The sequence below is a fragment of the Lycium ferocissimum genome, chromosome 11, assembly GCF_029784015.1.
Source record: "Lycium ferocissimum isolate CSIRO_LF1 chromosome 11, AGI_CSIRO_Lferr_CH_V1, whole genome shotgun sequence".
In the NCBI taxonomy this organism is placed as follows: domain Eukaryota; kingdom Viridiplantae; phylum Streptophyta; class Magnoliopsida; order Solanales; family Solanaceae; genus Lycium; species Lycium ferocissimum.
In genome coordinates this window covers 45371900-45443988 of record NC_081352.1, presented here as the reverse complement: position 1 = coordinate 45443988, position 72089 = coordinate 45371900, and the positions used below count along the sequence as shown (strand labels likewise).

At 34.7% G+C, this 72089-nt stretch overlaps 4 protein-coding genes and 1 pseudogene across 4 annotated transcripts in view; all 5 read left to right on the top strand.

Annotated features, from left to right (window-relative positions):
* LOC132036559 (aconitate hydratase, cytoplasmic) overlaps positions 1 to 2398 on the top strand; it is an 8876-nt gene extending 6478 nt beyond the window's left edge. Inside the window, exons 17-20 of the mRNA XM_059426916.1 lie at positions 80 to 559; positions 678 to 776; positions 872 to 1114; positions 2074 to 2398. Of these exons, the coding sequence (XP_059282899.1) occupies positions 80 to 559; positions 678 to 776; positions 872 to 1114; positions 2074 to 2142 (891 nt within the window). The 3' untranslated portion in view covers positions 2143 to 2398. The remainder of the gene's footprint in view (positions 1 to 79; positions 560 to 677; positions 777 to 871; positions 1115 to 2073) is intronic.
* Positions 2399 to 14085: 11687 nt separating this feature from the next.
* LOC132036616 (uncharacterized GPI-anchored protein At1g61900-like) lies at positions 14086 to 19106 on the top strand. The gene is made up of 8 exons (XM_059426987.1): positions 14086 to 14205; positions 15153 to 15344; positions 15614 to 16210; positions 16756 to 17001; positions 17141 to 17152; positions 17601 to 17744; positions 17910 to 17960; positions 18967 to 19106. Exons 1-8 carry the CDS (start codon positions 14151 to 14153, stop codon positions 19035 to 19037), a joined length of 1368 nt encoding a protein of 455 aa, XP_059282970.1. The 5' UTR covers positions 14086 to 14150; the 3' UTR covers positions 19038 to 19106.
* Positions 19107 to 22999: 3893 nt separating this feature from the next.
* On the top strand, positions 23000 to 24871 carry LOC132037203 (premnaspirodiene oxygenase-like). The gene is made up of 2 exons (XM_059427677.1): positions 23000 to 23887; positions 24248 to 24871. Exons 1-2 carry the CDS (start codon positions 23000 to 23002, stop codon positions 24869 to 24871), a joined length of 1512 nt encoding a protein of 503 aa, XP_059283660.1.
* Positions 24872 to 37919: 13048 nt separating this feature from the next.
* Positions 37920 to 43642, top strand: LOC132038398 (uncharacterized GPI-anchored protein At1g61900-like; annotated as a pseudogene).
* A 5378-nt stretch (positions 43643 to 49020) lies between these two features.
* LOC132037802 (premnaspirodiene oxygenase-like) lies at positions 49021 to 52490 on the top strand. The gene is made up of 3 exons (XM_059428425.1): positions 49021 to 49038; positions 50626 to 51498; positions 51853 to 52490. The coding sequence occupies exons 1-3, from the start codon at positions 49021 to 49023 to the stop codon at positions 52474 to 52476; spliced, it is 1515 nt and encodes a 504-aa protein (XP_059284408.1). The 3' UTR covers positions 52477 to 52490.
* Positions 52491 to 72089: the final 19599 nt, after the last annotated feature.

Below are 72089 nucleotides of genomic sequence, written 5' to 3'. Positions count from 1 at the left end.
TGTATCCGGTTATTATGTGCTTATGTACCCGTGATCAATAATGAAAAGAGAGAATTTACCATGAAACTTTCCTTTTTAGGCTGTTCAATCAAGTGTATTGCCAGACATGTTCAAGAGTACTTATGAAGCTATTACAAAGGGAAATACCATGTGGAATGAATTATCTGTGCCAGAAGGGAAGCTGTACTCATGGGACTCTAATTCTACATACATTCATGAGCCACCATATTTCAAGGGTATGACCATGGATCCTCCTGGGCCCCATGGCGTGAAGGATGCCTACTGCTTGCTGAACTTTGGTGACAGTATTACTACGGATCACATTTCACCTGCCGGAAGCATTCATAAAGATAGCCCTGCCGCTAGGTACCTTATGGAGCGAGGTGTTGATCGCAGGGACTTCAACTCATATGGTAGCCGTCGTGGTAATGATGAAATTATGGCTAGGGGTACTTTCGCCAATATCCGTATTGTAAACAAGCTGTTAAACGGGGAAGTTGGTCCAAAGACGGTCCACATTCCCTCGGGAGAAAAACTGTCTGTGTTTGATGCTGCAATGGTACTTTCCTCTTTTTGTTTCTTAATGGTTCAAATACTGATTTCATCAAAGATACAGTTTGCATTGTGCATCTTTTGCCATTTTATGTTGACACTTCTTAAACACATGATGCCTTTAGAAATACAAATCCGCTGGGGAAAACACTATTATCTTGGCTGGAGCTGAATATGGAAGTGGAAGCTCCCGAGATTGGGCTGCCAAGGGCCCAATGTTGTTGGTGGGTTTCTTGAGCTTTTCTTCTTGACTTGGTTGATCCTGTCTTTTTCTTTTTTTACCATAGGATTTCCTTACTTATAAAGATCAATTTAACAGGGAGTTAAAGCTGTAATTGCTAAGAGCTTTGAGAGGATTCACCGCAGCAACTTGGTAGGAATGGGTATTGTGCCTCTATGTTTTAAGGCTGGGGAGGATGCAGATACACTTGGATTGACTGGTCACGAGCGATATACTATTGATCTTCCAGAAAATATTAGTGATATCCGCCCAGGTCAAGACGTCACTGTACGTACAGATACTGGAAAATCCTTCACCTGTGTAGTGCGGTTCGACACTGAGGTACACCTAGCTCTCTTTTGTGTTCAGTTATTGATCTTATTTCCTGATGTTTCATTGTGTGAAAGATGTTGATATGACAATTGCTTTGCATGATAAAAATGCTGCCTCTTTGACAGTGTTGAGTTTCTTTACAAAGTCTTTGCCTATAGTGCTGAAGGAAAGGTGAAGAACAAAATTAAAAAAAAAAAGAAATTTATTCTTAAAGCCATGTTTGTGTCTTTAAGTTAGGGCCCTAAAGAATTTGGTACTTAAATCTTGCGGGTCTTTTTACAGAACTTGAGCAAGGATGTCAATATTTTTCGGTTTTAAGACATTATTTAGTAGTAAAATGCAATGTGCGCAATTGGATATATAGGTTTCATATAGCCACCCCTAACTAGTTTGGGATCGAAGCGTCGTCATAAGATAGGGTGTAAAGATCTAGAATACTTGGCTAAAATGAGATTGTTGGAAAATTTAGAATCCATATGGGCAGTAAATCATGGTTATTAGATTGTGACTTGTTAAACGGAGTGACATGGATAATGAGGATTCATATAGCTGACCCTGACCCCAACTAGTTTGGGATTGGGGCATAATAGTAGTGATTATTATTGTTTGAACAGTAACTCATGGTTCATCCTTTTGTAGTAATCAACATTTACATTTAAGATGATTGGGGCATAGGACTGTCTTTCATCACCCTCAGAAAAGGCGGAAAAATGCTTATCCACTTCTTAGACTAGCTTCACTGCTCAAATAAGAAATGAAAGATCTGTATCTGTCACTCTGTCGTATAACTTCTAAATCACATAAAGGCGATACACATAGAGATATGATCTCCATATAATCCTGCACGGGTTGTCCACCTATTCCTGTTGCAGACTGTCACAACAGCAAGAAATATCCCATATAAATTCTCCTTCATCCTTCATTTACTCTTGGTAAGATAGACATTTAAGAGCTTTTGTCTCATACAGGTGGAGTTGGCTTATTTCAACCATGGAGGTATTCTTCATTATGTCATTCGTCAGTTGAGTAAGCACTGAAGGATCACTTTGATTATTTGGCCACCACCTTTACAAGCTGCTTAATAGCGGGAAAACGACAGAGCAAGAAAGAGGGAGCTTCTCAATAGAGAATCTTGAGAAGGGAATAAAGAATTTTAAAACTTTTTGTGTCCCTTTTGTCGGACAAAGTGTTGTTTATTTTACTTCCGAAAGCACAGTCAAGCTAATCTTTTTCCAGCGGGGATAGTATTATACCATTTTTTGGTAATAAAGTTCACATTGTGATTCTTGTTCAGCAAGTTTTCACCGAGGCTGCTTCTACTCGGTGAAAGTCTAAAGTTCATTTGTTAGTTTTCTCTTCTCTTTTTTTTTTTGGGATTAGTTTTCGGTTTTTTTTTTTTTTTTTTTTTGTTGAAATGGTGCACATTTTGCTATACTTTACCCTTAAGTTGAACGGTGGATGTTTGATTTAGTGCTTAATTTCCTGTATAAGTTTGTTTAAAAGAGAATGGATCACGCCATTCCGCCTGCAAGCTATCTGGTGGTTATACATAGAAGCATATAACGCATTGTTATTTAGAGTTAAAAGTAAATTGGGAAATTTGTGTGAATTGAGTGATATAATCGAATGCCATTGTTCAGTTGAGGGATGATAGAAGTGTTCCAATTTCATTTAACTTTTTCCTGGTAGAGAACTAGTGATCGCTGATCAGCATAATGATATGACTTATGAGTTAAATCCGTCTGCTCTTAGGATTTCAAACATCTGGACAATCACTGGGGCCAAGAAAATTAACATGTGCGCAACAAAAAAAAACGCAGGAATTTTTATAAATTATTTACAGTTTTTTGCTGCTAAGAGGAAAAGATTAATGCAAGTTAATTTTGTCTTGCCAGACACTTTCAACAAGAGCTACTGCTTCGGAAGATTCAGCTCCCGAAAAGAACGTGCAAATATTTCGTCTTTGACTGACACATGGTATAATATTGTTTTAATCTATCCATTGTTTCGTCCAGAAAAATAGAAAATGCTACAATAAAATGGAGTAGTAAATAGAAATCTCATTATGTATTGCTTTTCTTTAAAGTAACATGGTTTATTTTGTAGTTTTGTTCTATTCTTTCTAATCTATCAGCTTCAATAATCACTCTCTACATGGTAGAGCTTCCACAAGCCACAAGGGAAGCTTTCCGATATACTATTACAATTTTCTTCTGTTTCAAAATATATAACATAAGGTCCATTGTATCATTGAATAAATAATATCCAGAAGCGAATTTGGTATTTATAATTAGTGGATTCAAAATAGAGTCTCATCAATATATATACATACGAGTATTTTTTAAATGCTTTTGCAAATGTACTTATGAATCAAAATAGAAAGTACTGAGTTAGTTGAATCTATTGAACCGGCTGTATATCTATATATAATATAAGAGACGGGGTAGAGTAGAAGGTACGAATTCGATAGAACTCAATAATTGTATCTAAATTCAATATTTATCTTAAAATATTTATTTAATATGTATAAATTATTAACTTAAAACATAACAGGGTTAAATTCCAGAATTCATAAACTCAAATTTTGGATCCACCTCCGCATATACAAACATATTAATGCAGCTTTAAGTAACACGATCTTCATCTACATATCCATAAACACATCACATACAACTTCTAAGTAGGCGTTTGGTGTGCTATTTGAAGCTCAAATTTGAAGTTTTGATTTGAAACTAGTGTTTGTCTATGACAATTGAACAAAATTTTTTAACTTCAATTTGAAATTTTGATTTCAAATCGCAATTCACCTAAAAGGTGGGATTTCAATTCCAAGTTTGTGATTTTAATTTTTTTAAAATTTAAAACTTGACCGATAAGTTTATATTTTGCAAAAAAGACCCATAATTTTAAATTTTACAAAAAAAGACCTGTATTCGACATGAAGAAGAGATTGTTCGTACTATTATTAAAGGATTGCTAGTTACTACTATTATTGATTTATGGGACTAATAAATCGTTGTAAAATTATGTGTATTTGAAAGTTTGTAATGTCATGTAATCACAAACATTTATCTATATGCAATTTGTTAATGTGGCACCTTAAGATATTCTATTAGAAACAACCTCTCTACCGGACAAAGGTAAGATAAGGTATGCGTACATCCTGACCCACTTGTGGGACTACACAGGTATGTTGTTATTGTTGTTGGCACCTTAAGATATTTTGATACTTTTGTTTTTACAAATTGTGGGATTTCATGTTTATGAGAAAAAAAATACAATTTTTGAGATCCAAATTACATATTCAAACAAAATTTTAACAACTTCAAATCAACCTGAATCATAGCCAAACAAAAACCCAAAAAAAAAAATAATCTAACCTTAGACTGCAGTACCCAAATTTTAACAACGTCTAAAACTGTTGCTGTAATAAGATCTCAAAAAAAGAGAAGAGTGAGTGAGTGAGAGAAAGAGTCAGCATATTCCTATGATACAAATTCAATGAACATTATTAATGGTCTTCAGGAATGCTCTCCAAAACAGGTCTCCAACTTGTGCTTCTCATTTTTTCAGAAAAACCATCTTGATATAATCTCTTTTTGCTGCTTCTTGTACTTCTACTTTTCGACTTTATTGCTCTTAAAAATTCATCTTTAGATGAATAATCCAGCTGTCCATTCAAGATTTGTTTCAATTCTTCTTGTGTCACCACTACCCTAATTCTCATAACACCTTTTTTCATTATTTCTTGACCCTCTTCTAACTTCTCATCAACACTATCATCATCATCATGATCTACTACTCTAAATCTAACACTCTTTCTTCTCTTCTTATTAATAATGCTTTGTTCTTTTGCCTTTTGTGCTTCCTCAATTTGGGCCTCAGCTTTCTCTTCATCATGAACTAGAATATGAGCTTTACTACTTTTCATGCAATTTCCCATTTGGGTTTCTTGGAGATTTTTAGAGAGAAAAAAATGATGACTAATATTATTGGAGTTTTGGTGAAGAAGGAGAAGGGGTAGTGGAGGTTAGAATCTTGAAATATAAAGAGAAGGAGCACATGGAGTTGCCGCATTTTTCGCCTGGTTTGTTAAAGAAAACAAATTAAACAAAACTAGGGCTTTATAAATCATTAAAAATTAGTCACATTCTATGTTTGTATTAAATTAGAGGCGAATTAGAATTTGAACCTTATGAGTTTTTATAATGATCTGCAGTTGATATATAATATTAATTGAGTTTATAGTTAAATATTTATTGAAATATTTTATTACATGGAGTATATTATTTGCACAAAAAGTTACTAAGTTTTCGTAAATCCACAAGTTACAGTACACAATTCTAATTTGCGGAATTAATCAAAAAATCATATATGTAGAATAAGAGATCTCTACACAGGTGGTGATTTTGATCAACTGCAACCTCCATAGGCCCTAGGCCCATATATAGGACTATTTTTATTTATTGATCTTGGTGGACCAACCTTTTAACATGTGTTTGCTATATGATGCCTAACAAATCAGCATTTGTTTCTCGAAATCATGTGAATATTCGCTCACTTTACATATATACAAGTAATTAATACTAAGAGTATTATTTGGTGGTTTCACGAATCACAAATTTATCTTCATTTGATATTTATACCTAATCAATGAATGCATAAGATGTACCTTTCATACAGTCTTTTATCACTTAACAATGTTTAACTATACATATTCTCACTATAATTTAATTTCGACAGCTAAAGTTAAAATGATGGATCTAGAGGGTAATGTGTGGATTTACGAAAACTCAGTAATTTTTTGTTCAAATAATATATACTATGCAATAAAATATTTCAATAAATATTTAACTATAAACTCAGTTTTATTATATACTTGATCTGATACAATATTTCAATAAATATTTAGTTATAAACTCAGTTATTATTAAATTATTTGATCTGATACAATGATGGATATAGAGTGTTAGTCCAAAAAACTTTATATATTTTAGGTTATGTACGTACTAAGACACAAGGTACGACATATTTTTCATCTTCCGGGATTAGTGTGGTAACAGACAAATTAATTTGGCTGCTTTAATTTGACGATCTTTAATTTTATGTATGGACATCAACAAGGTTTCGTTAGAAGTCAGCAACTGTTGTTTACAAAAGGAGTTGTTCTCCAAAACTTTCTAATAGAGTTGGCCACATTCTCCATTGAAATATTTGGCTTTAATTAGCTCCACATGACAACGTGATATTTTGTTTTCTTGTGCTTTAAATTATTTATTCTCCAAAGTAAAATGAAGTGTAAAAGGTTCCAAAAGTTCATAATGTTCAGATCAAACAAAAGGCAGAAATACGAGGGTTTTAGATTATGGAGTATTTTCATGTCTTCTTGTGGGTCATATGACTTATATATTTTCATCAAAATATAATGATGAGAGGTGTCAAGACTATATGGTGCGGTTTGGTTATAGGGATTAGGGGATTATCCCGGTATAAAATTTGGGAAATTCGTCGGTTGTGGATATTAGCTAAAAGCATGATAAAATTACTCCACAAGAATCACAAGATTATCTATCCAATATAAAAAGTGGAATTATTTATCCCGAGTAATATAATCCTGCGATAACCTTTTTTAACCAAACGACGGCCCTAACACATCTTGAATTTGAGTCTTTTCCATTACATAATAGTTTTCTTTTAACATTTTTATGTTTGATTTTTCCCTTATGTTAATGTTAATTAGGATTGATTGCTTGATCTATTACCATCGTGGTTAATCTCCTTGATACGAAATGTACCGTGGTCGTAATTTCTCACAAAAGCTAAAGGATACAAGTCTATATATATTGATCTCAAAATTAAGTCCTCTCATCCATTGGTCCCTCATTCCATTTAATCAGCTTTAGCTTACCAATGACCACCCACAATTTCCTCTTTTGCCTTAATATGCCACCATATAGGAAAAAGACAAAAGGGCATCTAACCACCCCTACATTAAGAGCAAAAAGAAGGTCTTCCAATTACCATAAAAATCTCAATCAATCTGTTCATATAACATTTTAAACCAAAGACTTAATCTTCAAATTATATATTCAAAGATATTCGGAGAGATAAGACATGATGTGCGATGCAAGTTAATTAGGCCAAAGGCCAAAAAAATACATGATTTGCGGTTGGTACTTAGTACTGGGATTACATTATATTCAAAGGGATAGAAGTAATCAAATTAGGGGCATGTGAGTGAAGCAAACAAAAAGAGAAATTAAAGGATTCCCGTGACTGTAGGGCAGTTGAAAATATTTAGGGGAATGCATCAACCGCGTGAGATGAAGTTTGTTTAAAGACAACTTCACATGGGGATTAGGTATTAATTACATCACTCAATTTCTCTTTTTCTATCAATTTAAATCCTCAGTATAATACTTTCTTGCGGGATCAATCTTGGAAACTTGTTGCATGTGAAGCTGGTCATAATAATAGCATTGTTGTATCACCAAGCAAATTAATTAAACAACTCACTGGCCGAACAAATACCGTAATCTGAATTGCGTTGCACAAAACCAACTAGGTCGTCTTCCTTACATCTATGATCTATCACATAATAGTAGTATAATAGTAATAATATTAGTATCAAAAAGCAATGACGTACACTTTATTTTTTGTAAGCAGTGTTAACAGTTGAAGAAGTAAATAAATAAATTCAGTTTGTACCAACATACATATAGATAGGTAGTTATATTTTATTTGTTTTGCTTATGACTTGATAGTGAAGGAATGCCTTAGTCTCTCTGGCAGAGTTTCTTTATGGTAATTGTTTTGTTCTGGTGATTAATAAAGCTTTCTTATCATAAAAAAAAGTAAATAAATAAATTACCTTAATGACAAGTGGTGTCACTTTTTATATTTATACCCAACATGTCACTTTTATATTTATACCTAATATTTTATTTTGCTTATTATCTATATGTACATATTTAGTAAAAATTGACGAAGCAGTGTCAGGCAAGGTGCATCCGGCCCTGCCAATGAGGAAGGGTTGTATGAGAAGTTAGAAATTTCTTTACCTTTAATTAGAGTCAGAGAGCTCAAGTTCGAGGACTGAAAATAAAACCTCTTAGCAGAAAGCATTTTGCCTTTATTAGTTGAGTCTATGGGCTTTAGATGGTAAATTAATCTGAGAAAAGTAATACTGATGGTAGTATATAGTACTAGATAATTATTAATTAGTATATAATAATAAGTAATGTTGCTGGCACCATAAGCTTTTTCTAGATGCATGACGTTCAGCTGTATAAATTTCTTGACCTTTACAACTCCATGCATAATCAGCAAGTACGTAAGTACAAGGACTGATGTCCACTATTCGCTGGCATTAATTTCCTTGGTTCTTAGTTGGATATATCCTATAATTGATTTCTAACTTTATGCTTTAGTGATTACAGACAAAGTTTCCTTTTTAGCTGGCCGTCAAAGGCAATATTGAAAAATAATACGTGCTATTAATCGAGTACAATTGTGCATTCGTTTATTTCCAAGCACGTTAATGGTAAATCTTTTCATTTGTTATATACGATTCTGGAATAATTTTGGGTATGCTTGTTATCTTCTTTGAAAAAATCTCCAGTCGGCTGGTATTGATTGATTCGAAGAAGGATTTGGTAAAGCAAGAGAAGATCTAAGATGTTTAATTAGGATTACCAATGGTGATGCCAGCTGCTTTATTTGTAACAATATTGCAGTCAACGATCCGCCCAAAATTATGAAGTTAGGCTTAGCATAAATTAAATTAAAGCAGTAGGCGTCGGTCTTACAACTACAAGTTTTATGTCATAAAGAAAATTCAGACTATTATATCTAAGATTTAAACCTGTCCTATTATTTATTTTGGCTGTTTTCCAAATTAATTTATTTCCACTTCCTTCGAAAAATAAAAAACTTTTTGCATACACTATTCGGCAATTCTTCAAATATATCTTACCATAACCCAAGTAGAAATTTTAACGAGGTATCTGTAGACATTAAAATTCGCATCGAGAAAATAATAATCAAGACAGGAAAATATCGCAACAATTGTTGTATTTGATTTCAAATATGAGTGTTACAATCTCTATGAATCATCTGATTCGCTGGCTTTTGAGCTTGATCTTGATGGATTTGATCTTGACTTGTACTTGGATTCAAGGCTTGAAGCTTGATCTTGAATCTTCATTTGGATCTCTAGAATTTCTAGAGAAATACTTGAATGCTTTTAGCTCGTAGAGAAATTTGCGGCGTTGGATCCACGAGCACTCTCTGGCTTCTTATTAGAATTTTTGTCCTTGTTCTGAATTATGAGACCCCTATTTCCGGTTGTAGGATGGAGGAGTTGTGATAAGGACAGACTCCTTTCGGCTAATCAGATTTAAGCTGACATGACAATATTTAATTGGTCGGAACATGTCACTTGTACACGTGGCATACTTGCATTGGCCTTTGATTGGACTAAGCTTGTTGTGTCATTTTTGACACGTGGCATGACCCCATAGGCTCCTTTATTTGACTTGGTGTGCCATGTCATTTGACACGTGGCACCAATTTGGGCCTCTTGGATAAGATGACATTTTGGACTTGACAAAATGGGCTCATCATTTGTAGCCCAATTAAATGGACTAGCCCAATGAAATTGGACCATTACTTAAATCCATGTTTATTGGACCTAAATAATTAAGGAAAAGTCACACAAATACAACTTTTTAAAATGGTAATTAAAAAAGTTACAACTACTTTAAAAAAAATTACACAAATATAACTTATTCGAAATTTAAACTTTTTAATTACATTAATATAACTTTTCACATTCCTAAAATATCAATATAGAAGTATTTTTATATTAATGTATTTTATGAAATATATAGTATGTCGATGCATTCATAAAATATTCAGTATATTGATGCACTTATATGCTTAACTTAACTTATATAGCATATCAATGCACTTTGCTTAACTTATATTAATATAATATATCGATGCACATATATGCATATATAGAGTATAAAGTATATTAATTTTAATATATGTTATATTACCACTACATGTTGTGAAAAACCAAGGGGCCCCCACAACCCAAGGAGGCGGCAATTTCATTTTTTTGCACGGATTGTCCTTCTTTTGGGGTGGTCTTTAAATTTTGCCCCTCATATTTGTGTTCTTTAAGTTTTGCCCTTCGCTTGGATACCTGAGGTTCTGGGTTCGAACCCCCGCTCGTGCATAAAATAAAAAAATAATTTCGCAAGACAGTGTTGTGTGGGAGTGTATGCCGGGATCCGATACAATCCTTAAGGAAAAACCAAAGTTATGCCGAGGGGGCGACTTTGCCTTGAGACATTTTTTTTTTTTTTTTTTTTTTTAACTTTTCAAGGCACACTTTTAGTTAAGGCATACTTTGGTTATGCCTTAATTAAAAGTATGCCCCATAAGGCATAGTTCCTTAAGGAAAAATTTTGCCCCATAAGGCAAAACTAAATTATGCCTTGAGGAAAAGTTATGCCCCCTCCGGCATAACTTTAGTTTTTCCTTAAGGAAGTTATGGGAGGGGGGCGACTTTGCCTTGAGACTTTTTTTTTTTTTTTAACTTTTCAAGGCACACTTTTAGTTAAGGCATACTTTTGGTTATACCTTAATTAAAAGTCTCGCCTATAAGGCATAATTCCTTAAGGAAAAGTTTTGTCCCATAAGGCAAAACTAAATTATGCCCCATCCGGCATAACTTTAGTTTTTCCTTAAGGAAGTTATGCCGTAGGGGGCAGACTTTGCCTTGAGACATTTTTTTTTTTTAAAAAACTTTTCAAGGCACACTTTTAGTTAAGGCATACTTTTGGTTATACCTTAATTAAAAGTTTGCCCCATAAGGCATAATTCCTTAAGGAAAAGTTTTGCCCCATAAGGCAAAACTAAATTATGCCTTGAGGAAAGTTATGCCCTCCGCATAAATTTAGTTTTTCCTTAAGGAAGTTATGCCGAGGGGGCAGACTTTGCCTTGAGACTTTTTTTTTTTTTTTTTTTTTTCAAGGCACACTTTTAGTTAAGGCATACTTTTGGTTATGCCTTAATTAAAAGTCGCCCCATAAGGCATAGTTCCTTAAGGAAAAGTTTTGCTCCATAAGGCATAACTAAACTATGTCTTGAGGAAAAGTTATGCCCCTCCTCAGCATAACTTTAGTTTTTCCTTAAGGAAGTTATGCGGAGGGGGCGGTTTCACTTCCTCCACCCCCGCCTTGCGAAATTATTTCTTTATTTTATGCTTGAGCGGGGTTCGAACCCAAAACCTCGGGTATCCAAGCTAAGGGCAAAACTTAAAGACCACAAATATGAGGGGCAAAATTTAAAGACCGCAAATATGAGGGGCAAAATTTAAAGACCACCCCAAAAGAAGGGCAATTCTGCGAATTGCCCCGGCAATTTCTCATTAGTCAAAATACCCATTGGGCACTATTGACTGTTGCCTTCATTATACTCCCTCTGTTTCAATTTATGTTAACCTATTTTTTTATTAATCTGTGCCAAAAAAAATAATTTCTTTCTATATTTAAAAACACTTTACCTTTATGCAATGATTTATAACCACACAAAATATATGTAACTCATTCAAGACCACAAGTTTAAAAGTCTTCTCTTCTTTCTTAAACTCTGTGCGCGGTCAAATGGGTTCACATAAATTGAAACGGAGGGAGTATAATACTCCCTCCATTCCATATTAAGTGACCTTTTAGCCTTTTTATTTTGTTTCAAAATAAGTGATGCTTTAGGATTTCAAGAAAAAATTAATCCTATTATTCCAAACTTAACCTTATTTATAATCAAGAATCATTAAATAACTTTTCTTTTTCTAAGCATTGATTAGGAGTAAGTTAGTAAAAATACTCATAATTTTCAAAGAGTAAGCAATTTCTTAAAGGGTGTGCATGAGCTAAAAGAGTCACTTATTATGGAATGGAGGGAGTATTCTATTATTGATGATAGGTAGGAAAGGAGAATTTACAGTAACAAATTAAGAAAACAATATAACCTAGACAAATTAAGAAAACAATATAACCTGGACAAATTAAGGAAACAATATAACCTATATAAATTTGTTACCATATTTATACTAAATTAACTATAACTAAAGATTTTTGCCTTTTATCATTTATAGGTATATTTGTAGATTCTATAAATTAAAAAATAGTTGTACGTTTTGTAAATAGTTGTATATTTACTAGTATTTGTGTAAGTTCCCCAATAATTAATCCAATTATATTAGCCCACAATTTATTTATTCGAACTAACATATCTTGAATGTAATCCGAATTTCTTGTGAATTAAATTTAATAAAATTTCATTATCCAAAGTATCATTGAGCCAGTTTTCATCTTATCCAACTAAAGTATGACACACAAATAAGATCAGAGGGAGGCATAAGCCCGAGGTGAGTCCAAGATTTAAAAAAAGTAAATACTTACCTGCATCGAGTGTCTACACTAAAATAATGTGACTTAATTACCATAATTAAGTGATCAATTGAAGTGAAAACTTACATCGCTTAACCATGAATAAATGATAGTTGTGCATGTTCCAAGACATATCATGTATTCATTGATTTGGCGTGACCTCGCGCGAGTAAATATTTACCTTAAAAAAGTGGATGCATCTCCTCTTATAAAGATAGAGGGGTGCTTGGTGTATTTATCCTATGAATTGTATCGATCGGTTATACATTTTTATTTTTTATGATAAACAATCATTCTTCTCAAAAAATATTAAAGAAAAATGTGTCCAAGGTGTATTTGTACTTCCTCCATTCCATTTTACAGAATATGAAGATGAGGGTTAAATTATTTAATTTTATCTTGACCTAGATTTAACTTCTACTTTTTTTGAAAAAACTTCATGTATAGAACAACATAAAAGAGTACTAACATAAATCACCTGAGTACTTAATAACTTAATTTTCTTTGTTAAATGTTATAAAATTTTGGTTAAAGGAAAAAAGTTTACTGCTTAAGTAATACTCCCCCGTCTCAATTTATGTAATACTCTTTCCTTTTTAATCAATCCAAAAAAGAACGACACTTTTCTATATTTAGTAATAATTTAACTTTCAAATACTCATTTTACCCTCAATAAGATGATTTATAGACACACAAATTTTTATGACTCGTTTTAGACTACAATATGCAAAAGTTTTCCTTTTATTTCTTAAACTTTGTGTCTAGTCAAATACTATCAAATAAATTGGGACACAAGGAGTACTACTCCATCCGTCCATTTTTACTTGTACATGTTTGACTTGAAACTCATCTTAAGGAGCAATAGATAAAATGACAATTTTACTATATCACTCATAGTTAGTATGAATCATCAGAATAATTGAAATCAATCAAACAGTACTTTGAAAGTTGTGCAGCCACTGATAATTTTTTGAAGTTTCCAGTCCAATAATTAATAAAAATGACAAAATAGATATGAAATAGTAAATTATCTCTTGATTTTTCAAAATGAACAAATAAAAGTGGACAACCATTTTTAATAAACCGGACAAAGTGAAAATAGACGGGGGAGGAGTACTTAGTACTTAGTAGTGGCATGTAAAATAGAAGAAACAGACGATTAATATACTCCTATTGTTGATCTCTAAGGAAAAGTCCAATGGAGGAAACACCGCTTCTTCTCCACAAGCAATCAAATCACTTTAAGCTACCCTTTCTAATGGCATGTGACTCCCACGTTGACGATTCTTCATTTGAAAGTTAGAGCACGGACAGCTAAATCACCTCATCCCTCTGTGTGAAAATATTGAAACTCCCAGTCTTCAACAAAGTCTACTCTTTTAACTAGCTGTATTCACTAATCCTCCTGAATATACGCAGATGACAAACAGCTTACGTAATTAATTGGACATACTAAATACACACTCATATGCTTATATGAAATAGTACTGATAGCTTAGAATAACCATTCAAATTAATATATATTCTGTGTTTATATACACACGCATTCTTTGCCATTAACGTTAGTGATCAAAACTTAAAAAATGAGTAGAGAGTCTCAAGTTCTCCTGATTCAAGTCTCTCTAGTGTTGCTTTTCTGTAAGTTTTTTCTCAATGTCATTTGATTCGTCATCGTTTGATGCTTTTATTACTTGTAAAAATATTCAAGTAAGGAGGAAATATGTACTTTAAGTCAGTCTTAACCTTTCTAGAGTCATCAGCCATAATAGGATGAAAAGTTTTTAAAATGGAGAGCATTGTATCATTGAGTTAACATCATGTGGTGCTCTCTTGATATTTAGAATTGGTTATTAAGAGATAAAGGAGCTTAATTACTTGATGATGATGTTGGTTTTTGTTTTCTACTTTTCCTTTCTTTTGTTCTCAATGCAATGTTCGGTATATATTGGATTTGTCAACTCAAAGTTGATCATATTTCCGACGTTAAGAATTAGGAATCTTATCTATTCTAAATAAGGTTTTTGTCTAAATTAAGATGAGTTCTGCAAACATATCTTATTGTGCCACTTGGGGGAGGAAGTAGCAGATTGATTACTAGAGAACTATCTTCTGGTACTTAGATATCTGTGATCTTCTTAGAAATTTATGAGCACAGTACGCTCCTACACACTCATATTTCGTGTGCCTGTTCTACATTATGACTGTTTAAAAGAAGTTATCATCTGCTCCTCATTATCCTTGGATGAAATAAATTTTCTTGTTGACAGAACCAACAAATTATAATTAGATATTCCTACTATTAATGGAACTAATATACAGGTGTGATAAGATAGAGCTAGAGTGAGCGTAAGGAACGTGAGTAACTGATAATGCAGGTCTCTTCAACATTCGGTGGACTAATAGCAATGTGCATAAGCAAGTTGTTTATTTTTAAGACACCAACATGATGACCTTCATGCTGAAAAACAACACCACGATGTGCGTCATGATTGAACTCACAGCCCTTTGGATTTCCATTTGCTATGATAGACTTATCTCCAGCTGATGTTTAATCATTCATGTGATCTCTATGAACTGTGTCTCAGTTTCAGGATTTCATGGATCTCTGTGCACTCAAGATAGTGATACTCTGGACTCTTATTTATTAAGTAAAAGTAATCATGAGGCCTCTCCAAACATCTCTCCTAGCATTGCTCCGGAAGCTATGTTGCCTTCTTTAGCACCTTCACCGTTGATGCCAATGCCATTTACATACACTGGCGTGCCAAAGTTATCAGGTATTCACAACAGAAACTTTTACAAACATTTAGTCCTCAAATCGAAGAATGTCACATTCGTAAAATATCACGCAGACTGGACGATTTAGATGGCAAAGGAAAAAGGGTCCTTTCTATCTCGTTCACCTTTGCTTAATTGCTTGTCCATAATTTAGGCTTCTCGTGATAGTGAGCGTCCAATACGACATAGGGGTTGTTCTAACAAGTACTATTTCAGTTAGTTTATATAAAGGTTACTGATGATTTCATCTGCCTTTCAACTTTTTCAGGACATTGTGCATTCAATTTTTCCGCAGCAGATAGTATTTTGCGAACAACAGCAACAGATTGTTGGTCTTCACTTGCTCCATATCTTGCCAATGTGGTATGTTGTCCTCAATTTGATGCTAGCCTAGTAGTTCTTGTAGGACAGGCCAGTAGTGAATCACAAAGGCTTGCACTGAATGTGACTCATGCTAGGCATTGCCTATCAGATGTTGAACAAATTCTAGAAAGTCAAGGTGCCAGTGAGAAACTTCTTGACATTTGTTCAGTGGATATCTCCAATCTCACAGAATCATCTTGTCCTGTTATAGATATTAACGAAATCGAAAGCACTTTAGATACCTCATCTTTGCTGGCTGCTTGTGAAAAAATAGATCCAACTACTGAGTGCTGTAACCAAGTTTGCCAAAATGCTATATCAGATGCAGCTGAAGTGTTAGCTTTCAGGCACAAAAATGTGAGTGCCACCCTCGCTTTGGCAGAGAAATCAACTCCTGTAAGTGACTGTAAGAGCATTATATTACGATGGCTGGCCAGCAAATTTGATCCTTCTTCAGCTAATAGAATCATCAGAGTACTTTCAAGCTGTGATATAAACAAATGTAAGTGCAGGAATGTGGAACTTAAAGCAATAATAATAAGGATTTTTTCATTTTGGCCCGTCTGCCGAAATTAACTACGGGCGCGAGTCGCATATACACTGATTATGTTTATTATATATATATATATATATATATATATTTATGTATAATACATATATTATATGTGTATTTAGACTTAGTATACGGATCATATACATTTTTGGCTATTATTTTTTAGGGCGGTCCAAAAAGGTGATTATCCGATAATAATATCATTTTGACACCAGATAGTATTATTTTAGACAAAACTGCTTTATAGCTGGGCTCTTTGGGATTTTTCCTTTCAAACACCTATCAAACAATAGGAAACTGGAAGCTACAAGTTGAATCATACAAGTCTGCCTAATATTTTTCGGCCTCTAGCACGAGAAAATGTGAAATTTAAACAATTTAACTTTGTCATCTAAAACTTGTGAGTGATACGATGCATAACGTGTCATATTTAATTTAAACGTAGATGTTTTGGGATGATTAATTCAGGCTTATTTTTCTTTCTGAACTATTAGCATGTCCGTTGGTGTTTCCGGACATAAAGAACATTTCCAAAGAATGTGGAGAGGTAACAAGTAATGAAACGTCCTGCTGCAACGCAATGAATAGTTACTTGTCGCGCTTGCAACAGCAGAGCTTTGTTACAAATCTCCAAGCTTTAAATTGTGCTACATTGCTTGGCAAGAAGTTGCAAGAAGAAAATATCATCAGTAATATTTTTGACCTTTGCCATGTAAATCTCAAGGATTTTTCTATTCAAGGTCAGTTCTTTTGCAGCATCTGTTCATCCTGCAATGATTTTCTCTTGTTACTGATTAGATTATTGACATTGTTTGGGTGTTCAATTTGTTCTTACTGTGCGGAACCCTGGATTCCATTTGCCACATTCTGATGCACCAGTCGATGAAAAAGGTAATGAATTACTCTAAATTATAGAACGGTCTTTATAATCATATGTTGCCACATAAAGTAGAAGACACGGGAAAGTAAATTGAGTCGGACTATCTGATTTCATTCATAGATTACTAGTTTAATCTTGATCCTTCGGAAGTATGGGACAAACTTCAGCAGTCTGGAGTTGGTTTATTTGACAGGTTGAACTCATCATGGATTTTTTTTTTCTTTTTTTCTGGCGCATAACATATCATTTGTTGCCAATACACTTCCTTGTCTAGGCATATAATTTACTCCTTTTATTAGGAACAACATTGTTTAACATATGCAACATGAATGAATGATGATATTTCTTTCTGCTCAATAATTGAATGATATTTGTATCTTTAGAGAACTGCAATCGTCGTGTAGGTTCATTGTCATTCGTTCTCATGTTTGGCTGATTTTTTGTTGTAATTTACTGTAGAATCGGGATGCCTCTTGCCGAGCTCGCCTACAGATTTAACATATGACCAGACTTCAGGAATTGGCTTCATTTGTGATCTTAATGACAATGTGGCAGCTCCTTGGTCCTCAACATATTCTCGTGCTGTTTCTACCTGCAACAAGAGTATGTACAACTTTAATTTGCCCTTCAGATTACTTTGACTGAGATAGAGAAATAAGCTTCCTTTACAATTGCAAAGATCTTTGAACTTTCCTTTTCCTCTCCTTCTGATTATGCCCTCGTAAAAAAAGTGTCGTTTACTTTGATAACAACAAAATGGTTTTGCAGCTGTTGTACTTCCAGAACTTCCCAAGGCAACATCCTCTCAGCTCAGTAAAGGTATGGCACAATAGCTACAGCCTTGTATCTCTCAGTAGAAACCTAACTCTAATTGCCCGATTTGTTTAGAACGCGTTTCTGATTGTAAATAATTTGTTAGTTAACTCATTCAAACTTATAATCACAATTCACATACATCAGCTAAATATGTTGTTAGTAGTTCAAAAAATTGGCCTTTCCAGACAATAGCGAATATGTTTAATGAAGCTGATTTAACAGTAAATACTGATTAAATTAGGCAAAATGATCCGAACTAGACAGGCCCTTAGCCTATTGCTTTCATACTTCACCAGCATGAAATGTCAAAAATTAGAGCTTCAACTTCAATAATTCCTTTACTGTGTACTCCATAGTTTAAGTATTGCTCGTTGGGGGTGGATAGAGAATTTTAGTCAAATTCATTCTTTTGGTCATGGACAAGGTCATGAGCAGTTCTAAAATGGCCAACTTTGTTGATATTGAATCTGTCAGTGAGGCTGCTAGAATGTTAATAGATTTGTCAAGGAGATATTTGAACTAGATGTCCAAAACATTAGTGTCCAATGAAGGAAACAACATCTTCAAGCAGAATACTTAGTTATAATTTCTCCAAATTTAAGAAAGTTTTGGAACAAGAAAGAGTGGTAAAGTTGGATTCCTATTGAGAATTTCTAGAGACATATCACAACTAGAGAGCTACAAGAAGAATTTCTTGAACTTTTCATTATTTGCATTATGCCAGAAGGTCTCAACCATCAGTTGTACAATTTTCAGTCTGCATCATCAATAAACTAGATGATACAGTATTTTTTTTTTTTTGGCTCCAGGCATCCAATATATGAAACTAACTGACTCGACTAATCTGGAATCGCGGCTGGTAGAATTAGATGTTACTCATCTATTCCTGTTCTTCTAGTGTCATAAATTTTCTAATGAAGAAAGTTGGTTCTCTCCAAATTTATTTGTAGGCCAATAACATGCAGCATATAATTGTATCTAAGCCTAACTAATATTTCTTGCGTTTCAGGAGTCTACATCCAAGATATGGTGTATGCCCTGCTTTTTGCTTCATCAATGGTCATGCAGTTGCTCATTTGACTCTGCTGGATCACTTGAATTTTCATCAAAGAAATACTATGTTATATAGTAGTAACACTTATAGACAACTCCATCTGTATGTCCCGAAAGAAAGTGTTAAGCACAAGTCGCTCAAATTTGCAGCTTTTGCCACATCATTTATTTATCATTCATCATTCTCTCTTTTACAGCATCATTTGTTGCAATAAAAAATGTATAGAGAAGCTCTGAATTGACGATTATTGTATATATGTGGTTTATTCAGAGTTTAATCTGTTAATTTTGGTGATCAATTCCTTAAAACTCTTTTTGCGGTTGGCCGTTATGATATTGACAAAATTCTGGTTTATATACCAAAATTGAGAGAATGGTTTGGCAAATTTTTACCAGGTCATGTATAATTTATCTAGGATAAATGCTTACATTTACGGAGATTCGGTTTTATATCCCCCTCCCTTTATTTATAATATTTTGTTCTATATGCTATTCATATGGTAGGAGTCTAGTCAAACCCCCTTCACTTCAAAACGGATAGATTAAAATAAATACTTTTTTTTTTTTTTTGCGCGGATTGCCCTTCATTTGCAGTGGTCTTTGATTTTTGCCCTTCAAATTGGTAATCTTTAATTTGTACCCCTCGCCTAACACCCCGAGATTGTGGGTTCGAACCCCAACTTAGTATATAAAATAAAAAAAAATCGTAAGGTAGAATTTCGCAAGGCAAAATTTGCATGAGCAAAAATTCTGCCTGTGCTATATAAATTCTGCCTGAAGGGCATAATTTAAAGATCACCATTTTGAGGGGTAAAAATTAAAGACCACCCCAGCAAAGGTAATCTTGCAAATTGCCCCAACAAATATCATACATGTGAGATAAAATAAAGCCCATATGATTAAACCCCTTTATTGTCTTAAATATATATTTTGATTAAACCAACGGTCAATTCATTTTGTCACGGTCGATCACTCAATCAACTCAAATGAGTAATTTTTAACCTACTGTCACAAAATAGAGAATGGCGATTGTCCAATTAATTTTACACTTGTTAGTCTCGCCACAGTGTAACTTAAAGAGAGTAAGGTTTCACTTAATCAAGGAATAGATAAAGATTCTAATCTACTTCAAAAGAAAATTATAATTACAGCTGAAACCCTTTCACGTGAAGCCAAGAGCATTTTTTTGAAGGTTATGATTCAACATATAAATCACATGATGAATAAAAAAACTCAATAGACTGAGGGTGTGTTCGGTGTGGAGGAAAATGTTTTTAAAAAAAAATGTTTCTCTGGAAAATGTGTTCTTGGAAAATAAGTGAACTTCTACTTATTTTCTCATGTTCGGTTGGGCAATGGAAAATAAGTGAATTTCTTACTTATTTTTTCATGTTCGGCTTCATACCGAACACACCCTAAAAACAAAAGATGTTGCCGCCACCAACAAGAACCTTCTTTAATATTTTTCTTTCTTGCTGCCAGCCACCAGCCCTGGCGGGTTCTTTTCTTCTCTCTTCTTCAATTTACTTTGCAGTATAATTAGGAATTTTTACGCGTTACAGTACTTCTAATACATAATTAGTGGTAATAACTACCTTTTATTTTAATTACTAATAATAACTAAATACTTTTCTAATTTAACTATTATAGCTACACAGTAACTTTCAATTATCATTTCACAAATACACCTAAAAATTAGCACCCCCAATCCCATATCCCCTTTTAATGGTAACAATATTAATCACTTAATATACATTACCATTTTCTCTCCTTTTTCATAAATTCTTACCTTTTAAAAAAGGAAAGAATCTGTGAATGCCCAGTGAAATAGTCGTCTTCTTCCTCTCTTCCCCCTTCTGCAAAAAATTCACTTCCATTCTCACCAATCAACAAGTTTTTTAGGGTTTTGAGAAAGTTTTTTAGGGTTTTGAGAAGATGAAAAATATATGTATTTGTGTATGTTCTTTGATATAACTACCTATTGTTGTGGTTGGTGGTGTATTTTTGTAAGTTTTTCTATATATTTGTGTATTTTGTTCAAATTAATTCCATCAGTTCATCTAGTTTCAAATACACGGGTGATACAAATACATGGTAAGTTTTCTAGATATTTATGTATTTTGTTCAAATTAATCCCATCAAATCCATGGGTGATGCAAATTGTTACTCACACAGATGCATGAGATTTAATATAAAATACATGGGGTTTGATTTAAAACTTCAAATACATTAGTTATGCTATCAAATACATGGGTAAATAAAAAACGAAATCAATATTGAAAACTTCAAATACATTACCACTAAATACATGGGTGATGCAAATTGTTACTCACACAAATACATGATATTTAATATAAAAAACATGGAGTTTGATTGGAAACTTCAAATACATTAGTTATGCTATCAAATACATGGGTAAATAAAAAACAAAATCAATATTGAAAACTTCAAATACATTGGCTGTTGAATGTTTTCAAATTTTGAATTTTTGATGTTTTACGTTTGAATGTTGAAGATTGGATGAAGGAATAGAAAACGGTTATAAAAAAGATATCTAAAATCTGATTTTGTGGAAGAATATGGTAAAAAATACCAATTAATAACTAATTAAATGATCCCACCGTTATGGCCTAAAATCAAGGGATATGTTTTCTTTTTTACTGTGTTTCTATGAATTTACACGCATCAAATACATCCGAAAAAATACCTTAATTTGGGAAAACATAGCTACAAATGGTAATATTTAAAAGAATAGTTATAAATGATAGAAAACTACCATAAGGTAGTCATTTGAGTAATTTTACCATATAATTATAACCCATTGTTCAACAGTTTTTTAACTTAGCATGAAATTTCGTAGCAATCACAACTTCACTAAAAACTGTGTTCGTCATCATCGGGATATTTTTTGGGACAACAAACGACTTTCAAAGCAAGCATAAATTTATTTATTTTAACTCAAGATCGAACATGTGTATTAATCTCTAACTATGATGGTTTTAATATTAATACCAATTCTAGAAGATACTTTATTGACAACTATAGCATAGATAAAACACTATACATACATACATGAATTATAATCTTGAATTAGGTTAAAGAAACGTACTGTTCAATAATTGATACAATAACAAATGTACCGTTGTTGATTCACTTGCTCTCGCGCTTTCAGAAGGATGTACTGTTGTACCACGTAAGCTAGGGTTCTTCTGAGAGCTTGCTATCACGCTTTCACAAGGATGTTAACTGTTGTACCACGTAAACTAGGGCTCTTCTGATAGCTAGGGAACAAGGGTTGGAACGTTGTCTTTACTGAAAAGAAGTAATTTTCTCTTTTCTCTTTTTTAAATTTTAATAGTTCTAACAATTTTAGAAAATGAAAGCAAAAAGTGCAATCCAAAGTCGGTCATAATATTTAAGACTGTTTTAAATCATAAATTTTATAAAAATAATATTATTAATTGCGTGTTCAATTAAACAATACCCATATAAATTAAAATGAAGGGAGTAGTCTTTACGTCTCCAAGATCCAATTGATAGAATTAGGTGGCAATATTAAGGGTCAAGACAAGTCAACAAAAGACTGGCATACTATGTAAAATGTTTTCATGAGAATACTATTCTTTTGGTATACGTAACAGTTTTTGGAACATATCATATTTGTTAAACTATCTTTGAACCACGAGTTATTATGCTCACCTTCTAGACGAACATATCCCTATAAGCAATATCATAGATTCAATAATATATATAGCACGTGTTGTAACTCATGTGAGTGAATCCATTATATTTGTTTATAATCAGCAATCTTTATAGTTTTTCAACCTGATGGCTTATTTGGATTTGCCCTAGTGGTCTTATTTTGGTCCAACCTGGAAACTCAACTTAATGAACAGTTTCTGATCATTACCCTCTATATAAGTAGCCATCTAAAAACTGGAAAATTCATCAACTCGAGTTAATTACCTTTCTTTCCTGTACTTAATAAGATGGAGTTTCAATATTTGATTTCTTTCTTGCTATGCATGTCCTTCCTCTTCCTTCTAGTTCAAAAATGGAGGAAGTCGAAAACCTTACTGCCTCCGGGCCCGTGGAGGCTACCTATTATTGGAAGTGTGCATCACTTGACGAGTGGACTACCACATCGAGTTCTCAAAAACTTATCACAAAAATATGGCCCCATTATGTACTTACAGCTCGGGGAAGTTCCCACAGTAGTTGTATCTTCCTCACACATGGCCAAAAAAATCCTAAAAACTCATGACCACGTTTTGGCATCTAGGCCAGAAACCATGATGGGGAAAATTATTTGTTACAACTGTAAGGACATTGCCTTTTCTCCATATGGTGATTACTGGAGACATATGCGTAAATTGACTGTCCTGGAGCTACTTAGTGCCAAGATGGTCAAATCCTTCAGCCCAATTCGACAAGATGAGCTCTCAAATCTCCTATCATCCATCAGATCGATGGACTTAGAGTCGCCAATCAACTTAGCAGAAAAGCTTTTATGGTTTATGAATGCTGCGACATGTAGGTCAGCATTTGGGAACGTGTGTAAAGATCAAAATGAGTTGATAAAATTGATTCATCAAGCACAATCATTATCCGGTGGATTCGAGCTGGCTGATCTGTTCCCTTCGAAAAAATTTCTACATGGGCTTAGTGGGATGGAATCTAAACTAATGAAAGCTCGTAATAAGATAGACGTAGTCTTAGACAACATTATCAATGTGCATAGAGAGAACCACACAAATGGAAGAAGTTGTAATGGTGAGTCTGGAGTTGAAAATTTGGTCGATGTTTTTTTAAGAGTCATGGAGAGAGGCGAATTTCCAGTTTCCCTAACAAATGACAACATCAAAGCAGTTATTCTTGTAAGTGTATTCCTTTTCCCATTGTCTTTTTTATTTTACAAAATATCTAAACCTTGTAATTTTTCTATCGAAAACCTAAAAAGGACCACATGCATCATGTACTACTTCTCAAACTGTTTAGACTTCACTGCCATTATAATTTGTTAACGACTAGTACCATAACTTTTTTGTGTCTTCTTAGCTTTTGGTCTTTCTAATATTAATGAAACCAAAGTTTCACTAGTTTTTTTCAGAATATTAGCTTTATGTCAAATAAAAATTTATTCGACAATTTTAAAAAGGTAAAACGCAATTTTGAGGGTGTTCCATGAAAGTAATGTGATGTATAGTTACTTACTCGTTTGACCATATTTCGCGTAGGATATGTTCGTAGCAGGATCTGACACATCATCTTCAACGGTTATTTGGGCATTATCAGAATTGATGAGAAGTCCGAGTGTCATGGAAAAAGCACAAGCAGAAGTGAGAGAAGTCTTTAAGAGAAAGAAAACATGTAATGATGATACTGATCTTGAAAAGCTTAATTACCTCAAATTAGTGGTCAAAGAGACACTCAGGTTACATCCTCCAACACCTTTGCTGGTCCCGCGAGAATGCAGGGAGGAAACACAGATAGATGGATTCACTATACCGTTGAAAAGCAAAGTCATGGTTAATGTGTGGGCAATTGGAAGAGATCCCGAGAGCTGGGAAGATCCTGAATGTTTTATACCCGAGAGATTTGAGAACAATTCTATTGAGTTTAATGGAAATCACTTTCAGTTTCTTCCCTTTGGAGCGGGAAGACGAATTTGTCCAGGAATACAATTTGGTTTAGCTCTTATTACTCTGCCGTTAGCCCATTTGCTTTGCAATTTTGATTGGACACTTCCAGAAGGAATTAATGCAAGGGATTTGGACATGACTGAGGCAAATGGAATATCTGCTAGAAGAGAGAATGATCTTTACCTGATCGCTACTCCTTATGTGTCTCCTCTAAAATAACTCTGAAATTTTGCTTTAATAGTGCTTGCTCCACTTGTTTTAGAGTGCACCGGCGTTGAATAAGTTCAGGCTTGTAATAGTTTCTTTACCTTTTCTGTTTCATCCTTCTCATCCAGTGATGAGTAATGGATCAAATAACTGAAAATTGTATTTGATTTTTTAATTAGCTTTTAAGATACTTTTATGTTGAGTAGCTCCATTTTTATGTTTATGCCTTAAATTTCATTAGCTTTAAAAGTCATTTGTGTGTATATGTGTCTAAGATATACGAATTGAGAATTGAAATTGTTTTACATTAAGGACCACGAATGAGTTATATATGATGATGGATAAATTTGGATTTAGCTAGGTGACTGATTAAGTCAAAGTTAAGTGGGAAGACCAAAAAGATGATATATAACATGCATGAAATTTGTGCTGACTACTGGAGAATAATTAACTTATGTAGACAACCATGACGGGGATTATGAAAATGTATACAATCGAAAATTTATTTCACGCGATAGATTTGAAGAGGGGACTAGTTGGGAAAAGCCACCTTGTAAGGCTATTAACAATGACTTTTTTCCCAACTATTCACAGTGGTAAAAAAAAAAAAAAAAAAAAAAGGAAGACTTAATTGATTATTCAAGTGACAAAAAAGCTAAAATATTGTTTATTTCCCTCACTCGGTTTAAATTACTCTTTTTGGAGCGCGGCTAATCTAAAATCGCACTTCGTAAGGTCTATTGAACAGGGAAGCGTTTCCTACCATATTTTTTCATTAAAAATGCATGTGTTGGCCTTTTTTTGGCCTTGTCTATGAAAAATAGTCATGAAATTTCAAATTCTACCGGTGGAACTCCAGAACAATTTCACCTGTGAAATTTTGACTTCATAATAATAGCGCTATAAAAGTCGAAAATTAGCTACTTATAAATTTTACCTAATTTTTTTCATTTTTAATACTTAAACCCAATAATTCTGATTAAAGGTGACTGGAATTCTAACAATCCCACCATAACTTTTACGGGTTATTTTGTTTTATTGTAGTCACGTTAAGTAACTTTTAAGAGGGAAAAGACATCATGTTGGGATAATTAGTAGGCCCACCCACACTTATTTTGACTAACTTTGGCCTTTAACAATATTTAAAAGGCAGAAATTTGCCGCAAATCAACAAACGTGAATTTGTATTTGTATTTGTATTTGTACTGTATAGAAGAGCCGGTTGGCTCAATTTTTCCGTCGTCCGTTCCTATTTAAAAAAAAAAAAATTAAAATTGTGGGCCCCATATATATTAAACAACAACTAATATTAAAAAAAAATTGTACTATATAGAAGAGCCGGTTGGCTCAACTTTTTCGTCGTCCATTCAAATTTAAAAAAAAAAAAAAAAATTGTGAGCCCCATATATATTAAACAACAACTAATATTAAAAAAAATTGTACTATATAGAAGAGCCGGTTGGCTCAACTTTTTCGTCGTCCGTTCCAATTTAAAAAAAAATAATTGTGGGCCCCATATATATTAAACAACAACTAATATTAAAAAAAAATGTGGGCCCCATATTAAACACCAACCAGTATTAAAAAAAAAAAGTGGAACTCACCACCTCCAAACTCAAGGGAAAAAAAAGTGGACCCCATATTAACAAAATCAAGCAATATTTACTATATAGAAGAGCCGGTTGGCTCAACTTTTTCGTCGTCCGTTCCAATTTAAAAATAAAAATAAAAATTGTGGGCCCCATATATATTAAACAACAACTAATATTAAAAAAAATGTGGGCCCCATATTAAACACCAACCAGTATTAAAAAAAAAAAAGAAGAAAAAAAAGTGGAACCCACCACCTCCAAACTCACAAGAAAAAAAAAGTGGACCCCATATTAACAAAATCAAGCAATATTAAAAAAAAGAAAAAGTGAATCTCATATTAAAAAAATAAACAATGTTAAAAAAAAAAGTGCATCCTATATTAAAAAATCAAACAATTAATCAATAATGATGGATTCATTGCCACATGCGTATCAACCCATTAGTGGGAGCAAATGAAATTATTGTACAACAACATACTTAAAATACTTATATATTAAAATAAGATAGAATTTAATTACTTTTTCATTTTTTCCTTACTCTAATAAATGTGAAAAGAGATTAATGTCATAAAAAAAAATTAAATGGAGATCAAATAATTAATAAGGTAAATTAGTGAAATTATAATTCTAATTGACGTTTCCTTAAAAAACCGTGTAAAAAATAACATGAGAATTAAAATGAGTTAAACGAAAAATATTTACTAAAAATTAAAAAATAGAAGTTCTTCATTTAAATAGAAAATCAAATTTCTACTTTGTTTCATTTTAAACATGTAAAATTAATATAATAATTTGAATTAGAATTATCCAAATCAAAATTTGATAAAAAAAAATTATATGTATTACTTTACTATTACTACTATATAGAAGAGCCGGTTTATAGAGGCAAGATCGTCGTCCGTGTTCGGTCCCACTTTTTTATTTAAGGGCAAAAAAATGACGTTTTATACTTTATATTACCAACTCTTCTAAAAAGTGGATAGAAATACTTTATTATATTTCTATTTTTCTACTATATATAAACGTCATCGTTTACCCATAAAATCTGTCACTCTTAAAAAAAAAAAAAAAGTGGACCCCACACTAAAAACGCCAAGCAATATTAAAAGAAAAAAGGTGGACCCCACCCTCTCCAAACTCATAAAAAAAAAAGTGGGTCCCACCCTCTCCAAACTCATGAAAAAAAAAGTGGACCCCATATTTAAAAAAAAAAAAAAGGCAACGTAAAAAAAAAAAAAAACGTGCACCCCATATATTAAAAAATCAAACAATATTCATGTAATTCCCAAAGTATCCCCATCAAGTCAATAATAGTAGATTCATTGTCACATGCATATTAACCCATTAGTGGGAGCAAATGAAATTATTGCACAGCAAAAAACATGGACCCCATATTATTATTCTTCTTCAAAATATTTAATTGCTGTATTTGCTATTCCGCCATGTCATTTATTTGTTATGTTTACTAAAATAAATATACTTAAAATATATATATTTAAAAAATAAGATACAATTTAATTACTTTTTTATTTTTATTCTTACTCTAATAAATGTGAAAAGAGATTAATATCAAATAATGAATAAGGTAAATTAGTCAAATTATAATTCTAATTCACGTTTCCTTAAAAAACCATGCAAAAGACAACATGACAACTAAAATGAGCTAAACCGAGAATATTTACCAAAAATTAAAAAATAGCATTTCTTCGTTTAAATAGAAAATCAATTTCTACTTTGTTTCGTTTTAAACATGTAAAATTAATTTAATAATTTGAATTAGAATTATCCAAATCAAAATTTGATAAAAAATAATAAGTATTTTACACCTTTAAATTAATTGAATTAAAATTGAAAATATCAACTGATGCTTAAATATTGCTATTATTTTATCTCAAAGAGAGGAAAATAGTTTTCTTTTAAACAAGTCTTCTCTTTTAAAAAATATTAATAAATTTTTGTAGCAAACACGAATATAATAAAGTTTTAGATACGAAGCACAAACTAAAATGTTATATTAATCGTATTTTGAACATAGTATATATATATACTATGTTCAAAATACGATTAATATAACATTTTAGTTTGTGCTCCGTATCTAAAACTTTATTATATATATATATATATATATATATATATATATATATATATATATATATATATATATATATATATTATCACTATCTAAACACAACTACATATACATGTATACACTATAATCCGAAGTGTTGGGCCCGTGGCGATCTAGTCTCATTTAGGAAAAAGAAAAGAGCAAGTTGCCTCATTTCCTATGGTCTGCGGCTACGAACAGATTCTTGGCAACACAAGAGTTCCTTGAAAGCTGATGAAGGTGGAGTAGATCAACAAAAAACTCAACAACATGGTATTTGTTATAGGAAATGTAACCCTATGGAAGATGCACTATCCAACTATCCAAGTATGCCACCAGCCCACCACATTCTCAGAAACTAAAATCTTCTTGAATGAAGCTGACCTCTCAATGGAAGCAACGGGTCCGTTAAGGATGGACAGACTACAATTACTATCCATCAGGATAAAGGCCAAACTTTTTACATATCATTTAGTCCTGTTTATCTAGAAGCTCCAACCCTGGTTATTGTGTGAAAGAGTATCTTTTATATCATACCCAAGAGGAAAATCAAACTTGCCTAGGCCACTTAATTGCCAACGCTAATTGAAAAAATTGAGAAGCACATACAATAGCCTAATACTCCCTCTGTTTCATCGTCACTGTCCTAGTGTTTTATTTGGGCTGCTCCAAATGTTTTATTTGGGCTGCTCCAAATTTATTTTAACTTTCTTTGAGAAATAAAAAAGGTTTTTGCCTATTACTATAACAAAGGTATCATTGTGTCAATTTTTTCATCCAAAAGAATTTACAGTTCTAAAAAGTTGATTTTATCTTCATTTTTAGACAAATTCCTATTAGATATAACCAGAGGCGGACCCAGGATTTTAAGACGACGGGGGCATCATCAAAGGAAGATGCACGTTAGTCGAAGCACCGACTTCAAATCCTGGGTCCGTCTCTAATCACAATTTTCTGCAACATCGCATCATTTGAAAATTTTGTTAAACACCCATAGAACCGATGTATAAAATATATAAATGAAATGGTGTAATTGTTTAGAACTTGCTCGCTGGCCTGGTGGTTTGGTGTCAAGTTATACACGTTAGGTTCCTTGTTCAAAACCTGCCAGCAACATGTTTTGTTCCTTTTTTTTTTTTTTAACTGTCATCTTAAAAAAATGTTGTAGTCTGGACTCGAACTTGGGTCGCTCGCTTATGCATAAGGAGCTAAGGGGCATGCTTACCAACTGACCCACTTCAACAGATATTTTTGAGGGGTCCTCTTAAAATATATGGTAGTTTTTCAAGGTATATACACATATATACAGAGTTTTTCTAGAAGTTAAGGGGGACACGTGCCCCCCCACCCCACCCCACCCCACCATGTAGGTCCGTCCCTGGATATAACTCATTTTGATATCACAACCAACTAAAGTATGACCCACAAATAAGATCAGATGGAGGCATATAGTGGCGGATCTAGGATATTCTCTGAGTGGGTTCGAAAAATAAAAATATAGTGCCCGAGGCTTAACTTGGAACCTCAAGGTAAATTTTGAACCCCCTAAACCACTAAACCAACCCCTACTATTGTGTTCAGTGTGTTCAAAATCTATATATGTACATAAGACATAAAATACCTTATGCATACAGTGTAATTTTTTGCCGAGGGTGTTCGAGTGAGCACCCTCAATGGGCTGTAGATCCGCCCCTGGAGGCATAAGCAAAGGTGAGTCCGAGGTTTAAAAAGAAAGTAACTATTAATCTGCATCAGGTGTTTACATCAAACCAATGCAGCTTACCATAGTTATTTAATTTAATAAAATAAAAATATACATTAATTAGTCATGATAATTGTGTGTTCCAAAACACATGTCATGTATTTACTAGTTGAGTGTAATACCAAGTACAAATAAGTATTTACCTTTAAAAAGTGGATGCATCTTTTCTTATAAGATATAGGGTTTTTAAGTGTGATTTACCCTGTAATTGTATCGATCCATCATTTTTTTGCGCGGATTGCCCTTCTTTTGGGGTGAACTTTAAATTTTGCCCCTCATATTTGTGGTCTTTCCTCATATTGCTGGTCTTTAATTTTTGCCCTTCGCGTTGCAACCCTGAGCGTTCACGCAGAAATCATGAGGTTCTGGGTTCGAACCCCTGCTCAAGCATAAATTAAAAAAAAAAAAATTGCAAGGCAAGGTTTGGGTTGTGTGTGTCTGCGGACCCGGCATACACTGTTATGAAATTACCAAAGTTATCTTGGACCGGCATACTCATGCCTTATGGGCGGACTTGGCATAAGTATGCTTAGGTCCGCAGTGATAATTTTGGTAATTCCTTAACAAGTTTATGCCGGGTCCGGCATACTTATGGGCAAACTTTTAATGGGAAAACTTTTAATTAAGCCTTAACTAAAAGTTTTTTCCTAGTTATGCCTTATGGGGTAGACTTTTAGTTAAGGCACAACTAAAAGTATGCCCCATAAGGCATAACTAAAAGTATGCCCCATAAGGCGGAACTTTTCCTTAAGGCATAACTAAAAATTTGCCTTATAAGACAAAGTCTATGTCTTAAGGAAAAGTTATGCCTTATGGGGCATACTTTTAGTTATGCCTTAACTAAAAATCTGCCCCATAAGGCATAACTAGGAAAAGACTTTTAGTTAAGGCTTAACTAAAAGTTTGCCCATAAGTATGCTGGACCCAGCATAAACTTGTGAAGGAATTACCAAAGTTATGCGGACTGACATAATTATGCCAAGTCCGCCCATAAGGCATAAGTATGTCGGGTCCGGCATAACTTTAGTAATTCCTTAACAAGTGTATGCCGGTGGGGGCATAGCGAAATTTAAACTCTGCCTTGCGATTTTTTTTAAAATTTTTGACTGAGTGGGGGTTCGAACCTGGAACCCATGGGTTTTAGCCGAAGGGCAAAATTTAAAGATTTCAAATATGAGGGGCAAAATTTAAAGACCACCCCAAAAGAAGGGCAATTCTGCGAATTGCCCTCGATCCATTATACGTTTTTATTTTTATGATAAGCACTCATTCTTCTCAATAAATAATTAAAGGAAAAATATGTCCAATGTGTATTTTCCCCCATTCCATTTTACGAAGTTCGAAATATGAGGATGAAACAACGTATTTTTTACGAATCTAGACCTAGACTTTTAAATTCTTTCGAAAATTTCATATTTAGAACTACATAAAAAAGTACTAACATAAATCACATGAATATTTAATAATTTAATTAAATTTTATAAGAAAATTGTGGTCAAAAGGAAAAAAGGTTTACTCAAATAATACTAGGGCCACGTAAAATAGAAGAAACAGAGTACTTGAGTCCGTGACTTTTGTGGGTTAAAAAAAAGAAAGTTGAATCAAAATAGCACAAATAAATAAATAAATACAAAACTAAGTTTCACGCACGAAATTCGTGCGTGAAAGAGGGCAACAAAAGCTGCCCCCTGCCTTTGTTCTTTGGCCAATTTTTTTAAAAAATTAACGTTTTTTCTGTACTTTGACTGAAGATTAGTCATGTTTCAAAATGCCAGAATATCAATATTTTATATAGAACTTAATATCTTTTTTTGCGTACAATAATGTCGGCTCATTACATCAAGTACACCTAAATGTTTGGATCATCGTTTTAGGGGTTCTAAAGTACCCCGAAGTAAGTTTTCTTTATTTGGAAACTTGTTATCTTTAGGTTTAAGTGTCATATTTTATAGTGTTTTGATTAATTTAGGACGTCGCACGATTTATTATTAATTGACAATAAAGACTAAGATAACTAATTATCATTAAGAAAATAATAACAAAAAATATATATAATATTAACATAAAATGTACACTTTATTTACAAATACACAATCTCAAATCCCATATCTGGGAGCCTTTAGAGTACGGCTAGGCCTAAGGTCAACCCCACCACCCCCACCACCCTCACCATCATTTCCATCTCCCTTCCTCTTCTTAATCTGTACATGCTCTATGGCATGATCATCCTTGCTTCCCTTCCTTCCCTTCTTTCGACCGGACCACCGTTCGCCTTATGCTTCATGAGAGATGACGGTAAGCGGTGGGAGTGGGACAACAGCATCAGGAATCTTGTCAATCTCATTAGGAGACCTGTCCGCAGGCGCAGAAGAATGAACCTGAAATAACATATAAACAATTTAGTTTAGATTTATCGTAAACTAAACATGAAATAAATAATTAATAAATTATTTTATTTTATTGTAAAAATCAAACCTGTGTGTCGACGGCCTCCTGAGATGGCTGGTGAGAGGGCTCCTAAGCTGGCTCCTCAACGGTCTCCTGAGTGGGCCCCGGAGCTGTAGCTGGAGCCGGAGATGGGTCCACAGGCGTAGAAGAATGAACCTGAAATAACATATAAACAATTTAGTTTAGATTTATTCTAAACTAAACATGAAATAACACATAAAAAATATTTAATAAATTATTTTATTCTAAAAATCAAACTTGTGTGTTGACGGCCTCCTGAGATGCCTGGTAAGAGGGTTCCTGAGCAGCCCCCGGAGCAGGAGATGCAGATGGTGCCGGAGCTGCAAATGGTGCTGTATCAAACACGAAGTCCTCGAATATGTTGTCGAAGTCCAGATGTAGGCCACCACATAAGAATCACGAGCGGCGCTCGCCACAATGTGGACCACGGCGGTGGATATGGAAATGAAGGTCAGGGAACATAATTTGATAAAGGGTCCGGCGTATACAGAGGTGTCTGTGAAGTCGACGGTCGGGAAGAAGTCGTCGATGGGATATACGTAGTCGACGGCGGTAAGAACTCGACGGGATCTCGGGGCCAAGCGAGCAGCCTCATCAGCCTTATCACCTGCGCTGACGGCCACCGCTCCTCGGCGACCACGACCACCTGTTGCCTGAGGGGGGGGGGGGGGGCCGAGGTTTGGCACCGGTAACACGCTCACCGAGACACTCAAAGTCATGTGCCTGTCGCATACCAGTCTCGGCAAGCTCAATCATCCGTGCTGCATACTCCGCTGTCTCGAGGGCCTCCGTACGGGCAATGCTCTCATAACGCATCGTCTGAATGGTCCGTACTTGCATATGTTTGCAAATATTTACAATTGAATAAATTTGTAAAGTAGTACATAAGACGATGGATTAAATTTAAGACTAATAAAACTTACCAGCGCCTTATACCCTCCTGCGAGAGCTACGTGTCCTAGGCCATTTGGACGACGCCTAGTGGGGTTGCCAATGATGATGCGAGTGATTCGCATGTACCACTCCATGTACACATGGATCGGAGTGTCATGTCCGACCATCGCTAGGCTTGTCATCCTCGCATCCCAACTCTGGACCTGCTGCTGCATATGGAGCTGCTATGCATCATCGGCGCCCGCACGCTCATCCCTCACACAGTGGTTATGCTCCTAATCCGTAGCCGCAGGTATATTCTTTATATACCCAAACTGACGTAACACGCGGTCGGGCGCGTTATACTCAACGATATCCCTATGTATCAATGGACACCGCGATATCCACATGTGCTGACCAGCCCTACAAAACGCTGGCAGCTCATCCAAAATATGATCATACGGCGTCCATATAAAAGCCTGTAAAAAGAATTGAACTAGTTAACAATAAAATACTAAAATAGAAGCTATGTGGTCTAGCGTGTGGATCCAAAATATGAACATACCGTACGCGCCGTCATGCGGTCCTGGCGATCCTAAACGGGAGAAGGGTGCGGGTGCGTCTCCGCACATCGGCGTACGCCTTGCGACCATCTCCGCGCGTATGGCATCGATACAGCAAGATAGTCAGCGGGAGGGTAAGCTGGTGTGGGCTGAAAAGGTCTCAACCTAGTCCACACCCATATCTGATATAGTCATTAAAAAAATGTTTTATCAGTCATCGTTTGAAAAAAAAATATTTTGCGTTTAATTACACACACTTAAATACATTACCTGAAGGAGCGAGCAAAATGCAGGGACCTCTACCCTCGTGCCCATAGAACATCGGTGAATCCTCGATACGTAGCCCGGCACGGCGGCGCCAACTATAACATCCTAACTCGGCGAGATCATTGATATACCGAAGATACCTTAAGCTCACATGCGAACCCGAAATGTTCGGGAATAGGATGACCCCGAATATGATGAGTAGGTATAGACGCGCACGTCGGTCAACATCAGCCTGAGGCGTGTCCTCTCCAATCGGATGCTGTATGTCTATGAGGCGCAAGTGAGCATAAAGGGTCGACAACAAAAGCCGACTCTGGCTAGAAAAATCATCAGGCGGAGTCGCGAAACCGGTGAGCCTAGTTAACTCATGAGGTTCCTCAATATACAATGGGTGTCCATTAACCTGTAGCCCATAAATGACCTCCACATCCTGGAGGGTAATAGTAGCCTCACCGGTGCGGAGATGAAATGTGTGCGGCTCCGATCGCCACCACTCGATCAAGGCCGTCACTAGTGACCTATCGTGCTGTACTCGACCAACTTCGACGCACCGGTAGATACCGCCCCGACGTAGTATATCCAAGACGCGAGGATGTGGAGGGGGAGCAGCTAAGATCTCTCATGTTGAGTCCCCTAACCGGGTACGGACCTGAGCCTCAGGCTGTAGGTCGGATGTCCATATATGCTGCGACCTATGCTCCGGCTGAAGATATAGTACCTCTCGGTCGAAGGGCCCCGGATCAAGAGGGTAGTGATCCATCTGTTTTACGCATTTTAAATCAATCATTAACAAGTAATATTAGTTATATAATCTTTTATCGAAAATTATATTAAGGATTTGGTGATCCATCTGTTTTACGCATTTTAAATCAATCATTAACAAGTAGCTAGCAAACAATCCTAAACTAAGGGTTTTCAATCCTAAACCAAGGGTTTTCAATCCTAAAATATAAATATTGTGGTGATCCATCTGTTTTACGCATTTTAAATCAATCATTAACAAGTAGCTAGCAAACAATCCTAAACTAAGGGTTTTCAACCCTAAAATATAAAAATTAATAATTAATAAGTCAAATAATTAACAATTAGCTAGCAAACAATTAGCATAAACAATTAATAAATAAACAATGAACTAACTAATCAAACAATTAACAAATTATTATCATATATTTAATAAATAAACAATTAACTAACTAATCAAACAATTAACAAATTATTAACAAATAAACAATTGGCTTAACAAAACTAAATAAATAATTAGCTAGTCTAACAATTGAAATAGCTAATCTAACAATTAACAAATACTTAAGTCGCTAATCTAACAATTAACAAGTACTAAATAAACAATTAATAAATAATTAACAACAAATAAACAAATAAAAAAATTAAAAAAAGGGGCAGTTCCAAACAGCCCCAAAAACGCAAAAAAAAAAAAAAAAAAAAAAAAGCGCAAAAGTTTTTTTTTTTCCGAAATCCGCAACAGTTACACAATGATCATGCTTAGGGTAATAATATATTTAACAATGTAATAAAAAATTCGTAATGAAATACCTAGATTGAAGCTTTTTTTGAGTTTTCCAAATGAGTTCTACGCCGCTCTATTTTGAAATCCAACCTTAGAAACTTGTTCCTACACTTCAATATACCAAGAATATTGACTTTCGGGTTGAAAAACAAAACGAAAATGACATTTTTGGGCCTTGGGGACCACTGAAATCGCCTTTAATGGCGGGTCTTTTTTTTTTTTTTTTGAAAACTGGGGCACCGTGGTGGGGAAGGAGGAGGGGCGACTTTTGTTGGCCTTTCGTGCGTGAAACTTAGTTTTGTATTTATTTATTTTTGTGCTATTTTGGTTCAATTTTTTTTTTTTTTAACCCACAAAAGTCACGGACTCAGAATACTCCCTCTTCCATCCCGGTTTAAGTCTTACATACATATTTAATTTAGGAGCACGAGACTCAAAAGTCTCTTTTTATTTTTTAAATTTTATATCCAGTTAAACTAAAACACGGTAGTAATATATTGTTGATTTCTAAGGACACTTCCTTCCCCTGTCCCACGCAGGGGACGGAATTGACAGAGGTCAAAAAGTCCAATGGAGGAAACACTGCTTCTTCTCCTCAAAGCAATCCACTCAGTTTAAGATACCCTTCTAAAGGCCGCATCTCCAGCACGTGACTATTCTTCATTTGAAAGTGAACTATTGAAACCGCAGTCCACTCTTTTACTCTAGCTGTATTCACTAATCCTCCTGAAAATACGCAGCTGACAAACAGCTTATAACTTAATTAAACATAGGAAATATTCACTCATATGTTTATACGGAATACTAATAGCGTAGAATAACCTTTCAAATACATGTGTTCAGTGTTTATATACACACGCATTCTTTGACATTAATGTCATTGATCAACACTTGAAAAATGAGCATGGAGTCTCAAATTTTCCTGATACAACTCTCTTTAGTGTTGATTTTCCCTAAGTGTTTGTTCAAAGTCATTTGATTCGTCCTCGTTCAATATTTTATTACTTGTAAAAAAAATTCAAGTAAGGAGGAAATTATCTTGATACAATATAGCAATTGTACTTTATTCCAAATTTAAGTCAGTCTAACCTTTCCAGAGTCATCAGCTATTATTAGGATCAAAAGTTTTGAAAATGAACAGCATTTGTATTCTTGAATTAACATCATGTGGTGATTTGATTTCTTGATATTTGGAATTGGGGATAAAGAGATAAAGGAGCTTATTGGTGTGGTTAGTTTTTGTTTTCTTCTTTCCCTTTCTTTGTTCTCAAAGCAGTGTTTGGTTTATATTCTGATTTGTCAACTTCAAAGCTGATCATATTTCCCACGTTGAGAATTAGGAGTCCTATCGGTTCTAAATGAGGTTTTTGCCATAATCAAGATGAGTTCTGCAAACATATCTTGTGCCACTTGCGGCTGGAGGTGGCAGAACGAGTGGTAGAGAACTATCTTCTAGTACTTACACATCTATTTTTTCTTAGAAATTTAAGATCATAGCGCGCCTACATGCTAAAATTTTGTACCACTGTCCTACAATGTGACCGGTAAAAAGAAGTTATCATATGCTCCTCACTGTGCTCAGATAAAATCCATTTCCTGTTGAAAGTTAACAGACAAAATTATGTTTAGAAATCCCTACTATTTTTGGAACTAATATATGTCGGCTTGATAAGGTAGACGTAAGCCACATGAGTAACTGATAATGTCTCTCCAACATTTGGTGCACTAGTAGACTTTCTGCACAAGCAAGTTGTTTATTTCTAAGACCCCAACATGATGACCTTCTTGTTGAGATGCAACACCTTGATGTGCATCACTAATTGAACTCACACAGCCTTTTGGATTTCCATTTGCTATGATAGATTTCTCCCCCACTGATGTTCAATCATTTATGCGATCTTTATGAACTGTGTCTCAGTTTCAGGATTTCTTGGATCTCTGTGCACTCAAGATAGTGATATTCTGGACTCTCATTTATTAAGTAAAAGTAATTATGATGCCTCTCCAAGCATTGCTCCTGAAGCTATGTTGCCTTCGCTAGCACCTTCACCATTAATGCCAATGCCATTTACATACACTGGTGTGCCAAAGTTATCAGGTATTTACTACAGCAACATTTACAAACATTTCGTGCCCAAAATCAAGGAATAACATTCACAAAATATCACGCAGAGTGGATTTAGATGGCAAAGAAAAAAAGTAAAATTTAGGTCCTTTCTGACTTGTACACCATTGCTTAATTGCCTGCCAATATTTTTAGGCTTATAGTGATAACGGCAAAGGTCCATATATGCCCGCGGACTATACGAAATTGCACACATTTGCCCGTCGTTTAAAGGTCAGTCCGTCCATGCCCCTAACGTTACGTTTTGTGTAACCCATGCCCTTGAGTTAACGGAAACCTGACAAAAATATTGGAGGGCAAATTTGTGCAGTTCCGCATAGTATAGGATCATATTTGATCCACTGAAGTTCCTAATTATTATGGCACAACAGCAACAATATGGCACAAGATATTATTGCATTCCAAAACATAAAAAATATTTGCAATTACAATTCATGCATCCACCATTACATTACATCTAAATTATACAACTAAAAGATCAAATGCAATTACAGCCATCTTTTAAAGATTATTTTCACAAACAAGAGCACCATTTTACCTTTTCAAAAAATTTGTTTTACTAATGATAATATCTTTTTTTTTGTCAATTTGTTGATAACCTGGATAATTCTTTCTAGATATTTTTCATCTTCCCAGTCCCAATATCTACACGATAATGCAATCAACAACTTCTTATTGTACCAATAGTTCTTAGATTTTTTTTCGTAATGCACTTTATGCTAGCCAACGATTTTTTGGTACTGCATTTTGAAACTCCACACTTATTGTGCAACCCACACTTTGCTCTCTTATTCTTTCACTTGTTTATGAAATGTCGGAAGCTTCGAGTTCTTCAAATAGTTGTGGAAGGGTTCGTCACTCCATCTCACATCATGGACTCCAAATAATTCTACTAAATTTATGTTATGCGTGGAATTCGCGAAAGGGACAGACCACATTAAATTTTATGTAAGACCATATAAATCCCTAAAATGTAATATTCTCTCTATTATTGCTATCAAAATTTGAGCACTGCAGGAGACGTTTTTTCGGGTGTCATAAGTCTGATGTAAGTTATCTTTTTTTCCTTGTGATTTTTTTGTGGCAGATATCTAATGAAATTTTTTTATGTTTAAGTTTTGTGCGGCAGTTGTTGCATGCATTATCGTATAGCTATTGGGACTGGAAAGGCGAAAAATATCTAGAAAGAACTATCCAGATCATCAACTAATTGAAAAAAGAAGAAGATATTATCATTAGTAAAACAAATCTTTTGAAAAGCTAAAATGGTGCTCTTGTTTGTGAAAACAATCTTTAAAAGATGGTTGTAATTGCATTTGATCTTTTAGTTGCATAATTTAGATGTAATGTAATGATGGATGCATGGATTGTAATTGCAAATGTTTTTTATATTTTGGAATGCAGTGATATTTTGTGCCATATTGTTGCTTTTGTGCCATAATATTTAGGAATTTCAGTGGATCAAATATGACCCTATACTATGCGGAGCACAAATTTGCCCTCGATATTTTTGTCGAGTTTCGTTAACTCAAGGGCATGGGTGACGCCGACGAACGTAACGTTAGGGGCATGGGCGGACTGACCTTTAAACGACGGGCAAATGTGTGCAATTTCGCATAGTCCACGGGCATATATGGACCTTTTCCGTAGTGATAATGAACTTCCAATACATCATAGGGATTGTTCTACCAAGTACTAGTAGTAAATTTCACATAGTTGATATAAGCTGGTCACCGACGAAAGGTGCCTTTTAACTTTGGGATTTTTTTCATTTTTGGCCCGTTGGCCCAAATTAATTACACGCGGTGGTCAAAATATACATAATCGTATACATTGGTTATGTATATCATATACAGTATATGTTATTCATACTATATGTATATTCATGTATACAAAATGTATATTATATGTATTTTTTTTTTTTAGACTAAAAGTATTATATGTATATTTATACTTTAATATATAAAACCTATACGTTTGTTGGCTATTATTTTTTTGAGCGGTCCCAAAATGTAATTATCCCTTTAACACTTTTCAGGACATTGTGCATTCAATTTCTCAGCTGTGGATAGCATTTTAAGAACAACAGCAACAGATTGTTGGTCTTCATTTGCTCCATATCTTGCCAATGTGATATGTTGTCCTCAATTAGATGCCAGCCTAGTGGTTCTTTTAGGGCAGGCCAGTACTGAATCACAAAGTCTTGCACTGAATGTGACTCATGCTAGGCACTGCCCATCAGATGTCGAACAAATTCTAGAAAGTCAAGGTGCCAGTGAGAAACTTCTTGACATTTGTTCTGTGGATCCCTCCAATCTTACAGAATCATCTATTCCTGTTATAGATGTTAATGAAATTGAAAGCAGTTTAAATACATCAGCTTTGCTGGCTGCTTGTGAAAAAATAGATCCAACTATTGAGTGCTGTAACCGAGTTTGCCAGAATGCTATATCTGCTGCAGCTGAAGTTTTAGCTTTCAGGCATAAAAATGTGACAGCCGCCCTCGCCTTGCCAGAGAAATCAACTCTTATAAGTGACTGTGAGAGCATTGTATTACGATGGCTGGCCAGCAAATTTGATCCTTCTTCAGCTAATAGAATCATTAGAGTACTTTCAAGCTGTGAGATAAACAAATGTAAGTGCAGGAATGTGGAACTTAAAGCAATAATAATAGGGACTTTTTCATTTTGGCCCATCGGCCGAAATTAATTATGAGCGCTAGCTAAAATATACTAAACATATACACTGATTGTGTATATTATATGTATATTTGTGTATACAATATGTATATTTACACTTAATATGCGGAACATATTATTTCCTTGGGCGGTCCAAAAAAGTTAATTATCCCATAATAATACTATCATTTTGACACCTGATAGTATTATTGTAGATGAAACTGTTTTGTAGCTGCGCTCTTTTGGATTTTGCCTTTTTAAAACATCTATCAAATAATTGGAAACTAGAAGCTACAAGTTGAACTACAAGTCTGCATAATTTTTTCGACCTCTGGACGAGAAAATGTGAAATTTAAACAATTTAACTTTGTCCTCTAAAAATTTTGACTGATGTTATGCATAATGTGTCATATTTAATTAGGGCATTATATATTTTGGGATGCTTAATTTAGGCTCATTCTTCTTTCTGAACTATTAGCATGTCCATTGGTGTTTCCGGACATAAAGAACATTTTGAAAGAATATGGAGAGGTGACAAGTAATGAGACATCCTGCTGCGATGCAATGAATAGTTACTTGTCGCGCTTGCAACAGCAGAGCTTCATTACAAATCTCCAAGCTCTAAATTGTGCCACATTGCTTGGAAAGAAGTTGAAAGAAGCAAATATCACCAGTAACATTTTTGACCTTTGCCATGTACACCTCAAGGATTTTTCTATTCAAGGTTAGCTCCTTTGCAGCATCTTTTCATCGTGCAATTATTTTCTCGTGGTACTGGTTTGGTTATTGACATAGTTTGGGTGTTCAATTTGTTCTTATTACGTGGAACCCTGGATTTGATTTGCCACATACTGATGCATCAGTGGATGAAAAAGGTAATGAATTACTCTAAATTATAGAACTGTCTTTATAATCATATGTCGCCATATAAAGTAGAAGACACGTGAAAGTAAATTGAGTCGGAATATCTAATGTGATTTAGATTACTTGTTTAATCTTGATCTCTCAGAAGTATGGTTCAAACTTCAGCAGTTTGGAGTTGTTTTTTTTTTTTTTTTGACATGTTGAACTTTATTATAGAATTTGTTTTTTCTTCTGGCAGGTAACATATCATTTGTTGCTTATATACACTTCATTGCCGAGGCATATCATATAGTCTTTTTATTAGGTACAACATTGTTTAACATACACAACATGAATGAATGATGATACTTTTTTCTGCTCAATAATTGAATGATATTTATGTCTTTAGAGAACTGCAACTGTCATTCATTCTCATGTTTGACTGATTTTTTATTTTTTTACTTCAGAATCGGGATGCCTCTTGCCGAGCTTGCCTACAGATTAAACATATGGCCAGACTTCAGGAATTGGCTTTATTTGTGATCTTAATGACAATGTGGTAGCTCCTTGGTCCTCAGCATATTCTAGTGCTGTTTCTACCTGCAACAACAGTATGCACAACTTTACTTTTCCCTTCTGAAAACTTTGAAAGATATTGAGAAATTAGCTTTCTTTATAATTGCGAAGGTCTTACAGCTTCCATTCTCCTCTTCTTCTGATTATTCCCCCATCACACATGTATCGTTTACTTTGATAATGACAAAATAATTTTGCAGCTGTTGCACTCCCCGAACTTCCCAAGGCAACATCCTCTCAGCTCAGTAAAGGTATGGCACAATAGCTAGAGCCTTTTATCTCTGAGTGAAACGTACTTTAATGGCTCGATGTGTTTGGAATGCGTTTCTGATTACAAAATAAGCTTTTGGATAACTCATTCAAACCTATAATAACATATATCAGCTTAATATGTTGTTACGATAAATTTATTGGCTTTCTAGACATAACAAATATGACTAATGAAGTTGGTTTAAAAGTTGGTTTAACAGATATACTGATTAAATTAGGTGATATAATCTGAACCAGACAGGCCCTTATCTATTGCATACATATTTCACCAGCATGAGATGTCGAATTCAATAATTTCTTTACTGTATACTCCATAGTTGATGTTGCTCTTTGGGGGAGGATAGAAATTTTGGTCAAGTTCATCCTTATGGTCATGGACATTTCTAAATTGACCAACCTTGCTGCTTTTGAATCTGGTAATGAGGCTGCAATAATGTTAATGGATTTCTCAAGGAGAACTTGGAACTAGATCTCCAAATATTGGAGTCCATAATCTTCTTCATTGTAAGGAAGCTACTCTTTCAAGCAGAATGCTTAGCTATAATTTCTCCAAATTTAAGAAAGTTTTGGAGCAAGAAAGAGTAGTAAAATTGGATTCCTAAAAGTTTTGGAGCAAGAAAGAGTAGTAAAATTGGATTCCTTTTTAGAATTGCTAGAGACATCTCACAACTAGAGAGCTACAAAGAAGGAAAAAAAAACTTTATAAACTTGTGGTCTTAAACTTGTCATAACAGTTATGTGGCTATAGAAGCTTCTCATTGGAGGTACAATGAGAAGTTTAAAGTTAATTGTACTCAACTATAGATATGTATCATTCTTTTTTACATGAACTAATAACGAAATAGTATCACATAAAGAAATAGGCATCCAACATTGAGAGGGTAGAGTTAGATGTTACTAATCCATTCCAGTCCTTTTGTGTCATAAACTTTCTAATGAAGGAAGTTACTTTTCTCCAAATTTGTACCTGATTATTAGTATAGAATGGCATACTTTGAGGGCCAGTAATCTGTTTACAGCATATAATTGTATCTAAATATGTAAAATTTTCTTGCATTTCAGGAGTTTACATCAAGGATATGGTGTATCCCCTGCTTTTTGCTTCATCAATGGTCATCCAGTTGCTCATTTAAGTTGGCTGGATCACTTGAATTTTCATCAAAGAAATATGCTACAGTATATAGTAACACTTATATTAGACACTGTTTGTATGTCCTGAAAGAAAATGTTAGCACTAGTAGCTCAAATTTGCAGCCTTTATAGCATCATTTATCTATCATTCACCATTCTCTATTTTTCTTTTGTATGTTGCAATAAAAATTGTATAGAGAAAATTTGGATTGGCGATTATTGTATATACTTGGTTTATTCAGAGTTTAATCTGCTAGTCTTGGTGATCAGTATTTTAAAACTCTTTTTTCGGTTGGCCGTTATGATATTGACAAAATTTTGGTTTGTATACCAAAATTGAGAGAATGCTTTGGCAAATTTTTACCAGGTCACATACCATCATAGATAAATTTTTGTCTAGGATAGATGTTTACATTTATGGAAGTTCAGTTTTATGTCCCCCTCCCTTTATTTATAATCTTCTGTTCTATATGCTATTCGTATGGCAGGAGTCTAGCCAAACCACGCCCCCCGCCCCCAACCCCACCCCTACCTCAAGATGGATTAACTAAAATAAATATTATACATGTGAGATAAAATAAAGCCCATATGATTAAACCCTTTTATTGTCTTAAATACATATTTTGATTAGACCAATGATCAATTCATTTTGTCACGGTCCCTCACACAATCAAACAAAGAACGAGTAGCTATTCAACGAGTGTAATCTTTTACCTACTGTCATAAAATGGAGAATGGCGATTGTCCAATTAATTTTAGTCTTGTTACTCTCACCAGAATTAATGTAACTGAAAGAGAATAAGATTTCACTTAACCAAGGAACCTTTTTGATAGGTAAAGATTCCAATCCACTTCAAATGAAAATTATAATTACAGCTGCAATCCTTTCACGTGAAGCCAAAAGCCTTTCGTTATTTTTTACTTAAGCTTATGATTCAAAATATAAGTCACGTGATGAATCAAAATTCAAAATACACAATATATTGGAAAAAAAAAGGGTTTTGCCGCAACCAACAAGCACGTTCTTTATTTATTTCTTCCTTGCTGCCAGCCGCCAGCCCTGAAAGGCTCGTTTTTACTCTCCTCTTCAAATCACTTTGTAATATAATTATAATCCATTGTCAACAGTTTTTTGTCCTTAATTAATTAACATAAAATTTCGTACATTCACAAGCTCACAAAAAACCTGCCCTCATCGGGATCTTTTCCCGACAATAAAACGAATTTCACAGCAAGAATATATTAATTCATTATAACTTAAGATTGAACGTTAATCTTAAATCTAACTATGATGGCTCTAATACCAACTTAAGATATATTATTAATAGTCATAGCAGAGATTAAAACACAATATATACATGTATGAATCATAATCTTGAGTTAGCTAGGGTTAAAGAAATTACTGTTCAGTCATTGATTCAGTTACAAACGTACCGCTATTGATTCACTTGCTATCACCTTTTCACAAGGATGTTAACCATGGTATCACGTACACTAGGGTTCTTCTTGTTAGAATATTATGTAAATATTTAGTTACCATCTTTATTGATGTAAATATATTAGAAGAATATTTAGTTACCTTTATGGTTAGGTGTATATTTAGTTACCTTCATTATAGCCTAGGATCTTTGTATATATACACATGTGGACAAAGATTAATGGAAGCAGATTATTACCTTCTTACATGGTATCGGTAGGGCACGGTCTACGCCTCTCTCTTCCTCCAAAATCTGCGTCAACATCATCATCTTTCTCCAATCCGGCACCATGGTGATTCCTCCTCATCGACTCCACCAAGTCCTTCCCTGCCTTTGGGTCGTCTCCAACATCAAAAATCACATCTCCATTACTCTTGAGATGGAAAACGTCCAATATGGGACATGGGCGGAACTTCTTCAAAATCCACGCCAAGTCCCGCAGTCCTCCACCATATCATTCCACGGTCCCAGGAAAGGTGCCCAAAGCGATGCGAAAAAGAGTTATGGTCGACTCTTGATGCCACGGTTCTTGATGGATTTATCTACCATCTCTCACCGACCTATTGCATACTATCCTTGAACCCGACTCCACGGCCATGGAAGCTTGGAATAGGTTGCGTGACATATTCCAAGATAACAAAAATTCTCGGTCACTTTATCAGAGCATGAATTTTCTCATACTAATATATATGGAGGACTTCCTAATGCTTCCGTATTGTCAACGACTCAAGATTCTATCCGATTAACTCAAGAACGTCGGTGCTCCAGTCTCCAACAACCGCCTCGTCCTTCAAATGGTAGCCGGACTCACTGACGCCTATAAGGGGGTGGGTACACTTATCCGTCAAAGCAATCCTCTTCCTCTCTTCTATCAAGGCCGTTCCATGCTCATTCTCGAACAAACAGGCTTCACCAAACAGCTTGCCACGAGATCCGCTAATGCCATGATTGCTCAGGATTACGATGATAACCCCTCTTTTGGAAATAACCACCCAAACCGTCAGAATAACAGTGGTAAAAGGCATCAAAACCGCAGCAACAATGGTGGAAAGAACCGTGGCAGAGGTGGTGGCAATAGGGGCAGCAACAATCGAAACAATGGTGGTTTCAATGGTGGACGCGCGGTGACGACGGCACCACGACCGGCGACAATGGTGGCGGCGGCCTTGGATGGGAATGCACAACAATGGCGGTGGCCTACGTGTGTGGCTTTCAGTGCCTCTCTATGTCCGATCAACTACTCCCGGCCGTGGACAAACACTCACGGTAGGCAGTCACATACTTTCGGGCCACGTCCACCACAAGCTTTACTTTACCGACGTTCGACCCCCATCCGACCGACATCGGCAAAGCAATGCACACGCTTGGGCTCACTCCTCCGACGCAAATTGGTACACGGAATCTGCCGGCCACTTCTCATATGACATCCGCGCAAGGTAACCTCTCGTCTTATTTTAATTTGAGCAATAATCATGGTATAATTATCGGAAATGGTCATTCAATTCCAATTCGTGGTTATGGTCATAACAACTTAGCTCTCCCCAACCCACCTTTAGCCTTAAAAAATGTTCTTCATGCTCCTCATCTTATCAAGAACCTAGTCTCAGTTCGAAAATTCACCATAGATAACTCAGTTTCTGTTGAATTTGATCCTTTTGGTTTTTCTGTGAAGGATTACTGGACGGGGATGCGTCTAATGAGATGTGATAGTCAGGGCGAGCTTTATCCTATCACCACCACACCACCATCGTCTTTTGCAGCTTTAACTTCATCTATGTGGCATGATCGCTTGGGTCATCCGGGAGCACCTGTTTTCGACTCCCTTAGGCAAAATAAATTTATTAAATGTAATGGACCGATTAAGTCTCATGTTTGTCATTCCTGCACTCTTGGAAAATAGATTAAATTTCCATTTGTTGCATCTCATTCACAAACATGTATGCCATTTGATACTATCCATAGTGATCTTTGGACATCTCTCATTTTGAGCTCTTTGGGCCACAAATAATATGTTTTGTTCTTGGATGATTACTCTAATTTTTTGTGGACATTTCCCTTATCAACTAAGTCTCAAACATTACCCACTTTCTTAGTCTTTCTAAATTTCATTCGCACTCAATTTGAATGGGAAATAAAGAACATTCAATGTGATAATGGTAGGGAATTTGATAACGGTCCATTCTGGGAGTTTTGTAAATCTAATGGCTTGTCTTTTCGCCTCTCCCGTCCTCATACCTCATCACAAAATGGAAAGGCCGAAAGAAAAATTCGAACAATAAACAACATGGTTCGTACTTTACTCACTCATGCATTTTTACCTCCTTATTTTTGGCATCATGCATTACAAATGGCCACCTACCTCCTCAACATTCTTCCTCATAAAGGATTAGCCTATCAATCTCCTCTCAAAGTACTCTATCACAAAGACCCATCCTATTCTCATCTTCGGGTGTTTGGTTGCCTATGTTACCCCTATTCCCATCTAATAACATTAACAAGCTTCAAGCCCGTTCCACCCCATGTGTGTTCTTAGGCTATCCATCCCATCATCATGGTTACAAATGTTATGATTTATCATCCAAGAAAATCATCATAAGTCATCATGTCGTGTTCGATGAAACCCAATTTCCTTTTGCTAAGCTACATACTCCCTTAGATCGTCATCATTATGATTTTCTGGACGATGGACCCTCTCCTTATGTAATCCACCATTTAGCCTCACAAAACAGCCCACCTTCCAGTGACCATACTCCATTTTGCCCATTGGTCCTGCACCACCCACGGCCACATACGCCTCACCCTCGGCATTACCGCCCATTGCTGTCCGGCCCCGTCGCCGCGTCCCTTTGTCCTCTCCGGTCAAAAATCGATCACTGGAGTCAACATGGTATTGTCAAGCCTAACCCAAAATACGACCATCACTCTACATCCAAATCTCCCTTCCTTGTAACCCCGTGTCTCGCCTTACGTGACCCGAATTGGAAAATGGCTATGGAAGATGAATATAAGGCTCTTATTAAAAATAAGACGTGGGATTTAAAGCTCGCCCCACCTAATGTGCATGTTATCTCGGTCTATGTGGATTTTTAGACATAAAGAACACTCTGACGGTTCCTTTGAGAGGCATAAAGCCCGACTTGTAGGTGATGGCAAAACTCAATAAGTTGGCGTGAATTGTGGTGGTACTTTTAGCCCAGTGGTGAAACTGGTGACCATCCACACTGTTCTCGGTCTAGCTCTCTCTAATGCTTGGCCTATTCACCAACTTGATGTGAAAAATGCATTCTTATATAGTGAACTCGAGGAAACTGTCTGCATGCATCAACCCGTGGGTTTTCGCGACCCTACACATCCTGACTATGTCTGCTTACTAAAGAAGTCCTTATATGGCCTCAAGCAAGCTCTCCAGGCCTGGTACAAAAGATTTGCTGACTATGTTTCTAGTATTGGTTTCACCCACAGCAAGTCTGATCATTCTCTGTTCATCTACCGAAAAGGTATTGATATGGCGTATCTTCTTTTGTATGTGGATGATATCATCTTAACTACCTCTCGATGATCTTCGGAAGTCTATCATGACACACTTCAACTCGAATTTACTATGGAGGATTTGGGACCACTCGGTTATTTCTTGGGAATAGCGGTTACTCGTCGTACGGTGTGGTTTATTTTTATCTCAAAAGAAGTACGCCAAAGAGATCATAGAACGAGCTAGCGTGTTGTCTTGTAGGCCAAGTGCCACGCCAGTTGACACTAAACCGAAGTTAAGTGCCACATCTACCTCACCATTTAAGGATCCTTCACTTTATCGCAGCCTGGCAGGTGCACTGCAATATCTCACGTTCACGAGACCAGACATTTTGTATGCTGTGCAACAGATTTATCTATTCATGCATAACCGGATGGAGGTCCACATGAATGCTCTCAAACGTATTGTGCGTTATAGTAAGGGCACCCTTGATCATGGCTTGCATCAGTATCCATCTAAACCCACCACTCCCATTTCGTATACGGATGTAGATTGGGGTGGTTGTCCGGATACCAGGCGTTCGACTTCTGGTTATTGTGTCTTTCTTGGTGATAATCTCATTTCTTGGTCCGCCAGCGGTGCCATCATGTCTCGATCTAGTGCGGAGGCCGAATATCGAGGGGTAGCCAATGTTGTTCCGAGTCTTGTTGGCTACGCAATCTGCTTCTAGAACTTCATTGTCCAATACGAAAGGCTACGTTGGTGTACTGTGATAATGTTAGTGCCATATATCTATCTCTGGCAATCTGTTCAACATCAACGCACTAAGCATATCGAGATGGATATTCACTCGCGTCAAGTGAACAAGTTGCTCGTGGTCATGTACGTGTCCTACATGTCCCATCGCGCTATCAGATCGAGGACATATTTACTAAAGGTCTTCCCTTGGTTCTATTTGAAGATTTTCGCGACAACCTAAGCATCCGCAAACCTCCCACTTCGACTGCGGGGGTGTGTTAGAATATTATGTAAATATTTAGTTACCATATTTATTGATGTAAATATATTAGAAGAATATTTAGTTACCATTATGGTTAGGTGTATATTTAGTTACCTTCATTATAGCCTAGGATCTTTCTATATATACACATGTTGACAGAGATTAATGGAAGCAGATTATTACCTTCTTACACTTCTGATAGCTAGGGGAAAGAGGTTGGAACGCTGCATCTTTTTGAAAATTACTTGTCTTTTCTGTTGTTTAATAGTTCTAACAATTTCAGGAAATGAAAGCAAAAAGTGCAATTCAAAGTGCAGTTGAAGGAAAAATCATTACAAATTACTACCGTTAGGCGCGTGATAGCCAATGCCATAATTTGTAATGAACTGAATAAAAAAATCGGTTATAATATTTAAGGCTTATTTTAGATCATAAATTTCAAAAGAAAAAAATTAATTACATGCTCAGTCAAACAGTACCCATAAATTAAAACGGAGGGAGTAGTCTTTATGTCTTGATCAAGATCCAATTGATAGAATCCAGTGGCCATATGAAGGATTCTTAGTTATTAAGGGTCAAGACAAGTAAACAAAAGACTGTCATACGATGTAAAATGTTTTCATGAGAAAATCTATACTTTTTGTGTACGTAATAGTTGTTGAAACATATCATATTTTTTAAACTATCTTTGAACCACAAGTTATTAGGCTCACCTTCTAGACAGACATATCCCTATAAGAAATATCTTAGGATCAACTATATATATTATATAGCACGTCTTGTATTGTAACTCATGTTAATGAATCCATTATATTTGTTTATAATCGGCAATCTTTGTAGTTTTTCAATCTGAGGGCTTATTTGGATTTAAGGAGGGCAAGGTGGTTTTTGTCCCATGTGATCTTATTTTCGTCCAACCTGGAAAATCTACTTGATAAACAGTTACTTCGTTACCCAATATATAAGTAACCATCTCAAAAATGGAAAATTCATCAACTCGAGTTAATTAACTTTCTTTCCCCAGATTCCTGTAATAAGATGATTTCCTTCTTGCTATTCATGTCCTTCCTCTTCCTTCTAATTCAAAAATGGAGGAAGTCGAAAACCCTACTGCCTCCGGGCCCGTGGAGGCTACCTATTATTGGAAGTGTGCATCACTTGACAAGTGGACTACCACATCGAGTTCTCAAAAACTTATCACAAAAATATGGCCCCATTATGTACTTACAGCTCGGGGAAGTTCCCACAGTCGTTGTTTCCTCCGCACACATGGCCAAACAAATCCTAAAAACCCATGACCTCGCTTTTGCATCCAGGCCAGAAACCATGATGGGAAAAATTATTTGTTACAACTGTAAGGACATTGCCTTTTCTCCATATGGTGATTACTGGAGACATATGCGTAAATTGACTGTCTTGGAGCTACTTAGTGCCAAGATGGTCAAGTCTTTTAGCCCAATTGGACGAGATGAGCTCTCGAGTCTCCTATCATCCGTTGGATCAATGGACTTAGATTTGTCAATCAACTTAGCAGAAAAGCTTTTATGGTTTATGAATGCTGCGACATGTAGGTCAGCATTTGGGACTGTGTGCAAAGATCAAACTGAGTTGATAAAATTGATTCATCAAGCACAATCATTATCCGGTGGATTCGAGTTGGCTGATTTGTTCCCTTCGAGAAAATTTCTACATGGGCTTAGCGGGATGGAATCTAAACTAATGAAAGCCCGTAATAAGATAGATGCAGTCTTGGACAACATTATCAATGTGCAAAGAGAGAGTCACACAAATGGAAGAAGTTGTAATGGTGAGTCTGGAGTTGAAGATTTGGTCGATGTTTTTATAAGAGTCATGGAGAGAGGCAGTTTTCCAGTTTCCTTAACAAATGACAACATCAAAGCAGTTATTCTTGTAAGTGTATTCCTTTTCCCGTTGTCTTTTTTATTTTACAAAATATCAAAATCTTGTAATTTTTTCTATCGAAAACCCACATGCATATCATGTACTACTACTCAAACTGTTTAGACTTCACTGCCATTACAATTTGTTAACGACTAGCTCCATAACTTTTTTGTGTCTTCTTATCTTTTGGTCTTTCTAATATTAATGAAACCAAAGTTTCACTAGTTTTTTTTAGAATATTTAACTTTATGTCAAATAAAAATTTATTCGACAATTTTAAAAAGGTAAAACACAATTTTAAGGGTGGTCCATGAAAGTAATGTGATGTATAGTTACTTAGTCGTTTGACCATATTTCGTGTAGGATATGTTCGTAGCAGGATCTGACACATCATCTTCAATGGTTATTTGGGCATTATCAGAAATGATGAAAAGTCCGAGTGTCATGGCAAAAGCACAAGCTGAAGCGAGAGAAGTCTTTAAAAGAAAGAAAACATGTGATGATGATACTGATATTTTAAAGCTTAATTACCTCAAGTTAGTGATCAAAGAGACACTCAGTTTACACCCGCCAACTCCCTTGCTGGTCCTGCGAGAACGCAGGGAGGAAACACAAATAGATGGTTTCACTATACCATTGAAAAGCAAAGTCATGGTTAACGTCTGGGCAATTGGAAGAGATCCTGAGAGCTGGGAAGATCCTGAATGTTTTATACCCGAGAGATTTGAGAAGAATTCTTTTGAGTTTACTGGGAATCACTTTCAGTTTCTTCCCTTTGGCACAGGAACACGAATTTGTCCAGGAATACAATTTGGTTTAGCTCTTATTACTCTGCCTTTAGCCCATTTGCTTTACAATTTTGATTGGAAACTTCCAGAAGGAATTAATGCAAGGGATTTGGACATGACTGAGGCAAATGGAATAGCTACCAGAAGACAAAATGATCTTTACTTGATTGCTACTCCTTATGTATCTCCTCTCGATTAACTCTGAAATTTTGTTTTAATACTGCTTGCTCCACTTGTTTTAAAGTTCACAAGCATTGAATAAGTTAAGTACAGGCTTGTAATAGTTTATGTACCTTTTCTGTTTCATCCTTCTCATCCGGTGATGAGTAATGGTCAAATAAATGAACATTGTATTTGATTATTTTCATTAGCTTTAAAGGTACTTTTATGTTGAGTAGCTCCATTTTTATGTTTTATGCCTTAAATTTCATTAGATTTAAAAGACATTTGTGTATATATGTGATATATACGAATTGAGAATTGAATTTGTGATACATTACGGACTACGAATGAGTTATGATGTATGTATAAATTTGGATTTATCTAGGTGACTGATTAAGTCAAAGTTAAGTGGGAGACAAAAAAGATCATATATAACCTGCATGAAATTTGTGTTGATTACTGGACAATAATTGACGTAGATGTAGACTGTCATGAAGAGGATTATTGTGATTTTATGGGCAAAACACATTAGGTTACAGAATTTAGAAGCAGGTACAAGAAGAAGGGAGATTGAGTTGTAGAGAGAGAAATATTCTCACTTCCATTTTATTCAACTAACTTGTATATTGTGTGTACAGGAATATATATACAAGTATGTAAATGTGTCACTAACTACTTACTTAACTAACTAACTAACTTTGTGACACCATTAACTCACTTAATGACATAGTGAAAGTACACCTATACCCTTCTAGTTACAAGCCTTTATTCTATTTCTTCTACACTCCCCCTCAAGCTAGGTATGGGGCACTTCAAATATATTCAGCATACCTAGCTTGGAACTTAAGTATTCATGTTGGACTCTAGAAGTCCTTTTGTTAATATGTCAGCTGGTTGCTCCATTGTAGAAATGTACATGGTTGCTACCATTCCTTGCATTATCTTTTCTCTTATAAAATAACAATCTATTTCTATGTGCTTGGTCCTTTCATGATACACTGGATTTGCAGCAATTTGAATGGCTGCCTTGCTATCACTGAAGATGTCAATTGGCTTCTTGTGATCAATCCATAGTTCCTTAAGTAATCCCGAAGATCCGGACCAATTGCATACGCTGATTGATGCAATATTCCCTGTATCCAGGTCCTGCCGAGCTTAGAGACTGTTGTCTGTTTCTTTGACTTCCAAGTGATTAATGAGTCACCTATCTTAACTAAGTAGCCCGAGACTGACCTCCTAGAAATAGGACATGATGCCCAATCTGCATCACAAAATGCAGTTAAGTCTGTGTTGTTTTTGCTTGAAAAGAGGACTCCTTGGCCTGGTTGTTTCTTTAAATATCTTACAATCCTTAAAGCTGCCTCCATGTGAGATTGTTTAGGCTACTGTAGAAATTGGATCAGTGTTTGGACACTGAATGAGATGTCTGTCCTTGTCATGGTTAAATATAGCAGCTTCCCAATGATCCTTTGATATGCTCCTTGATCTGTAAGTGGATCATTTTGTGTAGTACGAGACCGTCTTGTTGGCCACTTTTCTTTGTGTCCTGTGATCGGTATGTGCGACTTTGTACCGTAGCTTTGTATTTGTTTCAGGTGATCATCATACACTTTGGTAGTCAACTTTACATTGGTGTCTATAGGAGTTGCAGCTGGTTTAGCTGCAGCTAATCCAGTTTCTGAAATCAGTTCCAAGACATATTTCCGTTGATGCATCAATATTCCTTTTTCAGACCTTGCAAACTCAATACCAAGGAAGTACCTGAGTTCACCAAGGTCCTTCATCTTGAAGGCCTTTTGTAATATCTCCTTAGTTTCTTTGATTAGTTGTAGACTACTTCGCATTATCGCATATCATCAACATACACTAAAACTATAGTAACTCCTCCTTCTGATGTGTTTGATAAATAGTGAGTGATCATATTCACTTTGGTGAAACGAGCTTTCAATAGAGCTTCGGTGAGTTTTGCATTCCATTGCCTTGGTGCACCTTCAGTCCATACAAGGATTTGATAAGTTTGCATACCTTCATCTCCCCCTAGCTTGAAAATCCTTAGGGGATTTCCATGTAGATCTCATCATGGAGATCACCTTGTAAAAATGCATTAAATACATCTATTTGATGTATATGCCATTTCTTGATTGCTGATAGTGCTAGTACTATTCTGACAGTTTTCATTTTTACCACAGGAGAGAAAGTCTCCTCGTAGTCAACCCCCTCCTTTTGGCTATAGCCTTTAGCTACAAGTCTATCTTTAAACCTTTCTATTTCTCCATTGGCCTTGTACTTCACTTTGAAGATCCACTTGCATCCTATTGGGCTCTTGTCTTGTGGAAGAGTAACAGTTTCCCATGTGTGGTTGTTTTCGAAGAGCCTCTATTCCTCTTCATCGCATCTACCCATCTAGGGTCCTTGCGTCTCGGCATAGGTTTTGGTTCAATAATATGTGATGTAGGCTGTATATAGGCTTGGTAGTTTGATGAAAGGTTGTTGTAGGAAATGCATTTGGATAGTGGATACTGGACATCATGGTGGATATTTAGAGACACAAAATCTTTCAGCCAAATTGGTGGGTTTTTGCTTCTATTTGATCTCCTTTCAGGTTCTGTTGGTAAGACTGGTTGTTGTGTAGGTAGATTCTCTGGTTGAGGTAATGTATGTTGTTGTTGTGGGATAGATAGTTGAAGTTCAATGTGAGTATTTGGTTGAAATGACTGTGAGGGCATTTATTCTGGTTCTAGAGGCACTTGATGCTGCTCAGTTGACTCAGTGTCAAAGCAGTATATGTCTGATGAAGTTGTCTCAGGAAACAGTGTAGTTGGATCAGTTTTCATCGTTTAGAAAGGAAAGATGGCTTCATTGAACTGTACGCTCTGCTGACAAATATAGTTTTGCCTTGTAAGTCATATAAGATATACCCTTTTTGTGTTGCTGAGTATCCCATTAGATCAGCAACTCTAGACCTTGACTTAAGTTTATCATGTTCTTGCATGTTCTTAGCAAAACATAGGCATCCTATGACTCTAAGATGACTGATCATAGGCTTCCTTTTGTAAAGTTTTTCATATGCAGACTGATGTTGAAGCACAGTACTTGGCATTCTATTAATGAGATATACAGCTGCTTGGACACATAGACCCCAAAACCTTATAGGAATCTTCCTTGGAATCTGATAGCCCTTGTGACCTCAAGTATGTGCTTGTGCTTCCTCTCATCAACGCCATTTTGCTGAGGGGTATATGCACAACTAGTTTGGTGCACAATGCCCATGTTTTTGAACATCTGATCGCATCCTGAGTTAACAAACTCAGTCCCATTGTCAGATCTAACTACTTTAATGGACTTATCAAACTGGTTTTTGACATAGTTAATGAAATATTGTATAATCACACACACATCAGACTTTAATTTGAGAAGAAACACCCAAGCCATTCTTGAGAAGTCATCAACAATAGTTAGAAAGTATTTGTTACCATCATATGTAGCAGACTTATAGGGACCCCATACATCCATATGCACAAGTTCAAATGCATTAGAGGTCTTAACAAAACTGATAGGAAATGCTAGCCTAGCCTGTTTTGCACAGGGACAAATAGTACACTTGCTGACCTTTTCAGCTATTGTTTGCACACTTATTGACGATTTTATTCGGGAAACGTAGACATGTGTCCAAACCTACTATGCCACAATTGAATATTTTCTGCGTTGTTGACAGTGTACTGTTGTTGATCTGTGGTTCTAGCTTTTAGAGCAATTCTTTTATGTTGGTTATGAGCTTGATTGACTAAAATGTACAGACCATTCTCCCATCTACCAATCTCCTTCACCTTCCCAGTGTAGAGATCCTGGAATACACAGAATTCAGGAAAAAAGTTAACTGAGCAACACAGTTCTCTAGTGATTTGTGACATTGACATCAGATTGTATTGAAAATGAGGCAAGTGTAACACATTCTTAATGACAATTCTATCTGAAAGAGTACTAGAGCCAGTGTGTGTTACAACTGAGACATCTCCATTGGACAAGAACGCCTTCTTTGGTTCATTTGTTTGCACAATAGTTCCTTCATCTAACAGTCCTTTATCAGCTACCATATGATTAGTAGCTCCAGTATCAATTATCCAGTCTTGTAGGCTTTTAGATGCAAGTAGGGCAGTATTAATACCTTTTGATACAAGCAAGGATGTATTAATACTGCTGCCCGTGAGAATGCGATGCGGTCTCGGTAGTTTCCTTCGACAAAGATTCGCACAATTTGTTCATATTGACCCTTTGAGAAGTATGGTCCAAGTTCACTCTTGACTCTGATCATATCCACCTTCCGCATATGTGGCCACTTGGTTTGAACCACCTACTGTCATACCTTGCAAGTTCTGAGTGATATTGGCCATACTGCTACCTTGACCATTCTCAACTATCACATTATAAGTAGTTGAGCTTCCAGTTGCCTTTCCATGGTAATTAGTTATAGGCTGTCTATATTGATTGTTATATTGACTGTTGTACTCAGAGTTTTGAGCATAAGTCTTCTTCTTGGATCTATAATCTTGAGGATATCCAACTACTTTGTAACACTTCTCTGTAGAATGGTTCCTCATTTTACATATTTCACAAAACTGACCTTGACCTTGGTTGTAGTTTTGATTGAAACCTTTTATGAACTTCTGATTACCTTGACCTTGTCCACTGTTTCTAGTGAACATAGCAATGTCAACATTTCCCATAGATGTAGGATTTGATCCTAACAGCCCTGTACTTGCAGTAATAGACTTCTGCCCCTCATCACTAGTTATCATAGCATATGCCTGGTTTAATGTAAGCATGGGACACATCAATAGTAACTGGCTTCTTGCTTGACTGTACGACTCATTTAATCCCATGAGGAACTGAAACAGTTTCAACTTTTGTAGGTGGATGACAAATTCCGTAGATTTCTCACAGTTACAACTAGGAGTAGGAATTAAGGCTTCAAATTCTTCCCATAGGCTTTTAAGTCTGGAAAAGTATCTGAGATACAAAGGTTGTCCCTTGTGTGGTTGTTGCAATTTCTTTATGGACATTATACACTCTTGAACCATCGATATTATGAAATCTTTCAAACAAATCTTTCCACACAGCTTGAGCCTTAGTTGCATACATTAGTCCACCTAGCATCCCTTTTTCTACAGCACTTAGAATCCAAGAAAGAACTATAGCATTAACTCTTTCCCACCTATTCCACATTGATTCAAGATATTTATCTTTACTACACGATCCATCAACTAGACCTATTTTATTTCTTCCCAATAATGCAAGACGCATTGAATTAAACCATATAGTGAAATTTTCAACACCAGTTAATTGAAAGGAGATAAGGTTTGTATACCACTTTGATCGGCATGAGGATATAAAAATAGAGGATGATTATAGTCAATTTCTTGACACCTTGTGTCTTTCTTTAACTTTACCATTGTTACTGTGTTATTGACCGAAACTCCATTGTTGTTCATTGAATCTTCAACCGCCATTGACAGGAAATTCAAAGCTTCTTAGATTTTTCGATTTATGCAGATAAAATTGGAAAATTGAATCAACTTAGCAGCTTATTATGCTGTGTAGGCTCTGATACCATGTGATTTTATGGGCAAAACATATTAGGTTACATAATTTAGAAGCAGGTAGAAGAAGAAGGGAGATTGAGTTGTAGAGAGAGAAATATTCTCACTTCCATTTTATTCAACTAACTTGTATATTGTGTGTACAGGAATATATATACAAGTATGTAAATGTGTAACTAACTACTTACTTAACTAACTAACTAACTTTGTGACACCATTAACTCACTTAATGACATAGTGAAAGTACACCTATACCCTTCTAGTTACAAGCCTTTATTCTATTTCTTCTACAATTATGTAAATGTATACAAACAGAAATTTATTGCACGTGATAGATTTAAAGAGGGGACTAGTTGGGAAAAACCACCTTGTAAAGCTATTCACAATTGACTCTTTTTTTCCAACTATTCACAGTGGTAAATAAAAGGGAAGACTTAATTGATTATTCAAGTGAAAACAAAGCTAAACTATTGTTTTTTTTCCTACTCGGTTTAAAGCACTCTTTTCGGGGCCCCGGCTAGTCTAAAATCCTATTGTGTAAGGCCTATTGAAGGAGGAAACGCTCCCTACCAGAATGTTTTCATAATAATTCCATTCATTGGCCTTGTCTTTGAAAAAAAGTCATGGAACTTCAAATTATGCAAATGGAACTCCCGGACGGTTTCACTTGTGAAATTTTAACTTCATAACAATAGCGCTATAAAAGATGAAAATTAGCTATTTACTATAAATTTTACCAGATTTTTTTCATTTTCAATACTCAAATCCAACAAACACTCACCACACATGGCATATGAAGTAATCAAGATGGAACAATTTCACTTCCTAAGCAAGAACAACTAGAGCAACATCTCATTATCCAAAGTAAACCCAACTAGTAGGTAAAGAGTCACCAAATGAGCCAAAAAGTTGTCTCAAAGGTCATTCTTTCCTATGCACTTGCTTTTTAACTTTCACAAAAATTTGGAGGGGTATTCGCATTTCAACATTTCACATGCAAGAGACTAACTCTATTAGTACCAAACAAGCCAAGAGTTTCCATATTTTTTCCTCGAAGGAGCACCTACACCTAAACTACAAGACTAATTAAAGAAGCTAAGAAAGAAAATAAAATAATAAAAGTGACTAATCCACAACATGCCAACAAAACAAAATCTTCAAAAATTTGAGCAAGTTCCATTTGCAACAACGTCTATCCACAACCGCACCAACAGTCACAAAACAAACCTAGCAAGGGCACACAATATCCATATATATATAAGACAAAAGCCCGGCAAGGGTACAATTTATGCATAACAAAATATAATGTGCTACCATATGCCACCCCCAACTACAAACATTGCAGTGTCCTCACTGCACATAATCAAAACAAAACACAAAATAGTTGAGAGTAGAGAATTTTTTTTTTTTTTTTTTTCACAAGAGCGGCAGCATGACCTGCGAAACGTGTGATGTCACCGAAGACATTTTTTTTTTTTAGCAAGCACACAAAATGCAGGAGATGTCACCTGAAAATTTGGTGTGGCTGTTGGGATCTATTTCAATGACCTCTTTACCCAATGGTCATTTGAAACCCCGACCTACTTAAAACAATTCCAAAAATTTTGAAACTTTGCAGATTAGTCAAAAACAATAAAATAAACTATTCTACAAAATAAAACTTCAAAAATGACTTAAAATTTTGAAAACAATGGGTTATCTCCCACCAAGCGCTTAATTTAACGTCGCGGCGTGACGGTTATCAACTTTACCACTTTTCCTTCCATTTGGAAGATATGAATTTGCGCCCCAACTTTGAATCAAGATTATGATGACGCTCATGGGGCGGTGGTAGAAAAGCAAAGAGGCCAACTCTCGGGTGTCGCATCTTGCACTTTTTGGCCTTTAAGTGAGGGATGTCATTTTGTCTTCTTGGCATAGCAAACTTCAAAATAAAAGCGTCTTGTTCTTCACCTCCAAAATTCTCCATAGGTCAAGTTAGTTCAATTTCCATATCATCCACTAAGCACAATGTCAAAAAATGGTTTGAATGCGGTCTAAGATGCTCCATTTTTAAATTTGCTCTATCTTTGACATCCTCACCCCCAAATGAACTAGAGTCAATTTCAACATTTTCCATGACACCGATTGACTCTAATTTCCATTTTTCTTTAGCATCTCTAATAAGCATGCATTCGGTTGGAGGGTGTTCAATTCTTGATTCCTCAATTTCATGATTGGCCTCCAACATAGGCATTATCCTCTCATATTGAGCATTTGAGAATTCTTCTTGATTTTGTTCAAATGCCCATGGAGGATTTTTGTCTTCAATCATCAAGCCATTTAAGATACTAGTTTCCAAGTACTCCTCAAAGGCTTTTTGATTTTCATTTCCTCCATCAAGTAGGCACTCCATCACGAGCTTGAACTCTCCATTTTGACCATTCTCAACTTCTTCCACTTCCATTTCCCTATCATTGTCACAACAAAAAGTAGAATCGTCATAGTGGGGGTTCGGGGAAGGGACGGACAAATAATCATATTTAGCCCAATGGCCATTTTGACCGCCACATCTATCACATATGCTCCACTCATGGGTTCGTGATTGTGCGCACAATCCTCCCCCGGAAGACTTTAAACAAGTTGGCCAAGAGTGGGGTCCTCCACAATAAGGACAAGGGTCATCAAAGTGTGAACAACTACCATCCGACCCATTTTCATAGAATGATGCCATTTTTATTTATTTTTTTAAAATTAAATAAAGCAAAGAAACAACTACACAAATATTCACAAGTTTGGAACCAAGCAAGTTAGCTTATTTCCCAAACTAGCCTAAATACGCCAAATTGTTCCCTGGCAACAGCGCCAAAATTGATAACGTCCAAATCCACTCGTCAAAAAGAAAGTGCACACGGTCGTATACAATATAATTTACCCAACTATGAGTCAGGGTCGATCCCACAGGGAATAATATATTAGGCGATTTAAACAAGTAAAGAATTATCACTTTCTATGCTAAGCCAAATACTTGATAATATTTTGATTTTGAGAAAATTATAACTAATGCGAAAATATAAACTAATCTAGAAAGCAAGTAAAATAATCAATGGCCACAAGCATGGATACAAGGAACTCTCAAGTAACGATCCAATGTATTTTATGATTTTACAACTAAGAGCAGGTTTACGTTGATAGATAATGATTTCTAAAATCTCATTGAAAGTCTTCCAACCAGATCAATGAATTTCACTCTAAGCTTTTCCAAGCCTTAGAGTGTGATATTAAGTACAAACAATTTAACCTCAAGTAACTATCCTATTCCTAGCTCAAGTTATTAGATGGGTTTAATGACCCAAATTCTTGTTAATTAATGTTTCCCAACTAGATTTCCTCTTCCGAGCTCAATCAAAGTAAATGGGCAAGCCCTAGGGTTAGCTAATCCCTTAAGGAACATTAATGAACAAGATTAATTAAAGCAACAAAGACCCACTTCATTAGAAATAAAAATCATTCAATACATAAGCAAAACAAGAGTTTGATCCAAACTATAGCATGTTGTGCAAACATCTCTGTAGCACGTATTTAAAAGTCTTTGCTTCGCATGTCTTTGCTAGCATATCTTAGCATTTCAGTCATTTTTGCTCCATTTTGTTCTGTTATGCTCTTCGGACATCTTATCCTACAAAACGACATAAACACACAAAAAGTAACACCAAAGGTGCTTGAAGAGTCACAAAAGCTTAAGGAATTAGCATCGAATATCTCGTAATTTTACGGCACATCAATGAATAAAGAAAATATGAAAGACGACAAGAATAGAGATTGATCTCACTATTTTAAGGTAATGTAATATGATGTTAAGTATAAACTAAAAAAAATAAAAAAAAATTAGATTGCACGAGGCGGAAAAATCAATCAAGATGAGATTCAAGAACTGAGACTACTAAGATTGAGTATCCAATAATGAGGATTTAAAATAATACGAGAGGAAAGATATCTAATACTTTGTAGCTTTCTATCCAAGATCGTTGGAATACCTTGTAGCTTACTAATTACTACTCGAGATGCTAGAACTAATTTAATTTCAATAGGAGTAATATAATAGGTTTCAGAGTTGGAACTTTAGGTGTTAATTATGTCGCCGGCTTATAGTAATTTTCATCATCCCAAAACCAAGGCGAAAATTTTAATATTTTATTATATTTAAATTTAATATATAAAATATATTTTACATATATAAACTTATTCGGTTTGGTTCGGTATTTTTTCGGTTTATTTTTCTAAAATTAAAAACCTATCTAATTATTCGGTACAGTTATAAATTTAGATAAAAACCGTCAATTTTATTAAAAGAAACCTAAAAATTGGTTCGATACGGTACAGTTCGATCGGTTAAGTCGGTTTTTTGAAAACCATTAACACCCCTAGTTTTGGTAGCGTACTTCAGTTCTCGTACCATCATGTATAATTTTGTCTAAAAATGTTTGTATTTACGGAGGTTTAGTCCCTTTATTTATGATCGTTTGTTCTATAAATTCACATGGTAGGAATCTAGCCAAAGTCCCGCCACCTCACCTCAAGACTTATTAATTAAAAATATACGTGCGAGATAAAATAAAGACATATGATTAAACCCCTTTTCGTGCGAGATAAAATAAAGAAGACATATGATTATTGTTTTAAATACTTAAACCAATGACGGCCAATTCACTTTTTCGTGATGCATCACTCAATAAAACAAGGAATTAGTAGCTACTCAATGTACGAGTGTAATATTTTACCTTTACTGTCACAAAATAGAGATTGACAATTGCCTGACTACTTTAGGCTTGTTACTCCCACACCACAATGTAACTGAAACAGAGTAAGGTTTCACTTAACCAAGGAATCATTTTGATAGGTAAAGATTATAATCCACTTCCAAAGAAAATTATCGTTACAGCTGCAACCCTTTCACGTGAAGCCAAAAACCTTTTTTATTTTTTAAGGTTATGATTCAAAATATATATTACATGATGAAACAAAAAACTCAATAGATTTGAATACAAAGGTGATGCCGCCACCAACAAGCACCTTTTCATTCAGCCCTGGCAGGTTCTTTTTTCTCTTTCAATTCATTTTGTAATATAATCATAACTCATTGTTCAACAATTTTTTGTTAACAAAAAATTTCTTAGCAATCACAACCTCACAAAAAACTGCGTTTATTGGGAATTTTTTCCAACAACAAACCCTAACTATGGTACGGACTATATGATATTAATTTGATTGACAGTCACGACAAAGATTAAAACGCAATATATACATAAATCGTAATCCTTGAGGTAGGGTTTCAATCATTGATTCAGCAACAAACGTACCATACAAATATTAATTCACTTGCTATCCCATCCACACACGTAATTTAAATATCAGGCCTTTTATTTTATTGGCCACTTGGCCATAAAATTAGGTAGGTGTAGTTATTCTCCAAAAGATTCAAGGTTGTTGATTACGTACGTTGTACAATCCCTTCAAAGCCCTTGCAATGACATTTTGATGATGAATAAAATTTAAAAAAAAAAAAAAAAAAAAAAAAAAGAATAGTCAACATTTGAGGTGTTTCTCGTGAGTTTTTTTTTTTTTTTTTTTTTTAACATAGGATTTTTAGGAAAGTACGGTGGTTAAAGTTTGATAGTAATTCTTTCGGGGTAGACATTTTCATTTTGACAGACATTTATAAAAATTTGCACTTGTATTCTGTGTTTGACGTACAAAGTAGTAAAATGTTTTCATAAGAAAATTATCTCTTTCTAGAAGCAACCATTTTTAAGATGCATAGAATTGTTAAAATCATGTTTACATCAAATGATACATGCTTTTTATGCTCCTTTACAATTTTTTTTTTTTAATTGCATTTCCTCACTAGAGAGAACTACAAAGTTATTCTATTATAAAACAAGCAATGAATACATATGAATTAATGATAAGTGCAGAGCTAAGAGAAAAGTGTAAACGATTAGCACAAGTTACCTACATCCAAATTGAGCTGTGAACTTAATTTCTCTTTAAGAAACAATGAGAGCACAAAAATTGTCTAGAAGAGTTATAAAGTCAATTTATTACAACCCAAAATAAAACACACATCAAATTAGAGACCTTCGAAGACCATGTGCCCTTTCAGGGGAATCCTCCACTTCCGCTCCCATTTGGTATACAATATTTGCTTAGAGTTCCGAATAATCGCGTCATGTAAGATTCATTACAGAGAAATGTTTATTATAAGAATTTCTTATTCTAGAAATTAGATCCGAGAACTGTATTTAAGGGTGGAGAGATCTATCCATCTCACCACAATCTTTGGTGGTTTTGTCCCTGCTCTCAACTATGAGAAATTGTTACTTTCATCTATTAAAACATAAAATATACAATGAATCAAACAAAAACAAGTACTCCATATAATGAAGGCCAAAGTCATAGATGGACCCCTGAACTTATCCTGATTTTCCATCTAGACCTCCCAACTGAAATGTTGACCATCTGAACCCCCGAACATAAGATAAAATGTGCCATTTGAACCCCTCGTGCCACCGGCACACGCGTGAAGCTCACTTGTGATGACATGGAAAAATAGACCGGTGACATGGAGCCATGTCATGTTACTTGTTTTTTTTTTTTTTTTTTTTTTTAAATAAGCCATGTCAACCAAAATAATTAATTTTAACAAAAATTCTATTTTAAAATCTATTTAAATAATTAAAAAAAATAAAAAAACCCAACCCATCCTCTCCGATAGCCCACCTCGCTGCCGCCGCTGCCTCCTCCGCCTCCGCCGCCGCCACTTTCTTTTTTTAAATTTTTAATCATTAAAAATTAATTTTAACAAAAACTCTATTTTAAAATCTATTTAAATAATTAAAAAAAATTGAAAAACCCAACCCATCCTCTCCGATAGCCCACTTCACCGCCGCCCCCGCCCCCGCCGCCGCCGCTTCAAAATCTATTTAAATAGTGTTTTTGTTAAAATTAATTTTTAATGATTAAAAATTTAAAAAAAAGAAAGCGGCGACGCGGAGGAGGAGGCGGCGGCGGAGAAGGCAGCGGCAGCAGTGGCGGCGGTGAAGTGGGCTATCGGAGAGGATGGGTTGGGTTTTTCAATTTTTTTTAATTATTTAAATAGATTTTAAAATAGAGTTTTTATTAAAATTAATTTTTAATGATTGAAAATTCAAAAAAAGAAAAAAATTGGTCTCTCACGCTCTGTTTAAAGCAGTGAGCTTCACGCGTGTGCCAGCTGGCACGAGGGGGTTCAAATGGCACAGTTTATCTTATGTTTGGGGGTTCAGATGGTCAACGTTTCAGTTGGGGGGTCTAGATGGAAAATCAGGACAAGTTCAGGGGTCCATCTATGACTTGGCCTATAATGAATCGAGGTCTTAAAATATAGTTGCATACTTGCGTACATAAGATGTCTCGAAGTTTTAAATTAAGGAAATGAAATAAGCAGAGGCGTAGCCAGAAATTTTAGTTTATTAGTTCTAAACCTTAGCCATTTTTGTTTACTAGGTTCTAGATAAATTATTATGCATGTTAAATAATCTTTTTAATACAAATATATAAGGTTTGTATCAAAGTTACTGAGTTCTATTGAATATGTAATTATAAAGCTGGCTCCGCTCCAGGAAGTATATCGTCCCGAAAATAATTTTTTGACATGGATAGTTTCTCGTCATCAACATTTCTCCCTTCACTTTGTACCCGACTAGAGGTGTCAAATGGACGGGTTGGGCTGAATTCATTTTTTTTTTTGCGTGGAATGTTCTTTAAAGGCACTAGTCTTCAATTTTTTCCCCTCAAATTGTTGGTCTTTAATTTTTTCCCTTCGCCTAAAAACCCATGGGTTCCGGGTTCGAACCCTCGCTCAGTCAAATTTTTTTAAAAAAATCGCAAGACAGAGTTTGAACCTTATAAGGCAGAGTTGGGGCAAAAGTTTGCCTTAAGGCCTAACTTTTGCCCGAATAGGCCTAATTTTGCTACAAACCTCTGCCTTACGATTTTTTTTTTTTTTTATTGAGCCGGGGTTTGAATCCGAACCTCGGCAATTGCGAAGGGCAAAATTAAAGACTGGGCCTTTGAAGGGGAATCGTTCAAATGACCCTGTTGAATTTGGGCGGACCAAAAGGGATTGAGTTATGGACAGATGACCCGTCCAAAAGTTACTTGGGCAGAATGGGCTAAAATGCGGGTCATAATCCAACCCGTCCAATTTTTACTAAGTTTTAGTTGCTTTATTGTTCTTTTATAATTTTTTAGTAGCTTATAAAATTATTATTTTTCTTCATTATGGCTTTATATAACATATCAAATTAAAAAAATATTTTATTTGAAAATATTTTGACAAGATATCTCATGAGTCAATTTGGACAACATATCAGCCCAATTTTTGAAAGGCTGAAATAGGTTATGCTAATAAATGGGCGGGTTATTAAACGAGTAGGGCGGATTATGTTTTCATGAGCTAATTTAGTCACCTCTATACCCGACCAACCAGTTCACTCTCACCATTCCACCACTTTTATTCGTAACTTTAATTTAAATCTAGATACTTTTGGAAAATAAGTAACTACACCTACCTAATTTATTGTAATCTTTCTTATTTTAGTTCTTCGTATTAATAATGTTTTTGTTGAAAAACTTTTAAATTGTAAAATTTTATCTTTTGGAGAATTAGTACACCTGCCTAATTTAATGTAACATTTTTTTTTATCTTAGTTCGTCATATTAATGTTTTTGTTTTAAAACATTAAAATTGAAAAATTAGTTTTTCAAATACATAATTTTTATTTTCCTTTGCTTTTTGTACATAGTTGACAAAAGAGTCTAGAGCTATCACCAAGGGTTGTGTTGGATGTGTATGATTTTTCACACTTAATTAATCAGAGAACTCGGGTTCGAGCCTTGGATATGAAAAAAAATGTGCTCGGAGTGCTTTCTCCTTTTACTAGGCGTTACGCGGTACAAAATCAAATTAATCGTGATTCAAATGCAAATACCGAACACCGAAGGGTGGGAAAGGGGAGCTATCTGAAATATCACTTCTTATATATCCTGCCATTGGTGAAAAAGAGATTTCGATAGGGAGTAAAGGACGAAAGCTTTTACTATCCCTTTCACAGGAGTTTGGTAGCCATCTCTTTTCAGTTTTCACCTTATTAAATACTTAAATGAATTGAATATGGAATACCTATAAGCGGAGTTAAATTTTCCTTTTTTGAAATACAAATATTTTACACTCGACAATAACATAACATACCTAATGTAATCTCACAAGTGGGGTCTGGTTAAGATAGGATATATGCAGACCTACACTCATATTGTTAAATAAATTGACAGTGTAAGGAAATTTATCCTCTTAAGTCTTATTCCTCAATATTTCTACATTAAAGTTTTCTATGTTTTTATTCCTTGTTTATCGTTATAGGTAATATATTTATTACTTGGTATCATTCATTGCCAAGACTTAAAATTCTTTTGTTGTTCAATATTTCGTATTTTTAACTTTATCTGTTATAGTTTCAGTTACGTGATTTTATCTATAATATAACTTTTCTAATGATAATTCAAATAATTTTTTTCATCTCATATTCAAATAAATCGTATCCAAATATATCTACACCATAAAAAATAAAAAAAACTTAGAAAATTTCTTTTTTCTACAACTTTTGTCTATTGTCATTGCAATATCCATTATTTAACATTGTTCCACTAACATGTGACTTCGTATTAGATTGTCTTTTGTTCACTTCTCTCTATTTAATATAGTTATAACATAGATTCTATTACTCTTGGATTTTTTTTTTATATATATTACACGATTTTTTAAGTTTTCATTATTTTTATAATATTATTCTTTAAACTTATCGATTATTTTATCTAAGTTAATTCAAAGTATACTTGAGACAAATGATAGGCTCAAAAAGTGAGCTATGATGGGAATTGCACTGTAATTCATGAATTCTGACTTGCTATATATTTGCGCATAATTATTTAGCTTCTGGAATATATTTTCTAATATTATTTAAAAGAACTTATTTTTTGCCAAAATCTTAGCCAAGCATCTCAATTTCTAAAATAAACATTTTTTTTTAAAAAACTATTGTGATTTCTCATAAGCTTGGCTTAATAGGCTAAATTATTAAGTTCTCGGTCTTCTTTTTTATGGGTTATTCTTCCATATTTCTCTCAAAATTGAATTAATAGATAATTATCACCATCATTAAGTAACAATAAAAACACATAAATCAAGAAAAAAATCAAATAATAGCTTTAAATTACAACGAAAATTTAGTAATGCCAAAAAACTAAACATTTTGAATATCAAGAAAATATATGTAACATGAAATAAATTACATTCATATAATACTTGTGACTATACCAATCTGATTTAAATATTAAAAAATTAAAAATTAAAACCTTTCATGTCAATGTTAACTGGTTGACAAAGCTTAAAATTAATATTTATTGCACACAATGGACAAGTTATTTTAATTTTCAACGTCTTTTCATGCTTTTTTTAATAAAAAAAATAAAAAATACTGCTTTGTCCCAAGAATCATCAGGAAATGTCAATAAGATGATGATTATTATTGAGAATTGGAGATCGATGTTTTAAATAGGAAGACTTCCCTTAGTGAATACAAACTTCCAATTTGAAAATATTTTTTGGCTTTAACTTTTAAGTTTAAATTTTAAATGTAGTATATTATTATTTGTGATAAATAACATCTTTTGGCATACTGCTTTATCCCAAAATCTCTCTTGCAATTACTTTAGCCATGTTAATATAATAAAACTAACATCTTTTTATATACCATTGATATGTTTATAAATAAATAATTTATAATATTGACAGAGCAAATTTGTTTACAGAGAGAGGGAGAAATAACATATTACTGCATATAAGGGGAAGAGAAACTTTAACCATTAAAAGCAACATAAGACATTCCAACATAATAAGTTTCTTTAAAGGTTAAACTACGATAGTAAGACTTCTAGTAATTTGTTGATTTGTAAGAATCTTTTTTATGACATTTTTTTTTATTTTGTAAGAAATTTGTTATCATATTTTTTTATTTTCATGGCCAATTGCTACTCCTCCGTCCAGGTTTCAAACACTACAAAAAAGAAATTAATGTCTTCTACAATCCGAAATATTATGAGATGTTCTAAAGTCCATAAAGCAACTAAGAAAACTAAATGCTTATAATAAAGCTTCTTTTTTTCTTTTTTTGCTAATATGATAGGAAAATAATGAAGCAATATGACCTACATTGACATAAAAGATATACAAAGAAGAAAATTTAGGATATAAATTCTCCGGCGATATGGATGAAAAGTTAAGAACATGAAAGTAACTTATGCAACAAAATGAGAGAGATATAATGTAAATTAGATCATACAAAAAATTACATCACAAGATAAAGCCACATAACATCATTCATTCGAAAATAAAACTAAACAAAAAAATTCAATCAACTCAGAATAAAAAAAGTACTTATCTTTATCCTTCCCATATTTGTGGAATTATAAAACACAATGAAATTCAAAAAAATGATTTGAAATAAATGGATACTCTTTTAACTAATATACATATATAATGGCAGATCCTTTTATTAGAAAGGGAAGATGAAGAAAAGTCTTTTTTGAAAGAAGTGGTGGTGGCAAGAAGAGTAACTTTAAGTAGAAAATCTAATTTAACGTATGTGTTATTGGAAGGGTATTGATGAGTCGTGGATTTTAAGGCTTTTTATATCCACTACTTATACTTTTTGAGTAGTCTTTTCAAGTGTTTGTCGTGTGTGTTTTCATGTGTTTTCAGATTTTTGTGAGTCGAGGACAAAAGAGGGACAAAATGGAACAAAAAGAGCAAAAGAGCATAAAGTTGCGGCAAATATGCGGCATCGCAAGTTGGACTTGCGGCCGCATCTTTTGCCCAGAGAAATGACAGTAAGCTGAACAAAGTACCTCAACTTGCGATGAGAATGCGGCACCGCAACTTCAGAGATGCGGCCGCATTTTGGAGGCCCGAACACCCCATGAGCCAAGTTACATGCATGAATATGCAAAGCAGATGCGGCACCGCAAACTCAGTTTGCGGCCGCATCTTCAGAAGGACTGAGAAGGAATGTTGAGTGATTTGCGGTCGCAAATTCATGTTGCGACCGCAAACCTGGGTCACAAGTCGTCAATGTGTCCGAAATTTGACTTTTTGTCCTCCCTCTATAAATACTTGTACCTAGTGCTCTGTGCACATTATTGAATATTCCTCACTTTTCGTTTTTTTTTTTTTTTTTTTTTTTTTTTTTTTTTTTTTTAGCACTAAAGAGAGCATTGAATACTATTGGTTGTAAAGCTTTTTGAGAAGATTCTTCACCTTTTGTCATCTTTTCCTTTAACATTATTGTAAGCTTTCATGAATATTCTCTTTGCTACTACTTTTCACTTAATGAGTATGAGTAGCTAAATCATTTAGCTAAGGTTGTGGGACCAAATGTGTTAGTTATGTAATTGGGTTTTTGTATTCAACTTCCATTTATGTGTTAAGATGTTTTTCTATTTACTCTTCGCTCTTTAATGCCATTTAATGGTGTACAACATTATTTGTGCCTATTTACTTTTCCTTTGCTTGAGAAAGAAATGAGAAGTTAGGAAAAGAGTAAATAGTAAGAACTTGACGCTCTTAAACCTCATCTAATAACTTGAGCTAGAGATAGGAGAGTTACTTGAAATAAAATGGGGTTTATTCATATTCTACATCCTAAGGCTTGAGAGAGCTTAGTGGTGACATTTATCAATTTGGTTGAGAAACTTTTGATAAACTTTTGTATCCCATATTTAATTACATCAACACATGTAAAGGAGTTGGATTATTACCCAGTTGCATTACTTTCCATTGGAATCACAATCTTAGTGCCTTTAGTAATTGTCAATAAAAAATCAATCATTCTCTTACCAATGATCATGACAAACATTAAAACCAAACTTTATGTACATTCCCGTTTTTAGAAATATAGACTATTAGTCAAGTGTTACACTTAACGAGTATATTTCTTCATTATATTCTCTGTGGGATTCGACTCCAACCTCGTTGGGTTCTATATTTGACAACGACCGCTTACTCTTATTTTAAAGGTGTAATTTGGGCATATCAGGTATATATAGGAGGTTAAGTCTGGAGCCACCAACTCCCATTTTAAATTTGAAAAGTAAATCACAATCACATCCTTTATCATACATCTAGTAACCTAGTTATTAAATGTAACATTTACTAAGGAAATCATATGGGTTTTCAATTTTCCTTCAATAGCTCAAAACTAAATCTTTTTTTCGAAACATATTTTTTTTTTTTCTCTGACCTTATATATAATAGAGATTTTATATCTATATAAAACATTAAATTAAATCATAACTACATCTTTTTTCCTTACATCTAATAACCTAATTATTTGTTGTAGCATTTAGTGAGATAATCATATGGGTCACCGATTTTCCTTTAATAGCCCAAAACTAAATATTTTTTTCGAATATTACTTTTTTTCTTACCTTATATATAATATACATATTCTTTTGTTAAAAAACTGTCAAATTTTCAATTTTTTTTATTTTTTTATTATACGCAATAAGCAAATACATTTTCCCTCCATTGCATTATCTCTATCCTCCTCTTTCTATATTATTTCCCCAATTATGATATTTTATTTAATATTTGATTCAGTGTTTAGTTCAAACGAAAGGAAAGAATTCATTTTACTTTGTATGTTAAATTTAGACAAACCATTACCATATTTTTGGAAGCCTTGAACAATCAAATCTCATTTTAAATTTGAAAAGTAAATCATACTACATCCTTTTTTTTCTTACATCTAATAACCTTATTACTAAATGTAGCATTTAGTGAGAAAATCATATGAATTGTCAATTTTCCTTTAATAGCCCAAACTTGAATCTTTTTTGCCGAGGATAATTCTTTTTCTTACTTATATATTCTATAATTATTTTATTGAAGATCTTATTTTGCTGCTTGAATTATTTTAAA

Excerpts from the sequence above, each read along its gene's own strand:
- LOC132036616 (XM_059426987.1), top strand. The coding sequence starts at position 14,151 with ATGAGTAGAGAGTCTCAAGTTCTCCTGATTCAAGTCTCTCTAGTGTTG. Across the intron at positions 15,345-15,613 it reads TGGCGTGCCAAAGTTATCAG|GACATTGTGCATTCAATTTT; the intron begins GTATTCACAACA and ends CAACTTTTTCAG. Across the intron at positions 17,961-18,966 it reads ATCCTCTCAGCTCAGTAAAG|GAGTCTACATCCAAGATATG; the intron begins GTATGGCACAAT and ends CTTGCGTTTCAG.
- LOC132037203 (XM_059427677.1), top strand. The coding sequence starts at position 23,000 with ATGGAGTTTCAATATTTGATTTCTTTCTTGCTATGCATGTCCTTCCTC. Across the intron at positions 23,888-24,247 it reads ACATCAAAGCAGTTATTCTT|GATATGTTCGTAGCAGGATC; the intron begins GTAAGTGTATTC and ends TATTTCGCGTAG.
- LOC132037802 (XM_059428425.1), top strand. Across the intron at positions 51,499-51,852 it reads ACATCAAAGCAGTTATTCTT|GATATGTTCGTAGCAGGATC; the intron begins GTAAGTGTATTC and ends TATTTCGTGTAG.